The sequence below is a fragment of the Toxotes jaculatrix genome, chromosome 16 (genome assembly GCF_017976425.1).
Source record: "Toxotes jaculatrix isolate fToxJac2 chromosome 16, fToxJac2.pri, whole genome shotgun sequence".
Lineage (NCBI taxonomy): Eukaryota > Metazoa > Chordata > Actinopteri > Toxotidae > Toxotes > Toxotes jaculatrix.
Genome location: NC_054409.1, coordinates 15,468,947 through 15,524,164, shown reverse-complemented (window position 1 = coordinate 15,524,164; position 55,218 = coordinate 15,468,947). Strand labels below are relative to the sequence as shown.

General features: G+C 39.2%; 6 protein-coding genes across 6 annotated transcripts; 5 read left to right on the top strand and 1 right to left on the bottom strand.

Moving 5' to 3' along the window:
- The first annotated feature begins 6,468 nt into the window (after positions 1-6,468).
- On the top strand, positions 6,469-16,383 carry myo1hb (myosin IHb). Its single transcript, XM_041059229.1, has 32 exons — positions 6,469-6,505; positions 7,490-7,651; positions 8,065-8,180; positions 8,458-8,656; positions 8,749-8,829; positions 8,965-9,144; positions 9,235-9,333; positions 9,449-9,562; positions 9,677-9,748; positions 9,839-9,958; positions 10,288-10,355; positions 10,435-10,540; positions 10,643-10,723; positions 10,837-10,928; positions 11,070-11,164; positions 11,471-11,517; positions 11,651-11,731; positions 11,848-11,953; positions 12,117-12,234; positions 12,425-12,538; positions 12,642-12,718; positions 12,816-12,884; positions 12,994-13,078; positions 13,204-13,366; positions 13,464-13,547; positions 14,315-14,408; positions 14,822-14,877; positions 14,961-15,096; positions 15,215-15,285; positions 15,547-15,644; positions 15,737-15,836; positions 15,912-16,383. Exons 2-32 carry the CDS (start codon positions 7,526-7,528, stop codon positions 15,936-15,938), a joined length of 3,075 nt encoding a protein of 1,024 aa, XP_040915163.1. The 5' UTR covers positions 6,469-6,505; positions 7,490-7,525; the 3' UTR covers positions 15,939-16,383.
- A 795-nt stretch (positions 16,384-17,178) lies between these two features.
- On the top strand, positions 17,179-24,724 carry LOC121195128 (sushi domain-containing protein 2-like). Its single transcript, XM_041058388.1, has 16 exons — positions 17,179-17,239; positions 17,505-17,703; positions 18,010-18,161; positions 18,297-18,464; positions 18,556-18,730; positions 18,902-19,103; positions 20,085-20,170; positions 20,831-21,099; positions 21,195-21,329; positions 21,510-21,665; positions 22,188-22,436; positions 22,735-22,918; positions 23,310-23,404; positions 23,504-23,683; positions 24,433-24,529; positions 24,685-24,724. Exons 1-16 carry the CDS (start codon positions 17,179-17,181, stop codon positions 24,722-24,724), a joined length of 2,448 nt encoding a protein of 815 aa, XP_040914322.1.
- A 3,022-nt stretch (positions 24,725-27,746) lies between these two features.
- LOC121195604 (heat shock protein beta-1-like) lies at positions 27,747-29,011 on the top strand. Its single transcript, XM_041059178.1, has 3 exons — positions 27,747-28,137; positions 28,297-28,360; positions 28,601-29,011. Exons 1-3 carry the CDS (start codon positions 27,747-27,749, stop codon positions 28,758-28,760), a joined length of 615 nt encoding a protein of 204 aa, XP_040915112.1. The 3' UTR covers positions 28,761-29,011.
- A 3,747-nt stretch (positions 29,012-32,758) lies between these two features.
- taok3b (TAO kinase 3b) lies at positions 32,759-36,466 on the top strand. The gene is made up of 7 exons (XM_041059112.1): positions 32,759-32,959; positions 33,093-33,221; positions 33,383-33,586; positions 34,286-34,525; positions 34,824-35,036; positions 35,272-35,454; positions 36,305-36,466. The coding sequence occupies exons 1-7, from the start codon at positions 32,774-32,776 to the stop codon at positions 36,464-36,466; spliced, it is 1,317 nt and encodes a 438-aa protein (XP_040915046.1). The 5' UTR covers positions 32,759-32,773.
- A 4,389-nt stretch (positions 36,467-40,855) lies between these two features.
- m17 (IL-6 subfamily cytokine M17) lies at positions 40,856-42,573 on the top strand. The gene is made up of 3 exons (XM_041059268.1): positions 40,856-40,944; positions 41,450-41,598; positions 41,794-42,573. The coding sequence occupies exons 1-3, from the start codon at positions 40,890-40,892 to the stop codon at positions 42,259-42,261; spliced, it is 672 nt and encodes a 223-aa protein (XP_040915202.1). The 5' UTR covers positions 40,856-40,889; the 3' UTR covers positions 42,262-42,573.
- A 2,723-nt stretch (positions 42,574-45,296) lies between these two features.
- tescb (tescalcin b) lies at positions 45,297-48,983 on the bottom strand. The gene is made up of 8 exons (XM_041059030.1): positions 48,761-48,983; positions 48,101-48,170; positions 47,726-47,806; positions 47,399-47,538; positions 47,252-47,313; positions 46,226-46,333; positions 46,089-46,136; positions 45,297-45,913 (listed from the first exon to the last, which is right to left on the bottom strand). The coding sequence occupies exons 1-8, from the start codon at positions 48,822-48,824 to the stop codon at positions 45,836-45,838; spliced, it is 651 nt and encodes a 216-aa protein (XP_040914964.1). The 5' UTR covers positions 48,825-48,983; the 3' UTR covers positions 45,297-45,835.
- Positions 48,984-55,218: the final 6,235 nt, after the last annotated feature.

The following is a 55,218-nucleotide window of genomic DNA, read 5'->3' as shown; positions in this document are numbered from 1 at the left end:
ATGTTATTCGAGCAAGTTATAGTAAAGGAGTCAGTAATGTTTTGTCTGGCCTGCTGCCAATTTAGGTTCAAATCCTGGGTGGAGTGTGTATCTGTTGTAAGAGCCATTAAAATGAGTTTTAAAGTTTTGTGTGTGTGTGTGTGTGTGTGTGTGTGTGTGTGTGTGTGTGTGTGTGTGTGTGTTGTTTTTATTGACAACTGTCTGACAACACCTTTGAGCATGTACGCACCACAATGACACACAGTGGAGATTAACAGGAAAGCTGGACACCGCTAACTTCTAAACAGCATACACATACATCTCTGGTGAGTTCAATGAACTGGGATATAATAAATTACAGTCAATATGTAACAAACTCAATTTAGAACTCAGTTATGTTACGGTGAGGTGGGCTTTCTAACACAAAGTAACACAGGACCGTTTCATGTGTTTTTGGAGTCTTACCCAAAGACAGTCCAGTGAGGAGAGAGATTTTCCACTGGAACTTTCCAAAACGGTAGCCTCCAGTTCATCGTCTCTACTGCATTTACACCATCCCTGTGGCTGGGTAGCCGAGTAGCTGTTATAGCCTGTAGCTGACAGCAGGTTGTGCTCTCATACTGTCATCTGGTAGAAACCTCAGATGACTCTTTCTGTAAAAGTTGCTGCTGTCAGAGGTATATATTCACAAAGACAATCAAAAGTTAACATACTGTTCAAAGCCTATTTTATGTCCAGAAGCCTCATCAGAGAAATTAATTATATTATGACAAGGTAGTTTTTAAAAATGCAGTGTTATTTCCTGTAGCATGACTACATGAACACTACACGCAAGACTACTTATGATATCTCAAACGAGTCTTTTGGCTCTGCAGACTAAAATAAACTGAAACTGAAACTGTGCTGGGATAAGCACTCAGATCCTTTACTTAGGTAAAAGTACAAATACAACAATGTAAAAATACTTCATTACAAGCAAAAGTTTTGCCTTCAACTTACTTAAAAAAAAATACAGATCTGATATTAGAAATATATTCTTAAAGTATGAAAAGTGAGGAAAATGTCCTCTATGACCAATTTATTATACATCACTGTGATAGATGTGTAGACAGCATTTTACTGTTGTATCTGTTCAAGATGGCACTAGTTTAACTAATTTAGAAAGTTAGGTAGTTATTCCAGTAGCTAGGATTTGGGCCCTGCCAAAAAGTCACAAGATAAAATTGAGGGGTTGTGAGATGATTAGCAGGGAGGAAAGAAGAAGAAGAAACAAAAACAAGTTCTGCTACTCTTCAAGGAGTTATTTCAGTGAAACCATCTGAGAAGTTAAGAGAGAAAATCTCTAGACAAGATAAAACGGGCTCCAAGTAGATACAGCTATTTTGTAAGCAGTCACAATCCAAAAATGGTTAGAGCTGCAGATTTCTTCTTCAACGGTTTTATTGTTTGTTTTATACTTTATTTTATACTTATCATATATTTTTGCAACTATAAATGTCAGATAAATGTAATGGAACAGAAAGCACATTATTTACCTCTGAAATGTGGTGGGGTAAACCTGTAAGTAGCATGGAAGGAAATACAAATAAAATAGAAATATGTCAAAATTGTATTTAATTATAGTACTTTTACCTGAGTAAATGTACTTAGTTACATTACATATCCCAGTGACCTAGTTGTCCACAGAATAAATCACACAAAGGACCAAATATACATATATACTTGGACATTTAATTTGCACAGGTGAAACAGATTTACTGTCACAGTGAGGATATCTTCTAAAATTAAAATGTTGTCTGTAGATGTTGGAGTCTTTCAGCCCTCTGCACCCCTTCTGAATAAGGCCAACCTAAAAAAAAAACAAAAAAAAAAAAAGTAGGACACCATGAGGACATGCTGAGGCTGCTGCATTATGGGCTGGTCATAAATACAGTACAGGTAGAATATACAGTACATCCCCATCATCCCAACATCCTCTGGTCACATCAGCTGCTCGGCCAAACTCACACAGAATACTACAGAACCTCTGCAGAGCTTCTCCGATTTCCATAAAGAACTACAACATGGACTCAGACATGGATATGGTAAGCTCCGATATCTATATGCTTAAAAACCTAAAAGCCAAAATATTACACTCCTGTGAGTTAAATTTTTTTTATTTTGGACAAGTGAATGACCTATCCTGCCATAACAGATACCGTATCTGTTAAATTTTCATTTTGCATGAACAGTCAGTTGGTTATTGAAATCACTAAAGAAGATTGGTTTTGTGCTGCTGTTCTCGAGTTATTGTGCCATTTGTTCACTGAATGCTCCACTTCTGAAACTAATAGCCTCACAGCTTGTTCTGGCCTTCAGAGTCCTGCCCCTGCGACAGCAATCTGCTTGCTCACATGAATAAAGGATTAGTTGAAAGTTTAGTTGTTTGGGGACTAAATGAGCCTGTGAATATTTATTTGGACAAGTAGTGGATCAAGGACATATTGTCTAACTTGTCCTTCACTTTTCAGGAACAAGATTGCAATAGGCCATATCATTTAACTCTAATCAGACGGCGAGATTTTGAGGTGTGTGTACACAGTGTGTAATTTGACGGATAAAGTGTTAAGCTTTTGTAATTACTGATGCGCACTAACACCATGAGCCCTCAGTGCAGGAGCAAAGCCATGAAAGGAATTCAAAAATGTATGCTGTGTTTAAACAGAACAGTAAACCAACGTTTTATTGTGTGAAACTTGAGGGGAAAAAAGTTTTGACATAATTTGAAGAGGGCCACTTCATCCAAGTGTTGTCATATTCATGTAAAATAAGCAAAGAATTTGCACAAAACAGCACTATTATTTATGAACATGCATGTTCTCCCTGGTGATTGCCAAACACTTGTAAATGCTGACACATGGTATTTTTTCATAAGAGCTCACATGATAATATTCAGCATGAACAGTAATTCTTAATGGACCAGCTAGATTCTTCATGAATGCACTGTAAATCAGTGAGATGTGGCTGTTAACTTGTGAAAGCATGGAGTGAGTCTGTGTGTTTTGTTGGGCATTTATTCTGAGAGCAGTGGTCTTCTTTAAAGATTGAGTGGATTCTAGAAATTACTCACTATTTGCATAATGGATTGCATTACGTTAATTATGGTTTTTCCAGCATGCTCTCTTATGTCACAGCGTGCTCTTGCCGATCTTCAGGCAGTAATGTAAGATGCCTTTGTTGATGCCTACAGGAAGCCCAGTGTTAAAATTTAAACAGACGGAATTAGAGGGCAATGTTACACTGTAAAACTGAAACTCCTGGACCATAAGGAAAAGATGAGATAACAGCACCAGTGTGTATTATTGTTTACATTATGATGTCAATTTTAAAAAGTAGCATGACATATTAAAACATTTGTGCGTGTCCAGGGACATTTGTTCCATCTTTATCTCTTCTCCTTTCATTTCCTGTCACCTGTCTACGGTATTTTTACCATAGTGCCAAAAAAAGCTAAAAAAAATACTTAAAACAATACAAGATTTTGTGGTATTTCTGTGGATTTCTTGAAGTAGTTTGTATTCAACTGATTATATTTGGGTAAAATCTGTTCTACTATGTCACAGCCTAATTGCATGGATACTGATTTCGATTTTCATTTGAGGTTTCACTTAAAAGTTTCAGTATGTTGAAGATGGCACCACCAGAATTCACCATAATCACAACAGCATATTATTGTTGGTCTATAATTGATTTGTGATTTTGACAGCTGATTTCAGAGACTCTGTAACAGTTTAATTCCGAACGGGTCTGATCATTGTGGCTCTAATGACCAGTTAGTAATTAGTTTGAAATGCATCTGCCTAATCAAAGATCAGTAATCGAATACTTGTGCAGTAATTGTGTGTGTGTGTGTGTATGTGTGGGTGTGGGTGCGGGTGCGGGGGGTGGGGGGTCGATGGGTGGATAGAGTTACTACATCCTTGTGTTACATACCTGCATGCACACACACACACGCACATTTGCACAAACACACACTCTTCCTTAAACACATAGTGTAGCTGTTCAACACTCATGTGAAGCGCTGAATGAATGTTTGCTGCCTGAGCTCCATGAATGTTTAACCAGTCCAGTTCTTCCAGAGCCAGGTAGCTCATTACTGCTCCATTATCTACAATGCAGGGACACCAGCCCAGCAGGAAGCAGCACTGCCTCCCTCCTCTTCCCCCTCTTCAGCCTCTCTCTCCTAGGCTGTGGTACTGGGCCTGCTCCGAGCCAGTATTTGAGTCAGGAACCAACGCAAACCTGAGTGGCACAAGAGACAGAGTAGAAATATCGGTGCTGACTTTACAAGACTGCGCTATGAGAGAGCTTCTCGGCTACTGAAACCGCTGTCGCAGGCTGTGCCTGTCTGAGTTGTATACCTGAAGACTGAAGTGCAGAGTAGTTTGGATTTATCAGGTTCATCACACAAGACTGATTCAACCATGACGCACATGGCTTTGGAAGTAAAGGAGGTAATCACTTGGACATGACTTGTGTATATACTTGGCTTCTGTTGTGTTATTGTACTTCAAGCCACTGTTTTTTTTTGTAATTTTAATGTGATCTTTCAACGTATTCTAATACAAATTTAGTATGTATTTTTTGTCGAAAAATGACACGATACAGGTCAAAACTTGTCTGTTTTTCAGCATTTTTATCAGATACATAAAATAGTGGCTTTAAAGTAGCTCTAATAAAAATGCTATGCTAATTATGAACTAAATGACTATGTGCCAAAGGTGTCACTTATAGTGACAAATCCACAGAGAATTATCACTTGACTCTGAAGGTTCCCTCAGCCCTACTAAGGATGTTAGCCTCATTCAGTTAATTGGTTTGGTTTTCTGGCACCCAATTATTACTGTTTAAGTTCAGTCTCACCACCAACATCAGTTCTGGCTGCAGCAGCTGTTTTCAGAGAAAAACACTCTGATGAACCCACTCAACATTACCTGGTCAGCACCAAATGGCAGACAAAGTTACAAACTAGATGGCAAACATGGTGGGGATTTAATAGCTAAAGCCATTTATTTCACTAAGGTCTTAGTGAAGACCGAAACAGAGCTATAAAAGGAGAGTGAATACTGGGTGGACAGGGAAATAGTCTCTATGGTAATAATGTGACAACATTGTGTTTTCAGCTTGTTTTACTGTCTAAGTGGCTAGATAATTAATTAAGGTTGCTTTAAATAAAAATAACTAGATTTTACTGTCCAGAAGCAACACTTCTTTAGTGGATTCTTTCACCATTCAGTAATGCAAAAATTTAGCAAAACAGGGTAAAGAGTTCGTAGCATGTTATGCTTGTGTGAAACAGTAGCAACAGAGGAGGTACTGTACTTGACTGGTGTGATGGAGGCCTGTTGACGGTCAGGTTTCTCTAGACACCTGGAGCCCCCTAAATGTGTGTTGCCCTGGGTGATGTGTGGTGTCAGTCAATGGCCCACGAGGAGCGCTATCTCTTTCAGGAGCCTAACTGCCACTTTGTGGCTGCGTAACAGGATCCTGCACCATACTGGATAGACAGGGACAATGGAGCGCCCTCTCGGGTAGTGGTTTCCTTTTCCGCTGTAGCCGGACATCAAAATTTGATATTTACAGTAGTAATTCATTTTGGATTTTTTTGTATGCTACTTCCCATACATGCCTGTGTTTTGTTTGTCTGTGGTCGTATCTTTGCCTTTAAATCTTTCCACTCACACAGTTAAATCAAATGCCACTGCTGCCAAGAAATGCTATCTCTTATCTTGTGGTTCTTTGCCTCTGCAAAATTGCCCATCCTATTACTGCATAGTGTTGTTTTCCCGTCTGCTGTGCGCTCAACAGAGGTCACATTTCCTTTGAATGGCAGAAAATCTCTGCCTTGCGCTCTGTGCCAACATGTGGAGCATTTACAGCAAAGCCCAACCAATTTCTCAAAGAAGAATTAGCTTTAAGCGTTACACGCAGACAGCGTTGATGAAATTCCTGCCATAAACAACATTTTAAGTTTCAACCTCTCTGATGAAATTAGAAACAATTTCAAGATTTGGTCACTAGTTTTGTTATTATTATCTTTTAGGAAGCCACCTTAAGTCAGCACCTAATGTTCATGTTAGGCATTAGAAGTATGTTTAGAAAGACTTTTGATTTTTCAAGATCAATGACTCCTTATTTTGGTGATGAATTACCTAATATGTTGCAGCATTTCCCAATCTTCCACAATCTAAAAAAGTTCAGTAAATAGTGACGAGTAGAGACCACCACTCAAGCGTAATCTATGTGTTCAGGAAAAATCTAATTTATCTCTACAAACACAAAAACAAACACACGCACACAAATACATGTTTAGAAAACGATTTGCTCCCTTTTTTGCACATACACTACATTATTGATGGTTTCCTACTGAAGGAAGTAGAGACTACAATCTGTCAGTGTTTCCTGTCTACAGCCCTTTCCCTTCAATAAAACCAGATGTTTAGCTCAGAAAAGGCACTGAGGCACTCACACATCAAAGACCTTCAGGGTAGGTAACTTTTGAACACTTTTACCTTGTTGAACATTTAAATAATCACACGCAGTCTTCAGGACATGATTGATTGTGTCATTTTGCTGTGAATTTCTGGGTCAGTGGATCAACAGCTTGTTTTAGTGGAGACTGATTGTCAGTTACTCTGCCTTGGTGACTGGTCAACTTGGCAGTGATGAGAGCCAAACTACTGAAGCATAATACTGGCTGGCTCTTTCATAGCACCGTAATTAAAGTGCATTACATTTCCTGATTGTTTTACCTGGCAGCACTTCACTTGTGTATTAAGCAGAACAAATCATGTGTTCATGCATTTTATGATGAATGTAATTACCTCTGAATTGTACTTGATTAAGTTTACATTTGTGTCAGTTATTGCTGAAGCCCATAAATGTCATACAAGTTAAAAAGAGGAGGTTTATGGAGCTTATAGAGTAGGTGGAGTATTTGCTGTTTGCTCTGTCCTTGCCATGAACATGACTGATGTCTCTTTAGAGAGAACAGAAGCAGATTAGATAGTGGTGGCTGAATTTAGACTTGTCATGAGCATAAAGGATGTAGCCAAGGCCACCAACAACTCTGACTGGAAGTCACAGATATAGGGACAGACAGGCAGGAAATTAGTCACTCTCTGGGAAATATATGTTCTAGGTTATCCATAATGATGTGCTAATGTGTGTGTGTATATGTGTTATTGAGTGACAAAAACAAGAGCAGATAACTGTTGAGGAAAACAGGATAGGAAGGAAAAGGATGGGACATATACAGTAGGCCTGGTCTTGTCAGAAGAAGCCAGAACTGGGTCAAAAATAATAATATAATAATGTTTGTAATTGTTGTTGGAGAGAGCAATAAATTGTATCATCAGTATCTCAGAAAATCCATAATACAGCTTTATCGTGCTACTTGGTTTTCTTGTTTTCATGCTACTTGGACCCTGTTTCCTTGTCATGTCACTTATGTGTTCCTGCTTGGGCACAGAGCCTGGAGGAGCGGTGTACCCGGATCCTGAGGAACATGGAGGCCTCCCTGACAGCCCGGGATCGCGTGGGCATTCAGGATTTTGTTCTCCTGGACCCCTACACAAGCGAGAGTGCCTTCCTGGACAACCTGAGGAAGCGCTTCCATGAGAATCTCATTTATGTGAGTCTTTCCTGTGAGGTTTAATTTTGGATAACCAAGCTATACTCTTTCTCTTAAACTCTAATTAAACTTCATGCCCCTGACCTCCAACCCGACAAGATCCTAATGCTGCTTTGCCTTCTGCTGAATCTAGCACCTTGTGTTGCTGAAACAGCAGCTCCTGTTCTTTTCATTTGCAGAGTGAGCACTCTAAAGGTCACCGCTGTCTGTAAGGTCGTGGCAAGTGATTAACCAAACTTATTGCTTTTGATAAGAGGAACAAAATTACTTATCAGTAGAATGATGCATGCACACCACACTACTGGAGATCTATTTAATGTCATGTCATTTTTGAGACAAAAAAACAGTCTCCTCCATTATGAAATGTGCAAGAGTTGCAGACCATGACTTCCTGTCCTTGTCTTTCTCTCCAGACCTACATTGGAACTCTCCTGGTGTCGGTCAACCCATACAAAGAACTAGACATGTACAGTAAAAAGCAAATGGATACCTACATGGGAGTCAACTTCTTTGAGCTACCACCTCATATGTAAGATTTTCTTTTATTCTGGACTTTGTATTTTCACAAAGTTTGTTCTCTAGATGCGTCTTGTTGATGCAAAATAATAAATGAACATGGTAACACATAAGTAAAAGTAAGTAAAATATAGTCTTAAATAAGGAGGAGAAATTGTTATTTTTTATGCAGAAGTGTTTAAATCTACATTGTGTTCAGGACAAACACGTAGACACAAGTTGTCTGATGGGAAAAGTCAAAGTCTGAAAGTTAAAAAGTTCCTGAATCTGACCCGTCACTGTACTTTCAGTTATGCACTGGCAGACAATGTCTTCCGCACCATGCTGTCTGAGTTCAACAACCACTTCATCCTGATCTCTGGAGAGAGTGGGGCTGGCAAGACCGAGGCCTCCAAGAAAATCCTTCAGTTCTATGCTGTCAGCTGTCCAAGTACCAGACTCCTGAACAATGTTCGAGACAGACTGCTTCTCTCTAATCCAGTGCTTGAGGTCAGTGACATGGGCATGTATGCCTAAAGTTCTGCTGTGTCAGTAAGATAATCAGGCATTTCATCACCTTTTGTTTGTTTTAAACCTTCAAGGCTTTCGGAAATGCCAAAACCCTGAAGAATGACAACTCAAGTCGCTTTGGGAAATACATGGATATCCAGTTCGACCACCAGGTGGACTGAAATATCTTCTCTACATTACATTACGGTGCAATTCACAAACTCAAGCCAATGTAATTCAGCAGAGTAAAACCCTTAAGGTTGACACTGGGCACTGAGTTAAGGCTAAAGATTACCTTGCTTCTTCAGGGTGGTGCAGTCGGTGGCCACATCCTCAGTTACCTGCTGGAAAAGTCCCGTGTGGTCCATCAGAACCATGGAGAGAGAAACTTCCACATCTTCTATCAGCTGGTGGAGGGAGGAGAGGAAGATCTGCTCCGCTGGCTCGGCCTGGAGAGAAACTGCCAGCACTACAGTTATCTGGTGCAGGTCAGTTTTTTGAAAAGACAAACAACACTTAATTTATCTAGAATGACGAAAACTGCTTGACTCAGACCTTTCATTTTTTGTCTTCTTCAGGGTGATTGTGCCAAAGTTAGCTCTATCAATGATAAAAGTGATTGGAAGACAGTGCGAAAAGCCTTCTCTGTCATAGAGTTCAGTGAGAGTGATATTGAGGTGAGGTGGTACAGCAAATTACTTTAGACACTAAAACAAAGTCCTCATAAAAAATCATGAATGATCATTTTTGCTGGAGATTTGTAAACTAGTTTTCTCTCTGGGTGTGATGCAGCACCTGTTTGGAATTATTGCTAGTGTGCTCCACCTGGGAAATGTCAAGTTTGAAGCAGACGCTCATGGGTATGCCACTCTCAGCAACAACCAGGAGATGCACTGGGTGTCAAAGGTGAGACCCAGACAAACTGCAGATAGTTTAAACTCTTTGTCTAAACTTTCTGATGGATATTATGAAAAAAGTTTGGTGTTACAGGTCTGCTTTTGCTTTGCCTTTGCTGTGCAGTTGCTGGGGATTCCTGTTCAGGTGGTACGACAGGGCTTAACCCACAGGAAGATTGAAGCCAAAGCAGAGGAGGTGACTTTATACTTTAGTCTGAAGTGTAAAACATGTTGGATTTGTTTGTAATGTTCATGTTTAATTATCTTCCTCATTCTGATGTTAAAGGTGTTCAGTCCCTTCTCTGTGGACCATGCAGTATATGCCAGGGATGCCCTTGCCAAAGCCATCTATGGCCGAACTTTCAACTGGCTGGTCAACAAGATCAATGAATCGTTAGCTAACAAGGTGAGTTTAAAAAAAAAAGTGATCTACTCTCATTCTCATCTCAGCTAGTCAGACTTGTCTCATTAATCTCACTGAAATGAGGAGAAAATTGGTGATTGGCAAGATTTCAGCAAGCCCAAGTCTGCAAATCTGAAAATATCCAATTCTGGAAACATAAAACCTGGCTATTTGTTTTCTTCTTCTTTAAGCTTATTTTCCCTCTAACAACGTAATCTTATTGGTTTAAAGTAATAGTGTTCTAGTGTTCTGGCGACACAAAACCACCCATAGCATATTTTCGATCCATAGTTAAAACCCAGAAATCATGATTCTGTATAAATTAAATCTAGGATTCCTCCAGAAAGACAGTGATTGGTCTGTTGGACATCTACGGGTTTGAGGTTTTCAGTGTGAACAGGTAAGACCAACCACAAATCAGATTATTCTTCGACTGTGAAATTAAGAAGCAGAAACTGACAGTGCCTGATTTATTTTAGCTTTGAGCAGTTTTGCATCAACTATTGCAACGAGAAGCTGCAGCAGCTTTTCATCCAACTGACCCTCAAATCAGAGCAGGAGGAGTACGAGATGGAAGGGATTGAAGTAATCATACTATTTTTTCTTATATTTTTATGACATTAGTGATTCCCACTGCTACAAATGTGTAAAAATAAACTCACATAAAATAAAAACTTTTTTTTTAAGTGGGAACCAGTGCCATATTTCAACAACAAGATCATCTGTGACCTTGTGGAAGAGAAATACAGAGGAATCATCTCACTCTTGGTAAAGATGTGACTGAGTTCTGATCTTTCAAAAGGATAAAGCAATGTTGAGCAACAAAACACAAAAACTGAGCAAAACATGTTTGAATTCTTGGCGCTCATCCTGTCACGCAGGATGAGGAATGTTTACGTCCTGGAGAAGCCACAGACCTCACCTTCCTGGAGAAGATGGAGGAAAAGATTGGTGGTCACCCTCATTTTGTCTCGTGAGTTCAACATTTTTGCTTTACAGGAGGTGGACGTTGAATTCACATGATTAAAGAACATGATCCAGCAGTCAAACCAGCACATCCTGTGAACATTAACATCTACTCTAATAACCCTCACCAACTTTCCCTTTCCTGCAGACATAAACTTGCAAATCAAAAGACGAGGAAAACGCTGGAAAGAGGAGACTTCCGCCTCTTGCACTATGCTGGGGAAGTTACCTACTGTGTTGTTGGTGAGAGATGAAATACTTCTTGGAATATTTCTGTCTTCCTGTATTAAAATGCCGTTGAATGAGCCTGTGTAACAAACAGAATTATAAAATGTTGTGTAACAGAAGCAGAAGTAGAGAAAAGTAATAAAGTCAGCAAACTGAGTCAGTGACATAAGACTGTAGCTGCATTGAGTGTACTGAATTGTGCAAGAGTGTGTTTTATTGCTTATGAATTCACTTTTTCATTTTGTAAGATGAGGAATGTGTTGCTGTCAAAGAAAACAGTCTTGCAACTTCAGAGCTTCTCTTTGTTCTTTAAACTTTCAGGATTCTTGGACAAAAACAATGATCTCTTGTACCGAAACGGGAAAGAGGTAATTTTAATTAATTTGCCAAAAACACTAACAAAAAAACGAAAATAATTTAAGAATGAAGGAGCATAACTCTCATATTTAAGGGACATGTGTTTGACATGTTGGGTGATACAGTTTTCCTGTTCTTCTTAAGGTCATGCAACAGTCCAAAAATGGCATCATCAAGCACTGTTTTCCTCCTACTGAACCAGACAGCAAGAAAAGACCTGAAACTGTAAGAAATGATTCAGATGATATTCAGTCACCTGCCAATTTCGTCTTTTCACAAAACTACCACAAAAAAAAAACAGTTAGTTTTCATATTCCTGCCAATTTCCTGTAACTCCTCAGGTGGTGACTCAGTTTAAGAGCAGCCTGTCGGGCTTAACAGAGATCTTAATGTCCAAAGAGCCCTGGTACGTCCGCTGCATTAAACCTAATGAAGCCAAACAGCCAGGTGAGGCCTTGTGTCCCAAAAATCCCAAACGTCAGCAAAGATCTATATAGAGCCTCAGTCAAGCTAATACACACTGTATGTTCAGCTTCCTGTCAGTCAGTACATGAACTTAGAGCAGACACATTTCACCCATGAACTCTTAGCATTGCGGTGTCTCACGCAGGACGCTTTGATGATGTGTTGGTGAGACATCAGGTGAAGTACCTGGGGCTGATGGAGCACCTGAGGGTCAGGCGCGCTGGATTCGCTTACCGCCGCAAATATGAGATCTTCCTCCAGAGGTATCTAAGCACACAGACGATTTCACTGCTCTTTTTCATTCGGAATATGCATAAAGCTACTCTTTTTTTTTGCAGATGACATTAAGCCATTAAGCGTGTTCTTATTTTTGTCATGGCCACAGGAAACACAGCTGCTGTTGGTATCAAATATAAAGCTGTGTGTTAGTGTGTGATATTCTACTGTGCTCAGGTATAAGCCTCTGTGTCCAGACACCTGGCCCAACTGGAAAGGTACGGCAGCAGAAGGTGTGCAGCGCCTGGTCAAACACCTGGGCTACAAATCTGACGAGTACAAGATGGGCAGGTGAGCAGATGTTAACGAATGGGTGTCCTAAACTGTCTGTGACTGGTGCTGGTTCATGGGGAAGGAAATGCAGAACTGACTGTCTCACTGTTTTTCCCTTAAGGACAAAAATCTTCATCCGCCACCCTAGAACTCTGTTTGCAACAGAGGACGCCTTTCAAGTCTGCAAAAATAAGCTGGGTGAGATGCTGTTGTTCTGCATATCAACCTATATTGCTACAGTGAGCATCAAAAACATACTGAGGGTGAAACTGTTGACTTATTGTTATTGCTGCAGCAACGACGATTCAGGCCAAGTACAAAGGCTACAGGGTGAAAGGAGACTACATGAAACAGAGAGAAGCAGGTGAGGTGACGCATTTGGTTATAGGCAAAAACAAAAATATTTTCCTTGACTAAATGTGGAATTGCCCATATGACAAACATTTTAAGATATTACTTTTTTTTTTAAACAGCTACTAAGATTGAGAACTGCTGGAGAGGTCTGATGGCCAGAAAGGAGCGAGAAAAGAGAGCTTGGGCTGTCAAGGTCATCAAGAAGTGAGTTAACACAATGAAATCTATTCTGAGGTTTAATGAGAGGAGAATTTTGGCAGTAACGAAATGACCAAACAGTCGGACAGGGTCTATGTCGCGAGGTCACCTTTCTGCTGATTTTTTTCTAGGTTCATTAAAGGTTTCATGACCAGAAATCAGCCTGCCTGCATTGACAACAGTGAGTACCTGGCGTATGTGAGGCAGAACTACCTCACACGGCTGAAGGAAAACCTTCCCAAAACAGTCCTGGAGAAAGACTCTTGGCTCACCCCTCCGCCTATAATGAAGGAGGTGATGAGTTTTTTGTTTTCACAAAATGGCTACAAACGGCAGAGGTGTCAAATCATACAGCTCATGTAAAAACTGTTTTTTGGGGGGGCGTTTGTAGGCATCCCAGCTCTTGAAGAAGCTCTACATTCGCCACATGGTACAGAAGTACGTTCGAGGAATCACTCCACAGAGGAAAGCACAGGTACAATCTACCACTTGTCACACATGATGTTATATACACCAATGTAGAAACCGTGATATATGTAGGAAGAAAATCCAGTCTATATTTAAAATAACCTAACGTTCTCTTGTCTGTCTGCACCAAGGCCTAAAACCATTCCTCCTATATTTATATAGGTATACATACAGTCTGTAAACAGTTTGCTTAGACTTCTGGGGTGTGTTTTATTTCTTGAAGCAGCACTACATCATACAGCACTATAGCGGCATCATATTCTCCAGAAAATAAAATAAAAGAAGCCACTTAGGCTGTGTGAGTCTGGCTTGTTTGACACGTGTCCATATACATATCTGATGAAAAGAATCCCATAGTCAGCGTCGACTTCATTCATTCAGTTTAATCTTTGCTCCTTCTTATACAATGTCCATTTCAAAAACTCATTATGATAACAAAAATTGATCAAACTGCACGATCAAAACTAAAAGTTCAAAACTAAACGTTCAAACTACACGTTCAAACTACACGGTCAAAAACTTTTTTTGGCGAGGCACACACAGCCTTCGAACTCACTGACTAAACACAGCTGTGCGCCTCACTTGACCTGAATAACTTTGGCTCCACCCATAGACAAACGGGACGGCCGACCACCTTGAAACTTATAACATAAATCCACAATTTGCATTTAAGCATATGGAATATAGCCTAACAAAACAAGAAGAAATACATAAAATAAATCACTCTTATTTTGGCATCTACAAGCACTATGATCATCGTTTCCCCTTTTTCAGCTTCTGTTAAAAGTACAGGCGAGCTCCATGTTCAAAGGAAAGAAAGAAAACTACCCCTTCAACGTGTGCAGGCCATTCCTGGACACCAGGATAAGTAAGACTGCAGAACTGTTTACATGCCACTGAGTGCACTTAAAGGAACATTGCATGTCGCTGTTTTATTTTGGTGATTTGTATACAGTACTGTCTACTAACAACATGACAAAACAGAATGGTTATCATAGCCTGTGGAGACTGTACATGCCGGCATTACTGTACATTAGATTACAGTAGAGTTTTTCCAGATTGTGAAAAATTAATAACAGTACTTTTTCTTTAACAAAGTAAATTTAAAAATCTGATTGAGCACATTGATTTTTTTTTTGAGGCTGTTAATGTACCACTTTGCACATAGATAAGCAAGTTATAAAGGAACATCTGAGGCATTATCAATATTCATTATTGTATTCAGTTTGAGTGTGAAACCCTGTAATATGGCTTCTCAATAGTTTCTATTATTTTATTAAGGTACCGGAGACATAAACATCAAAGTGCTTCAGATGATACGTCATGAGCAAATCAAGGTAAACTAACACTAGAATTTACTTAGTATTAATATCCTTTTTATCCACTCTGACCTTGTGTCTTGTGTATCCTCTGCCCACAGTACAGCGTGCCAGTGGTGAAGTATGACCGGAACGGGTTCAGGCCTCGGTTCCGGCAGCTCATCTTCACCCAGGAAGCTGCCTACCTAGTGGAAGAGGCCAAGATCAAGCAGAGGATAGATTACAGCTCTCTGAAAGGTAATGAGTGGGGCAATTAGGCAAAATGAGTACCGTTATCTGTGGGGAGTGCTGTATACATGTTTGAAACTCTATTATATGTGCGTGATTCAAGTTTTAAAGGCTACACTTTTTCCAGGCGTGTCAGTGAGCAACCTGAGCGACAACTTCCTGATCCTTCATGTTACATGGGATGATATCAAGCAAAAGGTGCAGTAGAAATATCAACAGACTGGTGTTTACAATAGATATGAATATCTAGACATGGATAAAAGGGTTTTAAATGTGTACCTTACTTCAAAAATAGATGACATCATGGTAACAGCATATGTATGTCATGTAGACATCTGTACAGTACATCTAGGTTCTCTAGACAACAGTGATCCTAGATCAGACCAAAGATATATCTAAATGTGATGGTAAAAGTTCCATATCTAACAGTTGAGTGACTGGTAACATTTGTTGTCTCAGGGGGATCTGGTTCTGCAGTGTGACTACCTGTTTGAGGCCCTGACCAAGCTGAGTGTTATTGCCAACAAGCAGAACAGCATCAAAGTGGTCCAGGGCAGGTACACGATCAGGAATTCATGTAGTAGTATTAAATTGAAATCTAGAAATGTAAATGGTAAACATGATGTAAAACTGCTATTTTTACTTGCAGTGTGCGATTTGACATCCAGCCTGGCAGAGAGGGGTTTGTGGACTTCAAGAGTGGTCAGGAGTCCATGGTCTACAGGGCAAAGAACGGCCATTTGATGGTGGTGAGTACAGAGTTCAGACAATATCAAATTATTATTAACACTGCCAACAACTGACCAAGCTCTATGTTTTTTTAGGAATCGACGAAAACCAAGTCCAGATGATGATGCTGCAGCTAATGTGGGATAATGCTGCTCAACAGCCATGCTTGTTCTGTAATCCTGCTCCATGGCTGTTTTCCCCTAACAGCTGAATTTTTACTTTTTGCATCTTGAAAACAATGAAGTATATGAAGTATATGCTATTATTTCACAATTATTGCCAACACTTTACTTGTAGAGAGCACAGCATGCTCATAGCAGAGCCCAGCCAGAACATCAGTGGCTCCGCTTGTTCCTAAAATTTTCAGTTTAATTCATCTCTACATAACCAACCATCCTTAATATGAAGTGAAGCACTTGTAGTTTTTCTTTTTGTATCAAACATTTCTGAAATATTGTCTAGATCATAATAGTAGAGAAAAGTATTACATATGTGTGCAGCCATGAATTTAACAATGTTTATATATCACACATGCTGTAGCTTTCCATTAAAAATATATTAAACCACCATGTAAAGCATCTGCATTTTTTTTAGGTCCCTACTGAACAAAATAAACCTGAATTATTTTAACGGCTTTCACTGACAGTCACTGTGATGATTCCTGAGGCAGCAGCTCCATCTTTGGCCTTTATATTTTTAATTCTGTGGAACAATGTTTTGGTAAATGCTGTGTTCTTCAGAATAAGAGGGCAAACGATCCATAGAATTAAACATGTGATCAGAATAATGAGTCTCCTCCCTTCTCTAACGTCAGTCTTCAGTTCAAGAGTTCACCAAGTTCAAACTTTTTAACATGCTAATGTTCGTGCTTGATGACTTGTTAGAATGCTGAAAGGGTTTGAAGATTTGAAGATGAAGGTGGGGCCATGGAAGCACTGCTGCAATACATTGTCTTAGTTTTAATTTAAATAGACAGTACACTACACTACATCTTTCATCGCTGGAAATGAGTATTACTTGTCAATGCAAATATTTTCCATACGCAGAAGTTTTTTTACTCAGTTATTCTCTCCAAAATTGTGTCTTGATAGATTCTGTCTAAATATGATGTATATATTTATGATATGCCAAGATGAGCGTGAGATGGTCAAAGGTAGTCATGTGAGGACAGATACAGTTGACATTGTTGCCATAATGACTTCTGGCTGATGATTAAACAGATGTTTGTAAATGCCTGTGATAAAAGGGACAAGGTTTAGAAAAATGCTGAGTATATATATATCTACCAGGGAATAAGTGGTAGTAGGAGCAGTCAGGCGTGTGTCAGGCAGATATCTCAGCTGACAATTTCATTCTGCCACAATGGAAAGATTGACGGCAGTAACATTTGTCCTTCTGCTTTCATGTATCTGCAGCACATTAGGTAAGTACCTGCATTCTTTCTTTTTCTGTCTTTCTTTCTTTCTTTCTTTCTTTCTTTCTTTCCTTCCTTTTTATTATCCCTCAAACTGGGGGAATTGATTACTTTCTGCATTTTACCCACACCAAGTGAACGAAACACACACACACAAATGCACATGCACTAGAGATGCTGGGGCAGAGGGCTGCCAACTAAGGCGCTCGGGGATCTGGGGTGGATTTGAGATTTACATACACTCCACAGTTAAGATGTCTCTTTTTTTGGACAGGACAAACATGTGAAGGAAACTGTGGGGAAAAAATGGACTTATGCTCATGTCACCCAACCTGTACATCTCTGAAGACCTGCTGTGCAGACTACAAAGAGTACTGTGTGGAAATCTTTCCATATTCTGGGACCACTTTTGGTGGGACAGATTTTATTGTCCTTGATGTAACCTTCAATAAGAGTTCGGCAATTATATGCAGGTAGGATTTTCTTTCATACTTTGTTTACATGTTTCTAAACCTGTTGTGGTTATTTATACCTTTAATTGACTGGTTATGGTTAAGCAAAATATGTACAACAACTTGATAATATAGATATTAGTAACAATTGATTAAAAACAAACCAAAACAACCATGAGTGGACCACAAGTTAAGAGAAGCTTTTCCAAACTATTGCTTCTGAGGTCATGAATGAGGTCATGAATGAACTTTAACTCTCAAGTGTACTACTTGTATTACTGTAACATTATACATTTGAAGTACAGCATGTATCTTTTATAATGGCAGGTTCAACAATAATACCAATACTGTGGGGTATGTAGATGAAAACAGTAGAGGCCATTGTATCTCCCCACTACTCTATGAAACAGGATGGATCCCTCTGCACATCTCCTCAGATAACGGCACTACATTCAACAGAGTTGGAGCCTGGATGTCAGGTACTTTGATTCTCAGCATATTCTCATGAAACTTACCTTAAAGCACTTTCTCAGAATTTAACTACATGTAATTTTCCATTTGGTTCTGAAACTATATTAATATATGATTTGTGTGATTTAAATGCGTTGCTACAGCGCATAGTGGCAAGTTAGATTCTCAGTTCAAGGCGATTCTGGTCAACTCAACAAAATGGCAGTACTATGGCACACCTAATGTTGGAGGCACTCTTGAGATGACTTGGAATACCTCTCTGGTCAGAGCTGAGAGGGTCAACATAGAGCTCTGGGGATACAGGGAGACCGGTGAGTACAACTGTAATGTACGGTATGAACACCTTGTAGGTTATGTGACCTAACTAACAACACTTAATATTTGGAAAATGCTTCTCTGTAGGAGATCCCTATTCAGACCACTGGCAGGGTGAGTGGGAGTATCTGTACTCACTTGCAAAGGATCATCCCAACAATGGTTCTTTTAGCTTTTTGCCCAAGCCAGCAGAGAACGGCTTTTCAAGTTGGGAGCTCGGCTCTGTGCGCGTCAGCCCCAGTACCTACTCTGATGGCATGTGGTATGTGCAAGCACTTTCTAGAATTTATAGATGACTATAATGAAGATTATTCCTCTTGCTAATCAGTTATGGTTTCACAAGATGTAAGTCCTCCAAAGATTTTTATGTTGTTAATAAACAACAACAGTTCATTAAAATAAAGCAGTTGACAGTTGTATTTGTTTCATTTAGGAATGTACAAGCTGCATGGACAGAGGATCATGCTCTAGCTTGGCATCTGGAGGAGAGTTTCAGGAAGAACTCAACAGTTTGGGCCCTGGAGAAATGTTTAGCATGGGACCAGCTGGAAAATCAGCTGCCCAACTTCCTCAGTGAGATCACAGACTGCCCCTGCACCCTAGCTCAAGCGAGAGCAGACACCGGGAGGTTTCACGTGAGTGTGGAGAGTCGCAAATTTAGATTTGCCTGCAATTACAAACAGTCAAAGACAAACAGAAGCTGTGCTAGGCTGTCTTGGCAGATAACCATGCTAGAACTATATAATTATAAAGGATCAAAACTGAAACAATGAAAGAAAAATGCAGAGGAAAAGAAAATGATAAGGATATTTTCATAATTAACTACCAGACACAGACTTGTAAGCCAGCTGTTCAGTGGGTTATGAAAAAGAGACCCTGTGCACCTGGTCAACTACTCAATAATTAAAAATAAGACTGTTATCTGGTGTGTGGCGTGTTTGGGTGTGGGCTGAGAGGTACAAATGGATCAATACTACACACACCTTGTATCATTACCTCACAGAATAAAGATAAAGACATTACTTTACATGTTTATGGTGATGTGTCAGTGGCTGTGGCCTGTTGCTCATACCCACAAGTTCAAAGTCAAGGAGAAGTCTCCCCTAATCATAGTATTTGCAAGAACGCACATTCTTTCATCACGGACCGTATTGCCTTTTATCATACAAATTTACAGGTAGGGTTAGGCAAAGCCATTATTGCCTTTTAGTGGCAGGTGAGTGACAAATATAATGTTGAACCTGCATGAACCTGCTAAGATAGAGTGTGAAGCATTTGCTTATTAACTGCTGTCAAACTGTGGACAAGCAAACTGAATAACTGAGTGGTTTCTTCTGTCATATTAGAATTATGCCTCTGGGCTGGGTTGCTCCTACTATTTGGGAACCCATCACTAAATTTATACTAACGTTAATGTTAGTTTTGTCAGTTTGTGTGGTACTTCTGATTCAGAAGTACCAGAGATTGGAAATCTCCACTGAGTTAGCACTAAGGTTACATCTAATCTATGTTTTAAGAGCTATGGTGCAACCAGCGCCTGAAATGCAGTTTATACATGAACACAGTAAAAATGACATTTGGCCGCCTGCTCACAGAAGCTGTGTCTCTCTCCTCAGACTGATTATGGCTGTGACATAGAGAAAGGGAGTGTGTGCACCTACCACCCTGGGAGTGTCCACTGTGTGAGGGCGATACAAGCCAGGTGAGATTTTGTAGCCTTTAGTCTGCTTTTCCTTTTATCTGTACTCTTATCTATGACCTCAGTGACTTGTTCATCATGAGCTCGCCCTGACAGTAAGTAGTAGTAAATACCCTCCTTATCCTCCACGTACTCACTTAAATTGAATTGGACTTACATAATTGCTCATAAATAACCTCTAAGTAAATGCTCTAATTGAATTATGGCACCTGGAACAGTAAAAAGTGAGTACTGATTAACGGAGCTACTGGAACAAAAAAAAAAGCAGTTGATCACTACTTTAAATTTATATCTACAAATACATATATATCAAAGCATCATGAAAGTAAGTGGGAAAAAAATTATTGTTATTCATGGAATAATATGTTACACAGAAAACGTAAACTTTGATGTAACTACTTACTATACTGCAATTTGAACTTAATATGAATCAATATCAATATTGATACTGACTGATACACATTATTAATAACTTAGAACCATTATAGATTCCCATGATTTTTATTTTTTTTTTTAGTAAATACATTTAGCACAAATGTTATACATGCTTGTCATCGGCATATTAGCATTATCATTGTATGCTCATGTTACAGCCTCACAGAGCTGTTGGCATGGCTGTTTTAGTCAGTTCTGACTGACAATATTTTGGGAATCTATCAACAGTCCTAAGTATGCAGCAGGACAACAGTGTTGCTATGACAGCACTGGTGCTCAGGTCTTGACTGCAGACTCGATTGGGGGTAGTACACCAGACCGAGCACACGACTGGGGCTCACCTCCCTACAAGAGACCTCCTCGAATTCCTGGACATTCCCACTGGGTCTATGACGTCCTTAGTTTCTACTACTGCTGCCTGTGGTCGGACAACTGCCACTACTACTTCAAACACCGGCCTTCCAGTGACTGCAGGCGTTACCAGGCACCCAGCTCAGGTGACTGAATCATTAACCAGCAAGCAGTTTGTGTGTTTTTTAAGACTGCTATTGAACATTAACTCATATTTCTTTGTGTGTGTTTGTAATGCTAGCTGTGGTGTTTGGAGATCCCCACTTCATAACATTTGATGGTGTCAGCTACTCCTTCAATGGCAAGGGCGAATACACTTTGGTGATCTCGACAAATAAAAAATTGACAATCCAGGGCAGAACAGAGCCTGTGAATGGTGAGCTACTGAAGGGACTGTGCTTTTAAAAGTGACTTTCTGTCTTTCACAACAATGATCACTACATTCTACCTCTAAAGAATAATAACAAATATTTCTACATTCAAGATATACACCACTGATGAACTGTTACAAGAATTCCTTTTCCCTACGTCATTGATCGGCTTCTTCCATCATCAGAAACCATAAAAGCAACGCAGTTATCAGCGGTGGCCATGAAAGAAGCTTCGTCTGATGTTATTGAGGTGCGGCTTGTCAGCGGTCACAACGGTCTTGAAGTGCTGCAGAATCAAAAGACCCTGTCCTTTACTGAGCAGAGCTGGATGGACCTGCATGGTGAGGCACCTTACTGCTTATACTGGTTGGCTTGATTTTACTACTCCTGGTGAAATCTTATAAAATTAATTTTATTCATTTGTTCATTTTATCCAACAGTAACTATGAATTTAGACATGATCTCCATGTAGATTCAGCTATGCAACATTAAATAAAGATGTTAAAATTGCCTCAACCACCTCAACCAACTACCACAGTAAAATACTGTTCACAAATGCAGTAAATGCATGTGATGGATGTTAATTCAACACTCACACAGGCCATTTTTCCACGATGAGCGCTTTTACTTTTACTTATCTCTGTACTCTTAGGCTAAATTTTGAATGCAGAGCCTTAATTGTAAAACAGTATTCTTACACTGTTGTACTTTTAGTAAAGAAAAGGATCTGAACACTTTGGGAGGAAATCGGGAGTTTGTGTGGGATCCCCAATGCTAATGAATAAATGTACTTTGAGGGCCTTTGAAGCAATTTCTTTATATAATCTTGTTGTTACTTAATTTTAACCAATTGTCTCCGGTAGGTGTCTTTGTGTTTTCTCCTACCTCAACAAATGTGACCGTGATGTTCCCCTCTGGAGCCGGGGTGGAAGTGCGACTGAGAGAGGGAACCATGACAACCACTGTGCTCCTGCCAGAGGAGTTCAAAGACTCTACTCTGGGACTGCTGGGAAAGATGAACGGTGACGCCAGGGACGACCTCATCCTCAGCAACGGTCAACTTGTGAGGAACCACAGCAATCCAGAAGAGGTGTTCAGCTTCGGGGCAAGCTGTAAGAAATCAGTGAAACCTCAGATTATTGGTCAAAATTCATGTAATGTTTTTCATCTGTTATGAATATGAAACTGTCTTGGCTGTGGAGGCTGCTCAGAAAGATTTAAGTGCCTTCCACAATAGAAAGTATATTTCTTTACTCTTTTTGTCTTTTCATGCACAGAACAGATATTAGCATTTCACAAAATCAAGCTCATTTTATGAAACATCAGCAGATAACATTGCTACGTTTCTACTTTAATTCCAGTACTTTTAACGGTATGCAGTAACTATGCATCTTTCTTTTTTTCTTACAGGGGCTGTATCCAACCAGTCCGCCTTGTTCACGTATGATTCAGAATATCTTTTGGACACATATTGCTATGTTCCTAGACATGACCACAGTTTTATTCCAGTGTTTTCTGTCCCGGAGAGCCCAGATGACCCATTAAACAGTCAGGTGTCTGAGATATGCTTTGGGGAGGGATCAAAGTTCTGTAGGTATGCAAAGAAAACTTTCATCTACGGTTACTCATTATAATAATGAGTGAATTAGAAAGCAGAACTGATTTGATTACTCGACTGATTTTTGAATTGTTTTTAGTTGGAGTCTAATAGAATAAGCCCATGTCACAGTGATGTTACCAGAGTTATCTTGACTCAGACTTCAAATTTATAACAGCCCACGTTAAAAACTGGATGTATGGAGTTTGAAAGAATGCAGCATTAACCAGATGAAGAGTCCCTAAAGAAATTACTATTGAGTTGTATTACAGGAAATATATGGTGTAGCTTTTGAAGAAATTGACCCATACAGGGACTGAAAGTCATGATATCTCAGCTTATGATGATTCAAAATTCAACTCATTTTCTGATCATTTCCTCTGTATAGGTATGATATCCTTGTAGGCCGTAGTCCAAGAATGGGAAATGCTACCAGGATGTCTTTCCAGAGTCACATTTCTCTTGTGGATGATCTAAAGCCAGGTAAGTTTATATAATGAAAAAGTCTATGAAAATGTCCGGTGTTTCTTATGTACAATATTTATGTGGTCTGACAGAGTTAGTTATTGTCACACTGTGTAGTGGTATCCTGTGGTTGGCTTTCACCACCAAACAATGGGAAGAAGGAGGGGACCACGTACTTACAAGGAGCTAAGGTTCGGCTTTCCTGTGATGATGGTTACACTCTCAAGGGATCAGAAGTGCGCGAATGCCAGGCGAATGGCCAGTGGTCTGGAGAGGAGACAAGCTGCGTGGTTCCTAGTATGAATAAATTATGAAATAAGTCTTGTTCTGTGATTTTTATCTTCACAAATCATGTGTGATTGCGTGTCTTTGTGGGCATTATCTGATGCATCAAGTCAGCTCTGAAGTGTTGAAATGTGCAGAAACTTAAATCACTTTCATGACCTTTTTCCCTTTGATCTTTCCACTCAGGATTACTTATTGATTGTAATAAAAATTCACACAACAAATTGTAAATATAAAGCATTTAGTAATGCAACAGCTCTGTGGGATGCCCAATGCATTACTTTTGCATAATGAAAAGCAATCTTTTTTTTGGACCAAACTGGACCTAAGTGGTGGCCGACCAACAGACAGACAGATCATATCGAACGACACTGCCACCCATAGTGCCATGCTGCTATCATGGTTAAAACTCAGCACAGCTTAAGCTACGTGCATTGCTCTGAGGTATTTAAAAAGAGGGCCACTGGATGAAAATAAAGACCATACTTTTCCTGTGATCAGAACAATTTTGATATGAGAACATGCAGTGCCTGTGTGCATCCAAATCAAATGCTGAAGGGTTCCTGGTGGCCTAAATGCCATCAGTTTGATTCTAGTATGGGGAACTTGCATGCCCTCTCTCTTCCCGTCTAAATATACTCACTAAAATATCTAGTTAAGGCAAAATAAATAAATTAATAAAGCAAACTCACTTAATCTTAATAAAAGGCTTTGATTCTGTTGAGAGCTTCTGGTTTAAATACATCTTTGTCATATTTCAGGTAATCTCGCAGGAATTGTGGCTGGTTCAGTCATTGGAGCTGCAGCACTGATTCTAATTATAACATCAATCGTACTCCTCTCCAAAAAACAGAAAAGGTGCGGTACAGTCTCTAAAACCTACATTACAAATGTAATTTAATTAAGTTTACTTCGAATGGAAAAGATTTGACAGAAAGGCTGTGTATTGTAATTTCCTGCTACAAAATGTAAGTAACTTTTCTCTTTCCCGTTTTTTTTTTTTTACATTTCAGAAAATCTGCACTTTCGAGGGAAGCAAGTGAGGCCTTCTAATCACAATTTTTGCTTCACCGTCATACTGCACACATTCATATCTTCACCTACCTGCTAAAATGAAAAACTTCAAAATGAACATCTTATTTTAAAGTATAAGGTTAAGCAAAGGGCCCTGCACAGCCAAAGATAAACTACACACTCTTCCATGGCAGAAAAGTATTTCTGATTTCTGTTTTTTGACCACACTCACTGCACAGCATTCTGGGCAGTATTAGGTTTGGTGGTTGATTTTCACAGTAAGTCACAGTATGCCAAATTCAATAACATTCTGTTGGTCTGTTCAATAAGCTTAGAATAACTGATAAAATCTCTGTCATACGTGAAGCAGACGTGAAGTTCTACCTGCAACTGTTTAAACACTCCATTATTATTTAAGTCATAGAATGAACATATCCACAGAGCTTTAAGTGTCTGAGCTACTGAAGAAGAAGAAAATCTTTGGTCAGCTAAAATGAACTGAACTCTATTGTGAATATATTATTTGTGTATTGTCCTAAAATGCTGATGAATATTGTTAAACAGTTTGTTTTCAGATTTGCTGGACAATAAAAGTTTCTCAAATACAGTAACATTGAGTAGCTTCACTTCAGGGTAAATCTCCTCTGACTCTCAGGAGTTCTGCTCCTATCTAAAAGCAGATTACCGTGGTTTATTTAGCACACTCAAGACTATGATTTTCTTCTTTGTGTGTATACAGTAGTGGCCAACCAAGAGGTGTGGCTCTGAATTTATGCAAATTATGTCCTCTTTTTAAATACTCGTTTTAAAAACTTAAAGGTCCATCATATTTACTCTGCACCCAGTGTGCTAATGATGGGATAATGATGCCAGCTAATTGCTCAGATGGCCAATTAGACTTGGTGACAGCTTTTGTTTCCAGATACTTTTACTTGCTCCTGGCGATAGTGCAACTGATAAGCTTGAAACAGCAAGTTTTCCTGTTCTTTTAAACACTAAAAGTCCATTTCTGTCTTATCATTCTCAGAAATAGTGTCTATAGGTAATATTACAGGCTACTTTGTAGTATTGCCTACTTATGTCACCAAGTAGAGTGACCACGACAGTATTAAACACTCTTCTCTGTGGGGAGCAGACACACCAAAGCAACAAAACTCAGGGGAAGGTTCAGTTAAAAATATATAAATGTTTTTATTATAAAAGTAGGCTAACAGCAAAGGATAAAAGAAAAGAGTACTCTGGGGAATCAAATTAAAATAGCCCCACAGCTGTCCACTCGCCCAAACGGAGTGTAGATGTTCCCCTGGACAGCAGGTCTCTGCGTAGCTGTCGGTTGGTAGCTTGAGGGGAAGACAAAATGAGGTATCTGTCAGGGTTCGTCAGCTACTATTATATATATATATATATATATATATATATATATATATATATATATATATATATATATGTAGATAAACCAACACAACTCAAGAATTTACATAACTAATCCATTAAAAATAAACCCACTCCAGACACAATAAGGCCCGATCCACAAAGACTACTATGATAGTTTGGGAAGGAAATGACTGGACCCTGAGGTGCCAAACTTACCAAACTCAAAAATATCAAAAACCTTCAAGAACAAGGGAAGACAGATAAATCATCACAGGAAACGCGGCGTCACTAAATGCTACTTCGACCAATATGTTCAAAGAAATAGAGGGGTACTTTACCGCAGGAGTGGTGGAACGCTTCCCCACCCCTCCACTTTGATCCAAGGCTTCCGCCTCTCGCACTGTGCGTCTATGGCTTGACTGCGGATCCACGCGCGGCAGCGGACACACACGATTCGGCCGAAGCGTTCCTCTCACGACCAGCACTCTTTCACGCTTTCTCTGCCGTTTCTTACTCGCAGACAGCTCAGCTGTTCCTCCTTCCCGCTGCTACCTGCTTGCCCGTGCCCGCTGACACCACACACACCTGTGTCTTATCCCGTCTCAATTAGTTCCGGTCGGTGCGCACGCAACCTCTCACACACACATACACACTTAGGCACACACACACACACCCTGTGACACTTACAATGTGTGTAATTTGAAAAAATCTGAAAAATAAGAATTCAACATGTTGACACAGTCCAACATAGTCCGACACTGTAATTCTACAATGTATTGCTGCATATTAATCTGGTTCATACCTTTGACTAATGTTTTGGATGAGTGAAGATGGAAAGGCTACAGATATTACCTCATTAATACATCACATAAATATCAGTCCTCTCTGATGGCAAATACCTCAATGATTTATTCTTCTAAAGCTTGTTTCATTATTTGTACAATATGACACTCATGAGGATGTAGCTCTGGATGTGAAATTCCTCATCACCACCCGACTGCGTCAGTCTTTCAGTCCATCACTTTGTCATGGATGTAAACGCATCGCTATCCTTATAACATAGAATAATTTGCACTACATACATATCACATGACAAAGTTTGTCTGGTCTTGAGTTTTTTCTTCAATCTTGGGTTTAGAAACTAGGAGCAACTCTGTTGTTTACTGTGCCACCCTGAATGTACGTGCTGTTCCCTCACATAACACAAGGCTGTGATTCCTATGGACAAAGAGCACCAGTATGTGACAAGACTGCAGAGGCCACTGCTGAATAAACTGTCCGCTTGCTGCTTCCAGAGTCATTCGCCAACAACTTGCCACAGACACTCTAGAGATATAAATACAAATAATTAACATTATCCTCTCCAGATTCCAGGGCAACGGAGAAGTAACATCCCAGTTCAGGACATGCCAGGACACTCTCATTGCTTAGATCACACTCACTGCTGGACATGATGACAAAATGAATCAGCTGGGTATATAAAGTGTGTGGGTGGAGGTTTACCAATGCCAAATCAGCCTTTTGCTCAAACCTCCTGCTCACTTTCTGTTAGCGTTTGAGAGTGAAAATACAGCTGACCTATTGTTTGCTGTCCAGGTCATCAATCTAGACTTGTTTGTCAGGGTGGAGCTACAGGCTTTGCAGTTTCAACATCCCTTTCCTTCATTCTGAGCTTATTTTCTAGGAAATGGGTGAACAAAACAAAACATTATCTCGTCCCATTTTCCGCCGAGATGTCAGCTGGGATCCTTTCCCAAACTGGACACAGCCGAGCCGCATCTTTGCACAAGATTTTGGCCTCCCTCCTTTCCTGGAGCCTAGTGATCTGGACTGGTTAGATTGGGCAAAAAAGAGACTGGCATCTTTCTCCTGGCCAGGGTACACTCAAACTCCCCTTCTGCCTCCATTCATTGGTCAGCAACCTGCAGCATTGAACCAAAAGGACCTGAGACAACTGACAAGTGGAGTGTCAGAGATCCGAACAGGGCAGGACAGCTGGAAGATTAACCTGGATGTCAATCACTTCTCGCCTGAGGAGATCACAATCACAACCAAGGACGGCTACCTGCAAATATCAGGTACCGCACATGCTTCTTTGATTGACTGTGAGCTAGATTAAAGATGAGTTATGTGATGCAAACTTAGTAAAATTATCTTAGCAAGGTGTAAATGGACTGCTATGTAATTTAGTGTTTTAACATTGTGTTTTTGTTACAATTTCTGTTTTTAATTTCAAGGAAATCATGAAGAAAGGCAAGATGAACATGGACTGGTGTCAAGATGCTTCACCCGGAAATATAAGTAGGTTATCTTTGAGAAGCTGAAGAATTTGGAAAGATAAATTTATATAATTTCACATTACACCTGTATACGTAGTCCCACTAAAGCAAATACTGAACATTTCATAAGGTAGGAAGTTAAACAAATGATGATAAGCAACAGGTGCCACATACTAAAAAGATGTTCAGCTGCATACAATGACTGCAGTTTGGTTGAGTTGATGTGTTGGTTGCTGATATATATTCTCTCCATTTGTCGAAGGTTGCCACAGGGGGTGGACCTGCAGCACATCAGTTCATCATTGTCTGGTGATGGAGTCCTGTCTGTAGAGGCTCCAGTTCCTGGGACATCCATCAGCGCCCCGGGCAATGAGCTCGTCATACCCGTTCAGATCAGACAGAAGCAGGACGGTGAAAAGTGAAACCAGGGAGCAGAACTTGAAACTACACTCAGATGTAGCTCAAGTTGTGTGCAGAAACCTTGATGTAGCACTGACATTTAAAAAAAATAAGAAAAACTAAGTTGCTGCAGCTTATTAAATGTGATTTACTGTAACAACAATCTGCTACTGTATGAGGAATAGTATTTGCACGGCACAGCATTTCAAACAGAAGATGGATAGTAGTTTTTCATGCACTTGTAATATCATCATGTCTTCTGCATGACAGAGCAGAATAGCTGGATAAAAACATGAACTGAGCTGAGTTTCATTTTGGTTTTGGTGCAGAGAAACATTGAAAAAGTAGTAGTATAGATTAATTTTGTGCTAAAAGTTGTACATTGATGTCTTCAATAACCAGCCTTCAATAAATGTATTAAATGTTATTAAGCAAATGTGAAATCACAATGTACATAATCATCTCCACAAATACAAAGGAGGCTGAAAGAGCCAAGAGTATAAGTCAGGTGCCGGGCTTGTCTGATGAAGACTAAATCATTCAAAAGGAAACAGTGGCATCTAGTGTTTATGTGGTGTGTTATACGGTAAGTTGGGTTACTGTATCTGTCCTGTGCCATCACATAGATTAATGCAATGATGGAAGTCACTGTTGAAAATACAAAAGATACAGCAAAAATACAAAGGAATTTGTTTCAAATTCATACACAGATATAAGTGATTCTGTTGATTGCTTTCCAGCCACTGGTCAGCTATGAAATGCAAATTGTTAAGAAAGCATTTAAGAGCGGTTTTAGCATAGATTACAGAATGGCAAAGTGTGAAAGGAAACATAAGAGTGGCAGTTGCCCCACAAGCAGAGACCCTCACCATATAACCATTTCTGGCCAAAGAAAAATGCCTCTTCAAACTGAATATCTGCATATTATAGATGTTCATGTACAGAAGCTTCAAATAGCATTTCATCCTTCCTCCATCCATCATCAACTTTACAGCCACCAGCAAGAACTAAAGCACGATACGTTCGATCACTGGACCTTTCAGGGCTCAAGCCAAAAAAACATGTTCAGGAACAGAAGACCACAACAATACCTCAAGACATGTTCCACAAACAAACAGACAGTGGACCCTTTACAAATACAATTCACAGTCCATTGTACAGAGTTATACCTTTTGATCTGTTATAATATCTCTAAACTAAATTGGGGTTTATGCAGTTAAACTACTTTGATTTAAAATGTGTTCTTTAATGCTTAAATATTAGACAACAAAGCAGATCTCAAGGAGGAAACCTGAACCCCAGAGCCTGTTCTCAATGCACCAACTAAAAGTAAAAACTTCAAAAGGAAATTTAAGCATGCCTTGTGCCTGAGGAAAGTTTATTATTCTTCCAAATAATGCACATTTCATTCATATTATAAATACAGGCCTATAATTCCTGCACGGTTTTGTTTTTCTGATAATCCTGCTCTCAGGATCACACTTACTCTGCCAGTCACTGTGGCTCAAGCAGAGAGGAGCTTTTCAAAGCTAAAGTTGATCAAGTCGTACCTGAGGTCAACCATGTGTCAGGAATGGCTCACTGGCCTTGCTGTCATCAGTATCAATCACTCAATAGGGGAGCAGGTTTCATATGATGACATTATTGATGATTTTGCATCAAGGAAAGCCAGAAAGGTCAGGTTTTAGTTTTAGTTTTTGTTAGTTTGTTAGTTTGTTAGTTTTTGTTAATAGTTAATAATAATTAGATTTCCTTTAGTGTGTTTTCATTTGTGTGATGAAGGATTTGTGCCATTCAGAATATTTATTCTATATTTTATTTGTATATTATTCTTTTATTTTCTTTATTATTCTAAAATGATAAAATTATATTGTTTTTATTTTATATTATTGTTATTTATTATTATTGCTGTTATGTGTGACTGTGTATATTTTTGCCACTTTTATGTATATAGAGTATATTTATTTAATTTCTGATAACTCTAATTTCTAAACTGTTTTGGCAATGTTGGAGTTGGAGATTGTTATAATATAAATATTGTTAAAACATGGCTGTTTATGCTAAATGTGTTTTCTTTTTTTGGGGTGGGCTTGGAGGGGGAGTCGCCCAGGGAGTAATTCAAAGTAGAACCGCCACTGGATGACACAGTGGGATTTTCAACAATAATGCTGATAATAATGTAATTTGTATACATTTTCAAAAATACTGATTTACATGTGTGATATCTACATAAAGTGGACATTGCTCTTCCTATATGAGTTCATTTTACTATTGATTATTATGATTTCTAAAAATCTATCTATATTGTAATAGAGTGTGATGTTAAATAACTTCAGGCTTGCTGAGATGTGCCTGTAGTATTGCGGTGTCTCTTTAAAGGAAGGGGGAGTGTAGGAGAGGGACAGAGGAAAGAGATGAATAGAAGGCACCAGAACCACCTACCATGACCAAGTGCGCTGTAAATGTAGGACAGAAATTCCAGTGGAATACAAACGGATCATCAAGCGACATATTCGAGGAAAAAACATGTTTGGATGTGCCTTGTCTGATTCAAATATTTTTAAATATGGTACCACATGCGACCATGGGAACACAGGAAAAGTATTTTTCCTCCCAAACATTTCTTGCATTTTGAAACGGAAAAGAAGAGTGGCAGTAAAATACATCCCTGTGCTATCTTTCTCCGATTATCAATGGTAGGCATTGCATAATTCACCCTTATCCACCGGAGCCATTTGGTTCCTCCTCTTTGGGAAGAGGGGGACGCCAGAAAAAAAACGACTACATTTAGAAGCTGCCTTTTCGGTGGTTCCTGCAATTGTTTGGCAATGCCCTTTTCTCTCTTAGGAAGGACTTGCAGACAGTAGCGGGGGAACAAGCAGGGGAAGGATGCATTTAACGCTGGATGTGTGCTGCATTCAGGGAGATTCGGCAGTAATAGCAGCTCTAGCAGAAACAGCGAGTGCGGAGGGCCTGGGAAGCACCCAGCCCCACTATCTCCTCCTTTTCCTCCCCCCCTGCAGGACCATGCTTGCGTGAGGGATGAGGCTGTGCACAGGGACACCAGGCCAGAGCTGCGGCCTACTTCTCACAAGAGCCGGTCTCTCGACTGCAAGATCTGTGAACACATTGGCACCATCAAATCAGCATCTTTGGTACGCAGCTCCCTCTCTCCACCGTTTGCATAAAAATACTCGCGCGCGTGTGTGTGTGTGTGAGAGAGAGAGAGAGAGAGAGAGAGAGAACGCGCGCGTGTGTGTCAGTGTATGTGTGCGTGTGTGCTTGCTGGCGGCGGGGGGTGATGAGGGGAGGGAAGCGGTGTCTGTGTTCTCAGCTGTACATCTGTAGTCATGGCAACCAGATCCTGTTAATGGATGTCATTTTTTCCATCCTCAGCTTCCCTCTCTGCCTCTGCTTTTATGTGTGCATTGCATTTATACTGTATCTGTTCCATGCAAATCTCTGCCCTCTGTCTTTTACAAATGAGATTTCGTTTATGTCATAGACTGTAAAAGGTGCATTTCCACATTGTCTGATGACATAGACATAGTGAATAGTCATCTTAGATTACTGTCTCTCAGACTGATCTTGATCCTAATCTTGACAGCATATAGATGTTGAATGCTTATTGGAAAGGACAGTGGAGTGATGAATTGATTAATTTATGTTGCTTGATATTAACATGTTTTGTTCTATGCTGGATTTTAAATGGGATTAAACTGTAGAGTCTATATATATTGATTACACAGACTTCTGTATCCCTTTTTTGAAATTCATTGGTTATCATGGATGTGTAGTAATTTGCAAACTGATTACTTTTCTTTGAAAGAATTATTCTTTGCCACCGTTCTGTATGTGGTCTGATTTTAGGCCATAGCCTCTGACATATAAGCAGTCTCTCTTCAGTTTTTTTCTGCCATGGCAGTTGTTTCTCTCTTCCTGGTCTGTGTCTTTTACTTCCTGCCTCCTGCGATCTTCTGTCTAGGTCATCAGGTAGATCCAGGAGCATGAGCAGGACTTTGAGCTGCGGGAGCAGATGTCTGGGTATAAGCGCATGCGGCGGCAGCACCAGAAGCAGCTGATCGCCCTGGAGAACAGGCTAAAGGCCGAGATGGATGAGCATAGGCTCCGGCTGCAGAAGGAATTAGAGACACATGCGAACAACACTTACATTGAGCTGGAAAGACTGGCCAAACGCCACGCTGCTCAAACAGACAAAGAGGTAAAGCCTCCACAGTAGGTGTTACTTATGAATGAGGTGGGAACTAGAGAGTGGTTTCATTCATTTTAAGTCAAACAGTGTTTGTACAGGCATTTCTAGGTGATAATTTGAATATTTTACTGTCTCCTCACAGATGAAGTCGGTTGCAGCAGAAGAGAGGAGGATCCAGCAACAGATTGTTGCTCAGCAAAAAAAAGAGCTGACTACTTTCTTAGAGAACCAGAAAAAGGAGTACAGGCTTTGCAAAGAGAAGATCAAAGAAGTAAATATCCTGAACAAACATAGTACTAAGATTAAGAACCTATAAACCATATCTCTTATATGTGTAACCCATATTCTCAGACGATTTCAATGAGATTGTCCTCAGATCATACAAAATCTTTTCACTCTGTTCTGTTATTTTTATGTTTTTCATGTGCTAAGGAGATGAATGAAGACCCTTGCACACCCAAGGAGGAGAAGCAGGAGCGTCTGTCCAGGCACAAAGAAACAATGCAGCGCTCTCAGGCTGAGGAGGAAGCTCATCTGCTGGCCCAGCAGAGGCTGGTCTACGACCGGAGCTGCAGGGCCCTCAAACGCCGGAGTCTGGTCAGGAGGCATGAGTTTGAACAGGAGCAACTGAGAGAGGTAGTGAGATTTCATGACATTACATAATCAAGACTATAAATACAATCACAAAGACAGATATCACAATTTTGGCACGACACAAGATAATTTTGTAAAATGATCATTGGTTAGTGTGGATATTATGACCAAGTCAAGACCAGATTCCACAGAAAGCTTAATCTTTTATATGACTTTAGATTTAATACAATGTTTTCATGATGAATTCTTATTTTGCAGTAAGTTGATTACTTATGCAACAAAATATAAAAAATAATCCCAAATGCCTATTGCAGTGCATTCAAATTACAGTAGTTTCAATGCAATACAGTTATGAAACGGAAAAAAGTGCAAACACTCACATTAGGAAACTAAGATTTGGGATTTTTACTGCATGCAAAGCTACTCTTCATCAGTGTGAAGGGGTTTGAACAAGACAATAATCATGGTGGCCTATAGGACAGTAAAGAAAGAAACAAGCAAAGAAATCCTTTCCAACACTTCATACAATGAGATTAAATGAGGCATCAGTCCATATATAACAGACAATATAACCAAAAAAACAAGCATGTGAAGTTAAAAAGAGGACACCGACATTAACAAGTGGAACCCAGGAAGTGACAAACTGCACAGGCGGTTTAGAAGAATACTGTATCATTATTTGTGCAATGTTCTGCATATATTGGCATTATCAGTTACATTACTTTAAACTTCTTGTCCCAGGAGCTGAACAAGAAGAGGACCCAGAAGGAGATGGAACACGCCCTGATGATCCGGCAGGACGAGTCCACCCAGGACCTGGAGCGCAGGCAGCTGCAGATGCTGCAGAAGCTGCGTGTTGAACTCATGCGGCTGCAGCACCAGACAGAGCTCGAAAACCAGGAGGAGTACAACAGCCGGCGGCAGAGAGAACTACACAGGAAACACAGTCTGGAGCAACGGCAGCAGCCCAGAAACCTCAAGGTGCCTGAAGCGTTTTCTTTGCCATTCTCCTGAATGCGGTTATTTAGTGAGTTGATATCCAGCTAACTTAATTTCAAGAAGAATTTGCTTATAAAAGGAGCAACACAAAACGATAAAAGGATCATATATTGAGCTTAAAATTGAGAGCTCTGCAGGTACTGTACATGTTTTATTGTACAGTAGGATCCAGTTTTGATTTTTGCCATATTTGGATAACTTTTCACTAATTATATTTTATCTGAATGTAACATGAGAGAACAGAACACTAAAAATTTTTTTGTCTTTTCTACCTCTGCAGACGCTGGAGGTGCAGATCAAGAAACAGTTCCAAGATACCTGCAAGGTGCAGAACAAGCAGTACAAAGCTCTTAGGAACCATCAGCTGGAGGTCTCCCCCAAAGGCGACCATAAGACCATCCTGAAGAGTCTGAAAGAGGAGCAAACACGCAAGCTGGCTGTGCTGGCCGAGCAGTACGAGCAGAGCATCAACGAGATGATGGCTTCACAAGCGGTACGAGGATCCTGAAACATCTTGTCATGAGTTACAAAAGTGGAACTCATTCATCATTTGTATGTTGTGTATTTATTTGTGCACATTTGCCCTTCATATCTGCCTAATAGTAACAGCGACCACTGCATGTGCATCTAGAAAATATAGAATATTGTTTCATGCTAAAGTTTGCTCAAAACTGCTGACCTGTAGTTGCTAATGTTTGTGACCACCTCTGTCTTGCTGGGTGTCTTAGATGCGATTAGAGGCAGAGCAGGAAACAGAGTGCCAAGCTCTGAAGCAGCAGCTGAAGCAAGAGATGGAGCTCCTGGACGCCTACCAGAGAAAAACCAAGTCACAGATGGAGACCCAACATGAGCGAGAGGAGCAGAAACTTGAGCAGAAGGTCTCCATACGCAGAGCGCACCTTGAACAGAAGGTAGTTTTAAGATGGAAGCCATTCTAAAATACTCAAATCAAATAACAGTTAATTGATTGATTAATTAAGAAAATACATCAGCATAGTTAGGCACATGGATATATATACAGAGGGATACTTTTTCTATTATAGTGGCAGTTGCAGGAGATTTTATAATGTAGTGGCTTGTTAGTGTCCCCTAGAGGCAGCAGTGTTCATTACAACTTAAAAGGGTGCTATGGGGAGTGAGCAACACTCTCAGCAGCTGTTTGATGGATTAGCATGAACTTTTGTACAGGCATGTATAGTCCCCAGAGGATGAAACCTGCTGTCTTTGGTGATACCCTGACTTTTCATGCGGTGTCTTCAGCTGGTTAACATGTGGTTTTTAGTGTAATGTCTTGACATCTTCTGGATGGAGTGCTATAGAAGACATTCATGTCCCCCTCAGGATTTGGGGCCCTCATGTGTCAAAATTTAAATTTGCCCCATGCTTTAGTTTATGAAAATAAACGTGCAAAAATAATGATATTCCCATCAGCCTCAGCAGCACTTTGTATTTTTTTTTTTTTTGTTTGTTTTTTATCAATTTACAATTAAGTATTGTAGAATAAGAAAGAGCAGCAAATCTTCACATTTAAGAAACTGGACTCTGTAATATCCAACAATTTTTCTTGAAGATTAATCCTTTAGGAACCATGAATATCCATATTAAATGTCATGGCTGTGTGGCAAGTAGCTTGTTTTATTTCCCCACCGTGAAAGTGTTAGTGTTACTGACAGCAATGTTGTGTTGCTAGCAGGGTGAAGCACAATCTTACATTTGGTGTCCATATAACGAAATTACTACCATCATGTTTTTAAATTGCAGATTGAAGAGGAACTGGCCGCGCTTCAGAAGGAACGTACTGAAAGGATCAAGCACTTGTTGGAACGTCAGGACAGAGAAATTAACGCTTTTGACACAGAAAGTAGAAGTCTCGGCTTTGGAAGCCTGGGATCTCTGGACTTCCCCAAAGAAGACAACAGATGAAAGTGGACTTATCTTTAGAGGACAACATATCCGTGCCCTTTTCATGTCCACTTGACCGTTTGTCACATCCATAGTGACAAAGCTGGATAACTTTCTCTATTGCTTTTCTTCTCTCTTAGATATTGCATCTTTGAATCGAGGTGTTACGTGCAATGAGAACTTCTTTTGTGAAACTTGAAGGGGGAAAGTAAAACAAAAGAATCTACAACAACATGTCAATAAAAATCAAACCTAGTCAGTGTAACTCAAAACTTATGTGTTAAAAATAACAGACTCTTTCCTCCATGCCATTTCCTCCTTTTGGTATGAAATGAATAAATCAGGAAATTTTAGTAAAATGGGCACTTTGATATGTTTAAGTAGAAACCCATCATGTTCTTATTATGCTTAATGTGTGTGTTACATGGAGGGACATTGTGGAATGTGAGCTACGGACTCCCCGTGGTGTAAAGCTGCTTTGTCTTTTTTTTTAGGTTTATTTTATTTTATTTTATTTTATTTTATTTTATTTTATTTTATGCTCTGAATGTGAATATTACTGTATGGGGTCACTGGATAAAGTCAGAGTTTATCCATTTTTTAAAAAGTTTTCTTTGGTCATACTTCCATGTTGTGCTTATGCATACAGTATACTGTGGTCCCTCACTTTTCTAGGCAACAGTTCTTCTACCTTTTCTTTTTATTTGGTATGTAGGATCAATTGGCGTTAGCTTGATCAACCCGTTTATCTTATCACAATTCAAGATCCCACTTGGTAAAACTGCTTATTATTGCATGCACTTTAAGGACAAATTCAGGTTGTGAAGTGAAGCATGAATCTGTCAGAGATTTTAGCTGTTTGTAAATAAAAGTGGTCATAGCATTTTTTTTTTTTAAGCCTATGGATACTGGACATAAGCGCCATATTTGATATGATAATTTCACAAATGCCTTTATTTAAGTTGTGCCTGAAGCAGATTTTAGTTACGTGTTTATCTCTACATTTTATTTATTGAGGCCGGCACCATTTTGTTTTGGTTTCATCTAAACTTGTGAATCATTTAATGGTCACTAATCAAAGTTCTTGTAAAGGAAAATGGTGAGAATTGTGCTGTATAACTTTTGATATGAATATTTGTACATGAGAATATAGTTAGAACATACAGAGACACTGGTCTATTACTGATAACAGAGCTTAACGATAAAGATTTTGCTTCATTTTTGTTTTATAATATAGAGATATGGTCAAACAATAGTTCAATATATTGCTAAGTCAAATCACTAGACTCTCAGATTGTATAAATGCTGGTGAATGGAACCACAGACTTCTTATTATATCATTCCGAGGATCTTTTAAAGATCAACGGTTCTACAAAAACAAATACAACAACACGTGGGTCCAGATTGCATTTGAGTAATTAGTGTCTAAAGATCAGATTTACATATTTTTTGCCATGTTCATTATGGTCATTGAACAGGTTGCACAATGTTTCCATTTATACTGAATGGAAAGATAATTGTTTGGTGCTTAATTTCTAATACCACCTTTAGCCTTGTAGTTTTTTGTCTTGGAGAGACGATTGATTTTTACAAAATGTAAACATGAAGCATTTTGAAACCTCCCCCTCCCCCCGAGTCAAAACACTACTACGTTTTTTTCAGACACTCATGACATATTTAGAGTACCCCATGCAGTGAAACCCTCTAAAAATGAAGTATATGTATGAAAAAATAAATACTATTTTATCACGGGTCAGTTTTTGAAACATTGTTTAATGTGGTGGTCTTGAATGCAGCCCTGTTATGTTTGGAAGGTATTTCTTTATCTGTTTTTTTTTTTTCTTTTCATTTCAGAGCCACAACTTGTATTAATGTTCAGTCATATTCCTCACAGGGCTGAAAGATGGAAGATGTCCCCAGAATTGACAAAATATTTTAAATGGAAGTATATAATGTTTTACACCAAGAAACCTAATTTCTGAATTTGTTGTGTTTGACCAAAGTGTGTTCTGAAGTTGAATGGCTCCTCTAGATTTTTCAGCCTTTTACATTTTCAAAAAATTTATGAAATTTGATGAAAAAGTTTCTCATATGCAGTAAGGCCTTTTGTCCGGTCATATATAACTGAAGCCTTGTGGACAAACGGTTCCATAAAAAAGTGCTATTGGGGTGCTTGTCTAAGGTTTGCCTGAGGGCTTCAGAACAGTTATGAATCTTACAATTTGTGTAAATTTTAAGTTACTAGAAAGATGTATTTAGTTAGAATAAAGGGGACTTTCCTAAACAAACTTATTCACCATTTCCTGTGCAGTTAAAAGACAAAATAAAAGAGATTCTGTTGAAAAAATAAGGAGTCTCAGTCAACATCCTGCATCTTATGACAGTGCATTTCGAAGTGTTTGTGGTTGAATTTCCTTGTAATGCTTTGTTATGTGGTCTAGGATTTCTCAATTTTGTTTTTCTGGGTGCCATATGATGGCTCTGACCTACATTGTATCAAACGCCCCATTATAATTTACTGTAGACCTGCAAACATACATGCAGGTTAAAGATAGCGTGTGATTACTAGAACTTTGAAATGAGAACAGAAGGTGAGAAGGAAGTTAAACTGCAGGGCGTCCAGTGCTTTTTAGGCCTTCTTACATCTCAGTGTAAATTTGTTTGCTTTAAGTGTTGATTGGCGGCTTTTTTTTTTTTTGGCCTATGATATATATGTTGGCAGGAATCCGACTGTAGTTTCCTTGAACTGTCGACATTTGCGGCACCGCCAGCAGCAGTTGCCTGCCAAACCACAACCCCTCTATTATCCCCTGGGGCACCTGGAAAGCCCCGAGGATAGCAGAAGAGTGGTTAGCCTTTACCTGAAGTAGTGCTGACAAGGTTGTGGTGCGTTGAGTTCCCCCTGTCTTTTCTCAAGTAGTCAGTGGTTTGATATCAATGCAGTATCTAGCGTGGATACTTGAAACCAAGACATGGTTACCACGGTAAACACAGAGATCCTGTCAGCTCTCACTCTTTCGTTATCAGTGCAAAGTTAATCTGTTGCTCCCACATGTAGCAATGTTTTTCTGTAATGTAGTGTGACCCTTCATCAACCCTGTGATGCAGAAGCCTGACTAAAAACATTACAGGGTGCCTCCAAGCAGAAGTAACTACCATTCCTAGAGTGATAGGTGGTGATGGTGAGATTAGACAACACATGAAAAACCCAGTTTGTGTTATTTTCATATTTTACATATTCCTCTAGTTCCTCCTCCCGTTCTACCCAAAGACATCACTAGGCTGGAGGACGCAACTCTATTACATGTCAGAATGAAATCATCATCATCCCCTGCAAACGTGATCCCAGTCAGTCAGGAGCTTAAACTTATGGTGTGATGAAACTCACACATTGCCTACTTTCGCTAAGCAGACCCACCCCTTTACGCACTTGTAAAAGTTTCTGATTGAGAAATGTATTTCCTGTGACCTTGCCAGCTTCCTGCACCATGCCCACATGAAAATATTGCTGCAAAACGACACACATGGTCTGAGGAGCATTTGTCATACCGATAAAATTCAGTGAAACTGTTTACAAGGCGAGGTGAAAACAAGTACCGCTCAAAACCTTCCTTTACCTGCCACCCATCACAGTTTTTAAGAATGTGAGAGTCACATTTGAATAACGTGTGAATAACATCTAGGTACCAAGGACTGCATCAATATGGTGCCAGCAGAGCCACTGAAAGATCCACAAAAGTCCCTAACTGATATCAGATTGTTACAGTATGTATTGATATTATTTGACATTTGAATTAAAGGAACTTTTTATTTTATTAAGGTGCCTCATAAAGGTATTGTGTTTGTGTTTTATAATGCAGAAAGTGCATAAAAATATCATCACTCTGCAGCTGTGTGCTCTGTGGTGAGCTAACTTTCACTTTTTTTACACCCACTAAGTTCTCACCTTCTCACCCATTCTCTCTAGAGGGCAGTAAAAAAAACAGTCAAGTCAGTCAACTGTGTCAAAGGTTAGGTTGACCCCAGGATTTAAAATATTTTTTTAATGCATGTCTGAAACTGTTTTCTAAAGCAGCAAGATAATGTTCCTCAAGCGATTTAGATATGTCAGATAAGTGTGTATTTTCCATGCACAAATAAAAAGGAAGTGCTATTAAAATGTTTTTATTTTTATTTTTTTGTAATGGTCAGACATAATAATAGACAGTGTGCCTAATAATGCCTAATATGTGCACAGGTCGGTAGGGACATTGCCCACTTGTTTAATATAGAAGAAAGAAAAAAAATGCACATTGAAAAAAAGGAGGAAATTCTGGGAAATTTGGTTGCCTCACAAACTGCACGTCATTTCCTCCATGACAAATGTGTGGTTTCTGTCTTTAAAGTTTTAAAGCAGTGTGATTATGACAAGTCCGCGCAATTTGCCTGCGATACCGAGTGGAGAATGAATGGTCATGTAAAGAGCATGCATTTTCAACAGTGTATGGAACTAGCAACAAGTAAGTTGTATTACATCTATTCTTCTGTTGAAATATATATATATATATACATTTTTTTTTTTAAAAACTATTAAACACAAAAGCATCTTTTCTTGCCATTGTGCATGCTGTTGCTATTGTGGTTATTTTAGCTGCTGTTAGACTGACTGAAGTTTCAAATTCTATTTCAGTGTTCACAGTCTTTTAACATAGTGTAGATCTGTTGCTGCATCAGTGAAGTAAATACATTTTTAAACTGTTTGGAGAATGTGGACAATATTTCAAAAAGACTGGCAGTGTATGATGGCAACTAAGCATATTATAACTACATTGTACTGTTGTATAAACATGTCTGAACTGATGCAGACTACAGACTTGTGGTTCTTTTTTTTTTCATTTGTTGAATGTTTGCGAGGTGGGGAATCTATTTTTACCGCCTCTGCTCACCACTTGTGGCTTGAAGATGAAGTTCCCTTCATTGATGTGATGTAGGACAACCATAACTGACCAGTTCCTTTCTCCTCAGCATTACTCTCTCTCCTGCTGGTTATGGCTGTTGATTCAACAAGAACTGTAGCAGCAAGCAGAAACCAGCAGTGTGGGAATTCTCTGCAACAGTCTTTGAAGCTCACCAAACTCCTACAGAAGGAATCTGTCGACCTAATCAGAACATATGTGAGTACAGGCATAAGAGAGCTGGATCTTATTTTGCTGTCTTAAATCCCCATGTGCTTGTTCAGTATTTTACATACTACATGTTTACATTACATACTATGTCAACTGTTCCTGTTCCTTTTTAAGATGTATGGCTTAATTAATGTGATCTTTTATTTCTTCCTTTTTTTTCTTCAAATTTTATTTATTTTGCAGAAAGCCTCTCAAGGAGACATGTCAGAACTTTTCTGCAAGGTGTCAGTTAACAACATCCCTGACCCCAACATCTCTGGCCTGGAGCCCTCAGAGAGGATAGTGAGCATCTACACACATCTCAAAGCCTTCTTGCCACATTTCAAACGGGTGTATGAGCAGCAGAAAGACTTACAGCCACCCACAAGCCCACTGCTGTCCAGTCTTATCAACGTCAGTGCTCGCAACAGGTACCTGGCTGGTCTCATAAACAACTTTTATCAGAGCCTCTTCCCAAACCTGCCGGTACCAGAACCGGCAGGGGGGCCGACAACACTACCTCCACCTCAGAACGTGTTCCAGCAGAAGGTCTACGGCTGTGTGGTGCTGAAGACCTACAAAGAGCTCCTGTCAAATGTTTTCCAAGAACTGAGAGTCCTAAAGAACAACTTCTGCAGGAGGAGGATACAAATAAACACACCCTTCTTCTGAGGAGCACCTAAGGCTGACCTTAGACAGTCAGTTTCCAACAATACTTATACTCATTGGGTTTTGCTAAAGACTTAAAAAGAAATGTGAGAATGAAGGTGGCTGGTACATCAGTGTAATGGAGCCTATTTATGGTATTTAATATTTATTTTCTTGTGTGTTTCTGATAAAAACAAATGCTGTTAAAAGATGGAGTGTAAAGCTTATGTGTATGCAAGTTATGTATATTTAATATATCTAATATGTTATGTAAGGTTCTACTTTGCTGATGTAAACATATTTACTGTATATAGAATTATTAAAAGATACTTTGCAGCTTTACTTTTTTGTGATCTTTTATTTCTTTGGTTGCATCAGTAATGTACGATTTCAGCAACTCAGGAATGTCTGGAAAAAAGGTAAATAGATTTTTATGTGTCTTATTTGTTGGACTCAGTTGAAGAAACAATATATCTATTTCTACACTGTTAAAAAAAGTAAAAAAAAAAAAAAAAAAAAAAAAAAAAAGACTTTGTGCTCGAAGCATCATGTGCTGTTTTCTACACAGAATCAGTCCATCAGGAGGAGTTAAAAGAAAATCAGGAAGCTGCTGAGACGCTGACTGAGCTGATATCAGCTCAGAATGACGCATGTGTTCAACACAAGGCTGCATCAGATAGGAAAGATTTCATGACACTGGCTGGCTGTCTGGCCGGTCACAAGGTGTGTGTGGGTGTGGGTCAGATAACTGTATGTGCGTGTGGGTTGCACACTTGCATCGTCATATAGATGGATATGCATGTGTGTGAAGAATGGGGTGGGAACAACACAAGAGGAGATGACATTCTGCAGAAAATCCCGTCTTTTAATTGATGAATAACAGACTGCCTGCAAACTTGTCATCTGTACATACATATATATCACAGATGCCAAATATTTTTGTTGAAATGAAGTAATGCTTAACTAAACTTTCCTCAAATCACAAGCTGTCAGGAAACTGGAAGTAGATGGGGGATTCACTCTAGGTCATGAATCAAGTTCCTTGTTATAACTCTGCTTTATTTAAAGCACAAACACAGAGGGTACCTCAGGACAAAACCAATTCTTCAGCCGACATTATCTATTCATTTACACTACCCACTATAGGGGGCTGAGGTCTATGCTCTATCTTGGCTGGTCATAGGACCCCCACTTTTTCTTTAGCCTGAAAAACAGAAAACCTGCACAATTTCAACACCAACAGAGCAAAAAATCATGCAAACCCCAACAGAACTGGACAGGACTGGAGACCAAACACAGGACCCTTCACAGTCTCTGTAACCACTGAGCCACCTGTCATCAATCTACAGCACATTACTATGAGAATGTGTTGACCTCTGCTGAACTGACACATTTTTTTCAAACTACTGTTCCCAAGGTTAAAAATATAACTTAAAAAATAACTTTCTGTAGGAAGAATGCAACAACTTTTTTCCTCCCTCACAGAGGTTTTGTTTTCATATTGGTTTATCTGTCAGCAGGATTACACAATAGGTACTACACCAATTTGCACCAAATTTGGTGGAGGGATGGGCCAAGGAAGGCCCATTAAATTTTGGTGAGGATCCACTTTCCTTAACTGTGTGAGACGGGGCTACGTTTGATGTTTTCTTGGGAAATAATGTTTGCGGCTTGATGTAAAAAAAAAAAAAGAAAGAAAGAAAAAAATACATATTCATAGTGTTGAGATCTGATAATTTTATTTTCTGATAATATCAGGTGGAAGAAAACTCAGAATCTATATTACTAACTATGTTACAAATACATCATTTATGTTATCAGACTACTTCCTTTTTCCTTTTAATTTTCTATTATAAGAGCTAGACAGCCATGTGTGGGATTGTTTGGCCTTGGCGGAGGTGGGCGCTCTAAGTGCCCTTCTAGTTCCTTATTTAGACATGAGATTAAAAACGCAATCAGCTTTTCAAAGGTTGATGCAAAAATTAAATGGAAGACTATCCTATCAATATGAAGAAATTCTTTATTCTAGTAGCTGTTTCCATTGAACTCTGACAACAGATAGAAATGATATCAGAGTGACCTCAAGCTGAATTTAAAGTCAGACAAAAAAAAACCCAAAAGGGATTATGCTGAACAATTGTGAAACATTCAGTAGCTTTAGGGCCACCTGTGATCACAATTGAAAAACAGATCAGTGCACAATGTGACTGTCCAGCAATGAATATGGACAAAAAAGTAATTTAAAAGCCTAAATAATACAAAGTCATGGACTGTATAGGTTAACATGTATCATGTTGAAAAACACAGCATTGTACGTTTTACGTAATCTGTAAATGAATTTTTAAAATCATTAATAAATCAGGTGCATGTTCATCATCATCATTTAACATGCTTTACATGCTTTGACCCGTAGAGGGCAGTATACACCCAAGACTGGTCATGTTGCTTTCATATTGATTTTTTTTTTTTTGATCTAAAAAGTGGGAGTAATAGGACTGATAATAGCTTTTATTAGCTCCTATATGTTGGAATTAAAAGGTCCTGTTCTTTTTAAATTTAGTTACAGCAAACATATAAAACGTCTCACATGAAAAAATAAAGGCTAATACAAAGGCAAAGTAATATTTAGACAGTTCATAAATATAACAGCGAACACAAATTGTGTTAAAAGGAAGTTAACGAATATAAAATGTTGTGAGATTATATACTACAGAGCACAAAATGAATTCATGATTTCTTGAATGAGTCATTCGAGCACACTGACTTTTCTGAGAAAGCGTGGTGTGACCTGTAGGATTTTTTTGTCTCCAGGGTTCATGTAAAGTGAGCTGTATTAGTTTGTCTCTACCACTGATTACCATGTGTGTGTTTTTAAAAAGTTGCAACAACCTTTGCAAGATGAAGCAGAATAGAGAGGAAAAAATGGAGTTGACTTACGGTATATCACCTCCTCTTCTGAAATCAGAACTAATCAGATTCCGCCTTTAAGCATTTAATCTTGCATGACTGCACTCCCATTTCCTTTTTATCAGAAATGCACACCATGAACTGCAGTCAGATGTGTTTCATAGGGTCTTTTATTGTGCAAATGTAGTGTGCACAGCATGCACCATATTGAATATGCTGTGGTCTGTCATAGTGAAGGCATTTCAAATTACTGTCCTAATATTTTTAGACACATATAGATACTTTTGAAAACTAAAGTTTATATCCCTGATTAGTAATAGTATACTATTAGTAATAGATTTATGGCATTAATATTTGTAAACATTCCTCTAGCATCCACATTAGCATGCATAGTCATACTGTCTGTTACTCCAGACATGAATATTTGCTTATTGCTTTGTTCAACTACTAAGAGGCTGATTATTATCTTGTATTATTCCTTAAGGTAAAAATAAATTACTTCTAATACATCCACAATATACATATTTTCTTTGGATTTGCATAGTTATTCAAACATTAGTAAGGCATATAGTCAACGCAAGCGACAAAGGTTGGTGTGGGGAAACAAGTGGTAGTTGCTGTTATAAAGAAACCATATAATATGCGTCATCAGAGTCTTCCCAAAGTCACAGAATAGTTTAGCGTACCAACCTCACTTACACAGGGTTGTCGTGTCCATGTTCAAAAAGCGAATGCTCATTCTTGATTCAATTTCAAAGCCGTCCAGCAACTGCAAAGGAGAGTTTTACATGAATTAAAACTGTAACTCCTACCACTTCATTCAATACGATCCATATCAACCATACTATCATATTTAAATGGACTTTCAAAGTATGGTAATTAGCTAGGGAAGTAGTTTTGGCAAACATATAGAATATATAATAGTGTGTATTCTGTGTACCAACCTTGAGGAAGTGCTCAAATGTAATTCCCTCATAGAATTCATCTGGTTCCTGTGCAAAAATAAGTGAAGTTACTGACACTGTCCAGACAAACAGTGCTTCAAACGTATTGCTGTCTTGAGATACTATAGCTCACATACCATGTGACCCATTGAAATACTGGCTACCTCCAACATGGCTGCATCAGCTATGCTTTTGGCCGTTTCCTTCCCCAGTGCCCCACTGCGAGACAGCAGCTCCTCCACCACCTGGACAGATGTGAACAACAGCTGAAGTATAATGATAATACTGCAGTGACAAAACTCAAATCCCTGATCTCCAGAGGCTGGTATGAAGTCTTGTTCTGTGTCTTAAAACTCATGTTTTCAATTTGTTTTATTATCATTTTCTGGTTTGTTTTGACGTGCCCACCTGTCATCTCATTGCAGACGCTTCACTTCCTGCTCTTGTGTGTCTCCCGCCTCTGTAATTACCTGCTCCACCCAAATGTTTTGCACCTGTGTTTCATTACCTCCTCCCCTTGTGTGTATTTAGTCTTCGTCTCCCTTTCCCTTTATGCTAGGTTGTCTTTGTCCCCCATGTCGAGCATTCCAGCCATAGTTTCTTTGTGTACATTTTCCTATTATTTTTGACTACTGCTTGATTTTTGTACCTTGTCTGATTTCTTTGCTTTGTTCTAACTGATCTCCTGTGTCTCCTGTGAATCTTTGTGCAAGGAAAGCGTTGGATTGTTGAACTTTCCAGACCTGTCTGTGTTGCTTGCATTTCAGTCCTGTGTTAGCTAGTTCACTGGTCATTACAGCTTGAGGAAATGACATGCCTCCTCCCTTCCCTAATTAGTTGCCAATTAAGTGTGTTGCAGGAAGGCAGCTGACTCTTAAGTGGTGGAGTGGAGATGCCCAGTGACCAACAGAAGAGTTACATATAAAACCCAGAAATAACTTTGTTCCACTATGACAACTCTGCATCTGAAATCATTTCCAAAATTCAGATGAAGATGATGTAATGATGCCGATAAAGACGAACATACATAACTGTAAAACCCACATGATGAAGTCATGGTGACTCAGCATTGCTGTTGTAATCGTCACTGTTTATATGCAGACTAAAGTAAAAAGGTTTAAAGTTTTTTTTTTTGGTATGCATATGAGTGAACAGAGGCTTACATGTCTGTATTCCTCGAGGGTTATTGTTCCATCGTTGTCTGTGTCATGCATGTTGAATAAAACTACGGTGAGAAAGAAAACTATTAGTTTAGCAGCTGTGTGTCAGTAACAGATAATGTCAAGCTTGTGATTTGTTTTAAGACACACATCTCAGTTTCTCCCTCCTGACGCTCTCACGCTGTTCCTCTGTCATGTGCGGAGATGGGGGCCTAAAATGGGACATGACCACCAGGAACTCCTCAAAACTGATCTCCTCAACCATCCCCACCGCATTCTGACGATAGTTTCTAAAGAAATACGCAAAGACCAGATTAAAATCCCTCAAATATACTGGAACCAACTGAGATCTACCTACAGTTTAAACGAAATTCCTAAATTAAACCCAAGAACATGTCAAATAGCTGTTTGTGATACCTTGAAAACAAAAGTAAATAAATTCAGGTAACTTTCAAACTTCAGCTATGGTCACTGTACCTTCTGTCAAAGAAAGCCTCTATGATTTGTGCACGGATTGGATTGCATGCTAGATCTGGGATTTCATTGAAGTGATCTCTCCTGGGGGGTGGATTGAAAAGGATTTTAAGGAGTGGCATTTAGTGTCATATAAGACATGTCTGTTGTCACATGTTAAAAGACATATAGGCCGACATGAAGCCTGTTAGGCAAGTTTGTAGTTCCAAAGAAAGCTGGAAACATGCCAATTTGCTAAGAAAAACAGAAAGTCCTTTGCTTTAAAAACAAAAATCCCATGAAAACAGAAACCTGAAGATCACAGTGAAAATTTAATTGACATTCACCACTAAGTACTTACAAGTCATCAATTATAGTTCAAAATCCAGATCAACTTGCCTTAGAGTTTCTTCATTGTGGCTCAGCTGTTTGAACCTTTTATGCAAAACTCCAATCTGATCAAATGAAACTGAAAAGAGAAAAGAAGGAACTTTAGGACTAATTGCCTGTGGGCAGAGTACGATTAATTCACAAGTTAATTCTTGTGCATGCCACAAATAGACAGTTGGTATAAAGGTCTTCAAACATCTTAAGCAATAAACATTTTGACATTTAAAAACTTGTTTGTAGAGAATCCCATAGCAACAGTCCTTCACTCCCTCACAAGTTTTATTGGATGCTTTCAAAGGCAGTAGATTTGGATATTCATATTTTATGTAAAACACTGTTGGCTTGCCCTTGTCTGACAAACATCACATTCACTTAAACTTACATGAACTCCCATTAACGTCAATTATTCATTGCTGCTGCTGCACCAGACAGACTGATTTAGCTTAGACACAAAGATGCCAGACATGTGTAATTGTGTGACAGCAACTGATCGTGTCTTTGATGGTCACATAGTAGATGTTACTTCGAATTTCCCCTTTAAGATGAGGCTGAATTAAAATTAGACTGAATTGAAATTCACACGGTGAGCTCATGTTTTCACACACATCTGACTGTCATTGAAAAGGAAACGCTTAAAGTCAGTGCAGACAATAAACAGCAATTACTCACATCCCGTCTTTTCCGCCAGACCAATGTATTCTGGCTGACCAGGTAAGGACTGCAGAGCACCCATTCCTCCAAAAACCTCCCACCTGATGAGTCCAGTTTTACCCGGACCCGAGACAGAAATGAAGCGAAACCGATGGGACTGAAACGGATCTCAGAGGGTGGATCATGTTGCAGAATCATCCATCTCCACCTGAGTGTTGTTACAACAGAGCCACAGCTCACACCTCCTTTTGTCCTGTGCGGTCGCCACTTCCGCAACTACCGTCTTGCTGACGACAGGCTGCAGGAACAACAGGCTGCAGTTTGAATTATTGATTCAGGATCTCTTTTTATTATTTATTCACAAGATGCGACTACTGACCGTGACCGCTTTGTTTACCATCCATGCAGGAAAGATGGATTGCATAGAGAGAAGGTACACACGTAGTTCTCAGATATCATAAAAAAAAGGTTTAAATTACTGAAAAATTCATTCAGATTGTATTGAAATTTGTTTTAAAAGAAGTATTTTAATTATTAAATTATTTTATATTAAATCATCATGAATTATCACCAATCGTATGGACTGTAGACTGTATAGACTCTTCTTGTGCAGCAAAACATAGACTGTACCCCCACAAAACTTCATGTTAAACCTTGGACAGTTCATGGCTTCCACGATTATCAAACGTGTCAAAGCTGAACTGTGGTGAAATCCTTATAAAATGTTGCACAAGACATTCAAGAATGTTTCCATTTGATATAATTGTCAGAATATGAAAATAATATCACAGTTTACTAACTGTAGTAACTGGAGCTTTAACTCATTTCCCATGGCCTTCATCACTAGAAAGAGTTTTTCATTTGTCCAAAAGATGCAGGCGTTCATTTTTAGATGTTTTTTTTTTCCTGCGCAGTTCAAAGAGTTTCTCATCTATGTTGGTTTAAAGGTTGATATGGTCAAAAGTTCCAGAACAGCCACTAAATGGACCCTGAAGTGAGCTTTTTTTTGGCAACTGCCTGTTTTCCAATGTGGAGAATGAACCTTAAACCTCACTGAGAGAAGTAGGTCAAATATTGTGTAGTGTTAACTGACAGAGCGTGACTTTTTTAGCAGTTGAAATATTTGTGGTGGTTATCAGAACTGAATGGCACATCCACTGTATTTGATAAGTTGCTAGTTTAAACTTCTGACCTCTGCTTCTGACTCCATGAGTGGATTAGTCATCAAACCTCAGCTAAACTACGCAATATACATCCACTGTGAGACCCAAATGACTCTATTCAGCTCTGTCTGGCTGAATTCACACTCCTGCTTAATGCTTTCACCACTTTAAAAAAAATAAAAAATAAAAACAGCATTTGACACAGAAAGAAATGTGTCTGTAATCAATTAAAGATTAAAGCTTAAGCAAAACAAGTTGCTGCTGCACTGCAGACCATAGACCATAAAGCACGTTGCACCTCAGGCTGCTCTCATCATCTCACATCATTTATGGGTGTGTGTCCTGGAGTTAAACATGTTTGAATATTGCAAACCACAGATCAGTGAGCTGAGTTGCAGGTTCCTGCCCTGTGTGACTCACTGTTAAGAGCCTGAACTCCTCAAACTTACTCAGTCACAACATGTAGGGAGCGGTGTTATCTACATACCACATAAGAGTCTTTGGAAAAATAAACCATCAAGCTCATCTTTTAGCCATTTGTATGATCTTGAAAAGCTCAGTCATTATTTGTAAAAACGTCTAAGTATGTGATTGTAGAGCTGCAATGTGAAAATGTCAAATGTCAAAATTTCATCAATGATCTCCCTTTGATGATTGTAGTCCTGGCTTTGCTTTGAAAGGAACTTGCTCATGTACACAACACGACTGTTTGTACAATCACTGAAATAAGTTAAATATAAAATATATTATTGATTAAAACTATGTAGTACTAACATACACCTCATGGTGGTAGCCTTTAATCAATAACTGGATGAGTATCTGTTTTTGACTGTGAGGAAACATCTATTTGTTGTGTTTTCATCAGGGCAGGGTGTGTGTGCATGTGTGCAAGTGCATTTATTTTATACTGTTTACTCTCAGACGCTTGTGGGTGGTATTTATGGTTTCATATCATGTCATTCTCCCTATACTGACTGTGTTGAATGCATTGTTAATCACAGGGTACTCATTTTCAGTATGATATCAACAAATTATACGCTGTCAGTCCTCTTTCCCCTCATTGGTAAGGCATTGTGTGTGTGTTCTTATCAAATTATAAATAGCTGATCCCAACCTGTCCTATATTGCAGCTGCTTCCAAAAGCTGTCAAGCCCCGCAATGTGTAACGGTTGCATCCTCCAGTCACGAGGAATAGCTGTCAATGCTAATGGTGAATCAGCAGACATCATAAGGACAACAAAGCTGAACTGCTTGGAAAAAAAAATCTATTTCTTTCTATTAGTATTTCATCGTGTCATGTTCCATTGGAAATTCTTTTTTTACATGCTAACTGAGAGTGATGCAAAATGAGAGAAACCACCTCTTAAAATATTTGGTGTTCTCTCCTCTAGATACCATTATCCAGGTTGGTCCCACAGCTCGACCAAAAAGGACTAGACTCAGATGTGTGTGTAACTTTCCTTTACATTATTACACTCATATGGAAATTGACAGTTTTTAAGCTTAAGCACTCAGCAGGTTTTGTGACCTTCCTGTCTCCTTATACATATTCTGTTAGGAAATCTGAAACTTCATTATGAAACTAATCAACTATGAAGTAAATTAAGGTGCAGGTAAAGTTTCTTAGGACTCTGTTTGTTTCGATACAACTTGGCTAATTAGAGTCCCCCCTCAAGCTATAATCATCCGAACGTGAGAGCTTTTATGTTCTCTGTGCCAAGATTGTGTGACTCTGATAAAATGCGACCTGTGTCAAATCATTAGTCCTTGTACCAGTTATCCAGTTTAGGAGGCCTCAGGGTAATAATTTGTTGTTACGCCACCCTTCCCCCACACTGTCATACATGGAAACCCACAAACAAACAGTTACTCCTATACTATATTAAACTATACCAGTTAGCCCTATGTTTTTTGTGTGCCATTCATTCACAGTACCATTGATTATACTTTATGTTTGTTTAGCAGTATGCAACACATGAACCCAATATAAATTCCAAGTTCCTACACTACATTTTGACTCAAGATTACAACAATGTAGGACACACCTTAGTTGATATTGTATTTTAGTGGTGCTCAAATTTGAAATTAATCAAATTAAATACAACAAGTTGAACTGAGGGTTTTGGGGGGGTCTGGGCCCTGGGACAGTTGCCCGCTTTGCTAAGCTGGTAACCAAACTTGCACAATTAAAACAACAATTAACAGTTTTTAGTTTCTATCTTTGAACATGAGGTGATGCACTAGGTCAAAGTTCATATCTTTTATAGGCCCTGCTAATGTTAAATAAGTGACAGGACTGTGGACTCTGAGCAACCTGTTCAACAATTGTCAATGAAAAGTGAAGGAGCTATAAAAAACTGTTTAAAATGGTTTAATTATGTGTAAGCCATTGACAGCTCAGAGTAAAAGAGGATGTTAGTGGTTGAAAGAGCTCGACCAAATAAGAGCATGTTCATTTATTTTCTCTGCGCAGGGGAATTGATGCATCTAGTAGTACACAATCAATCTGGTCTGAAAAAGCAACAATACATTTTTTTGTCTTTATCAGTCTCTGCCCTTGAAATGTTCTTTCTCATAAAATTGTCTCACTTGCCGCGTGTAGTGTTTGTGTGTGTTGTAACTATTGCTGAGCGCACTACGTTTGATGGCTGGAAATTGATTTGAATAAAGACTCTGCTTCAGAGAGAGGGGGAGAGAAAATGAGGAGGTGCTTGTTCCATATGGAGGGAAAAAAAAAAAAAAAAAGGGTGCGGAAAAGCATGGCCAAGGAGAGAGGGCAGCCTGAGCCTGTTTTGCATGCATGGGGGCTTCTGTGGGAGTAGGAGTTGACAGGGCGCCGCAGTGCTGCCTCCAGCTCTCAGACAACAGCTGCTCAGAAAGAGGAGACGTCCTGAGGGTGCCGCGACATGTCTCGCTCTTTCTCCATCTCTCTTTTCACCTGTCTGCCTCTTCTTTCATCGAACAGACATACGCTAGACACGTGCAACATCACTGCCCTCCCCACATTCATGCACGCACACACACACATCTCTTTCTCAATGAAACATATACACACACACATCAGGGCGTGTGGTGTGTGAGATTCATATGAAATTGTCAGGCTACCTGTGCTCACACAAAATGCTCAAAATAAACCAGGTATAGCTGGATTTTTTTTTTTTTTTTTTTTTTTTTTTTTTTTTTGTTCTGCTCACTTGAAAAGATGTTTATGAAGGACTGTTATCAGCAGTTTAATGGTCCTCCATGACAGAAATTTGAGTAGACAGCTCTGTATTAACATCAAAGACACGATTTTTAAGATTTGCATTGGTGTAATTTGGTTACTTAAGAAATTTGTGACAGCGTTGGATCAATTTCCTCATGCAAAGAATAGAAAACCAATTTATGCTGAGTAATTTTACTCACAACTCAAGAACTGCACAAAGCAATATTCTCATATTTATTGTCACCACAACTTTTATGAGACTGATGAATTACATCTCACAATAACAATGTAGATGTTTGACGTGACAGCTCACATATTTTATGATTGATGAAACCTTTTTCTTTTGCAGACAAAACCCCATTAAAGAAAGAGTGCCCTTGTGCTAAAGTATCAATCTGTATTTCCTCAGAAGTTCTTGGTCTCACATTAAAACTTAAGGGAATGTTTAATTCCAAATTAAAACCAGTTAATTAATCCAAATGAGTGCATGACAAATTTATGAATGGTCACCTCACATTTATAAGGAGTGCTATACATTAATATAAATGGAGCTGAAATAAGATTCAGAAGCCAGTTTTTGTTTGGGCACTTTTAATTACTTTCATCACTTTAGAGGTGACCCAGTTCTAAAATCAAAACATCCAGAAAGGGCGGACAGGGTGCTAAGAACTGAGTGAGAAATAATTACTGCATCTCATGAGGAGCTGAAAATACCTTCTGTCTCTGTGGCTACGACGAATACAACATTATAACATTATATATGAACTGGTTTTCTAAACCTAAGATTTTGTGTCCAGTGGTGAGGAGGAATGTCAGGGCTTGTATGTCGTCTTAATCATGTTACTCATTCTAGTGCAATAAATCAGGAAAGTAACCAGTTTTTTTCCCTTTGGTTTTCTTTTGAGTTTATAGCACATAAAAGGACAGAGAAAGTGAATTATTTTGCTTTTTGCCCTTGGTTTGTCAATACAAAAAAGGAGAAGGGATTTCAGAGGCGTGGACAGGGCACTCTTTGATCTCCAGACAGAAAGAAATCAATTTCAGAGTACAAGCAGTTCAGAGACAGGCAAAGACGAAGCTAAGTTACAGTATAAGATGGTATGATTGTGCAAACGTTTAAAAGTTTCTTAGTGAAGTTTGGAAACATAAAAATCATTATATCACAATCAGGAAAACTTCTTCAAGACATCATATTCATCAAAACTATTCATTTTCTAATGATAGCACATGGTAATACAAATGATCTTTTCCTCATCAACTTCCTCCAGCTTCTGTGGAGGGATCCCTCGTCTCTCCCAGGCCAGATGGGAGATGTAATCTCTCAAGTGTGTCCTTGGTCTGTTCTGGGTTGTCTTCGCAGTTGGTCATGCCTCAGGACACCTCCAAACAGAGCCTGGCATTTTCATGAGATGCCTGAACCACTTCCGCTGGCTCTTTGCAATGCAAAGGAGAAGTGGTTGAGTGCTGATGTGCTGCTCAGAATCACTGAGCTCTCTTTAACATAGACAGAGATTTCTGCCCCATTGTTCTACAATACTTACACCTGAACGGCTCGATTTGTGGCAGCTGCTCCCTCCTCACCCTGAATGAGAAATCCACCCCTTTCAAATTCTCTAATCAGAGCTTAAGGTCACAGTTCAGTGAAGCCAAAAGGAGAACATTATCCACAAAAAATGGAAATGCCACCACAGTGTCACCAAATGTTAAGTCTTCCGCATTTTAATTTGCATTTAATTTGCTCAGCATTATTAGAAATGTTTAAGAAACTGATTAAATTAAAAGGTTTCTACACAAGTGCACGTGTTGCAGCGAAGTACTGAATGCGAATTGACCTGAATGTACACTATGCTCCGCTCTCCTCAGTCAGTGTTGCCATGCCTGTCAAGCTCTGGAAAATCCTGATCATTTTTCAAACAGTGGTCCCTGGAGTTCAGACAGGGTAGAAAAAAAAGCAGGCTGTGGGTAGAAGCTTTCTTTGAACACGTTGGTTTGGGTCCTGATGCTCCTGTGCCACTGGCCAAACGGCAGGATCGTGAAGAGGGAAGGGAAAAAAACATCCTTACCAGTTGTATTGCAGTGTACAGCTATTTAGTCATAGATTGTACACT

Bases quoted from the DNA above. Each gene is read 5' to 3' on its own strand.
- LOC121195604 (XM_041059178.1), top strand. From the start codon at position 27,747: ATGGGTGAACAAAACAAAACATTATCTCGTCCCATTTTCCGCCGAGAT. The intron at 28,138-28,296 runs GTACCGCACATG...TTTAATTTCAAG, and splicing joins CGGCTACCTGCAAATATCAG to GAAATCATGAAGAAAGGCAA. The intron at 28,361-28,600 runs GTAGGTTATCTT...CATTTGTCGAAG, and splicing joins TGCTTCACCCGGAAATATAA to GTTGCCACAGGGGGTGGACC.
- LOC121195128 (XM_041058388.1), top strand. From the start codon at position 17,179: ATGGAAAGATTGACGGCAGTAACATTTGTCCTTCTGCTTTCATGTATC. The intron at 18,465-18,555 runs GTGAGTACAACT...GCTTCTCTGTAG, and splicing joins CTGGGGATACAGGGAGACCG to GAGATCCCTATTCAGACCAC. The intron at 24,530-24,684 runs GTGCGGTACAGT...TTTACATTTCAG, and splicing joins CTCTCCAAAAAACAGAAAAG to AAAATCTGCACTTTCGAGGG.
- taok3b (XM_041059112.1), top strand. From the start codon at position 32,774: ATGTCTGGGTATAAGCGCATGCGGCGGCAGCACCAGAAGCAGCTGATC. The intron at 35,037-35,271 runs GTACGAGGATCC...TGGGTGTCTTAG, and splicing joins AGATGATGGCTTCACAAGCG to ATGCGATTAGAGGCAGAGCA. The intron at 35,455-36,304 runs GTAGTTTTAAGA...TTTAAATTGCAG, and splicing joins GAGCGCACCTTGAACAGAAG to ATTGAAGAGGAACTGGCCGC.
- tescb (XM_041059030.1), bottom strand. From the start codon at position 48,824: ATGGGTGCTCTGCAGTCCTTACCTGGTCAGCCAGAATACATTGGTCTG. The intron at 47,807-48,100 runs GCAAGTTGATCT...TCCACCCCCCAG, and splicing joins CACAATGAAGAAACTCTAAG to GAGAGATCACTTCAATGAAA. The intron at 46,334-47,251 runs GTAAGCCTCTGT...ACATCTGTCCAG, and splicing joins CCCTCGAGGAATACAGACAT to GTGGTGGAGGAGCTGCTGTC.
- m17 (XM_041059268.1), top strand. From the start codon at position 40,890: ATGAATGGTCATGTAAAGAGCATGCATTTTCAACAGTGTATGGAACTA. The intron at 40,945-41,449 runs GTAAGTTGTATT...CTTTCTCCTCAG, and splicing joins GTGTATGGAACTAGCAACAA to CATTACTCTCTCTCCTGCTG. The intron at 41,599-41,793 runs GTGAGTACAGGC...TTTATTTTGCAG, and splicing joins TCGACCTAATCAGAACATAT to AAAGCCTCTCAAGGAGACAT.
- myo1hb (XM_041059229.1), top strand. From the start codon at position 7,526: ATGGAGGCCTCCCTGACAGCCCGGGATCGCGTGGGCATTCAGGATTTT. The intron at 7,652-8,064 runs GTGAGTCTTTCC...CTTTCTCTCCAG, and splicing joins TCCATGAGAATCTCATTTAT to ACCTACATTGGAACTCTCCT. The intron at 8,657-8,748 runs GTCAGTGACATG...TAAACCTTCAAG, and splicing joins TCTCTAATCCAGTGCTTGAG to GCTTTCGGAAATGCCAAAAC.